This window comes from Nomascus leucogenys, chromosome 2 (assembly GCF_006542625.1).
Source record: "Nomascus leucogenys isolate Asia chromosome 2, Asia_NLE_v1, whole genome shotgun sequence".
Taxonomy (NCBI): domain Eukaryota; kingdom Metazoa; phylum Chordata; class Mammalia; order Primates; family Hylobatidae; genus Nomascus; species Nomascus leucogenys.
In genome coordinates, this window is record NC_044382.1 from 48,013,712 (window position 1) to 48,085,800 (window position 72,089).

At 42.8% G+C, this 72,089-nt stretch overlaps 1 protein-coding gene across 2 annotated transcripts; it reads right to left on the reverse strand.

Moving 5' to 3' along the window:
- Nucleotides 1-1,399: 1,399 nt before the first annotated feature.
- PMFBP1 (polyamine modulated factor 1 binding protein 1) lies at nt 1,400-58,365 on the reverse strand. 2 transcript variants are annotated; one of them, XM_030794527.1, is made up of 21 exons: nt 58,264-58,355; nt 57,407-57,478; nt 50,967-51,116; nt 40,366-40,614; nt 36,786-37,007; nt 26,595-26,765; nt 25,483-25,593; nt 22,871-22,997; nt 22,626-22,783; nt 18,919-19,162; nt 16,701-16,890; nt 16,388-16,532; nt 15,246-15,413; nt 14,855-14,992; nt 10,559-10,723; nt 9,829-9,996; nt 9,362-9,529; nt 8,136-8,239; nt 7,503-7,577; nt 4,449-4,684; nt 1,400-1,632 (listed from the first exon to the last, which is right to left on the reverse strand). In XM_030794527.1, exons 2-21 carry the CDS (start codon nt 57,416-57,418, stop codon nt 1,505-1,507), a joined length of 3,129 nt encoding a protein of 1,042 aa, XP_030650387.1. In that variant the 5' UTR covers nt 57,419-57,478; nt 58,264-58,355; the 3' UTR covers nt 1,400-1,504. The 2 variants fall into 2 exon arrangements, with proteins under 2 accessions (XP_030650387.1, XP_030650393.1); XM_030794533.1 differs by lacking the exon at nt 1,400-1,632 and adding an exon at nt 3,695-3,952 and having other exon boundaries at nt 58,264-58,365.
- Between the last annotated feature and the right edge of the window lie 13,724 nt (nt 58,366-72,089).

Below are 72,089 nucleotides of genomic sequence, written 5' to 3' on the forward strand. Positions count from 1 at the left end.
TTGCTTGATTTGTTTAAGTTCCTTATAGATTCTAGATATTAGGCCTTTGTCAGCTGCGTAGTTTGTGACTATTTTCTCCCACTCTGTAGATTGTTTATTCTGCTGATAGTTTCTTTTGCTGTGTAGAAGCTCTTCAGTTTATTAGGTCCCTCCTACCAATTTTTGTTTTTGTTGCAATTGTTTTTGCTGACTTAGCCAAAAATTCTTGGCCAAAGCTGATGTCGAGAATGATTTCTTTCTTTTTTTTTTTTTTTGAGACGGAGTCTTGCTCTGTTGCCAGGCTGGAGTGCAGTGGTTTGATCTCGGCTCACTGCAACCTCCGCCTCCTGGGTTTAAGCCATTCTCCTGCCTCAGCCTCCCAAGTAGCTGGGACTACAGATGCGTGCCACCACGCCCAGCTAATTTTTGTATTTTTAGTAGAGTTGGGGTTTCACTATGTTGGCCAGGATGGTCTTGATCTGTTGACTTTGTGATCCACTTGCCTTGGCCTCCCAAAGTGCTGGGATTACAGGTGTGAGCCACCACACCTGGCCTGATAACAATTTTTTTTTTTTTTTTTTTTGAGTACTAGTCTCACCCTGTCGCCAGGCTGGAGTGCAGTGGCACGATCTCTGCTCAATGCAAGCTCTGTCTCCCGGGTTCATGCCATTCTCCTGCCTCAGCCTCCCTAGTAGGTGGGACTACAGGCGCCCACCACCATGCCCGGCTAATTTTTTTTTCCTTTTTTTTAGTAGAGATGGGGTTTCACCGTGTTAGCTAGGATGGTCTTGATCTCCTGTCCTCGTGATCTGCCCGCCTCAGCCTCCCAAAGTGCTGGGATTACAGGCGATAACGATTTCTATAGTTTGAGGTCTTGCATTTAAATCTTTAATCCATCTGGAGTTAATTTTTGTATATGGTGAAAGATAGGGGTCCAGTATCATTCTTTGGCATGTGCTCTGCCCATTTTTGAACTGGGTTGTTTGTTTCTTGAGTTTTAGGAGTTCTCTATATATTCTGGATATGTAACATCAGAGATATGATTTGGAAATATTTTCTCCTGTGGGTTGCCTTTTTACTCTGTTGATATTGCTTTTGATGCACAAAATTTTAAAAGTTTCATGATGTCTAATTTGTCTATTATTTCTTCTGGTGCCTGTGCCTTTGGTGAACTAATCACTGCCAAATCCAGTGCCATGAAAGCTTTGTTCTATGTTTTCTTCTATGAGTTTTATAGTTTTAGTGGCTACATTTAGGTCTTTGATCCATTTTGAGTTAATTTTTGTATAAGGTATTAGGTAAGGGCACAGCTTTATTCTTTTGCATGCAAATATTCAGTTTTCCCAGCACCATTTGTTGGAAAACAAAAACAAAAACTATCCTTTTCCCATTTCATAGTCTTGGCATCCTTGTCAAAATTATTTGACCATATATGTGAGAGTTTATTTCTGGGATTCTTTCTAGTCTATTCCATTGGTTTGTATGTCTGTCTTTTGATTTATATGGCAGTACCACACTATTTTGATTACTGTAGGTTTGTAGTAAGTTTTGAAATCAGCAAGTTCTTCAGCTTTGTTCTTCTTTTTTGAGACTGTTTTGGCTGTTGGGATCCCTTAAGATTCCATGTGAGTTTTAGGTTGAGTTTTCCTATTTCTGCAAAAAAAAAAAAAAAAATTGAGATTTTGACAGAGATTACGTTGAATCCATAGATCACTTTGTGTATATTGACATCTTAATATTAAGTCTTTCAATCCATGAACATGGGATGTGTTTCTGTTTATGTCTTCTTTAATTTCTCTCAGTAATGTTTTACAGTTTTCATTGTACAAGTCTTTTACTGCCTTGGTTAATTCCCAGGTATTTGTTTATTTTTGATGCTATTATAAATGAAATTATTTTTATAATTTCCTTTTCAGATTATTAATTGTTGTTATGTAAACATGCAACTCATTTTTGTGTGTTGACTTTGTATCCTGTTACTTTGCTGAATTCATTATTAGTTCTACCAGGCTTTTTTTTTTGGGGGGGTGGTCTGTAGAGTCTTTAGGGTTTTTTACATATAAGATCTGTGAACACAGATAATTTTACTTCTTCCTTTCCAGTTTGAATCCCTTTTATTTCTCTGTCTTGCCTAATTGCTCTGGCTAGAACTGCCAGTACGATGCTGAATAGAAGTGGCAAAGTAGGTGTTCTTGCCTTATTCCTGATCTTAGAGGAAAAGCTTTCAGTCTTTCACCATTGAGTACAATGTTTGTTCTGGGTTTTTCATATGTGGTTTTATTATGCTGAGGTAGTTTCCTTCTAATCCTCATTTTTTGAATGCTTTTTAAAAAAATTCATAAAAGAGTGTTGTTGTAACCATTTCTTTTTAATATCAGCTGTTCGAACTACTTTTTAGGAACTCAATTCCTTGGTTATTTCTTAACAAATTATAGGCAGGCAACACTCAGTTTCCCTGCCCTTCCTCCTGTCTTTAGAGAAACTGCATTTCTCTAAGTCAAGTCCATTCCCTGTACTCAGCCAGGTCTTCTGCCTGGCTGGGCTGTCAAAGTCAGATGGCTGGGTAATATGTCGATGTTTTTCTGGCTCTGCTACCAATTAGCTCTCCATAACTGACTACCTGCTTTGCTCTGGTGTAATCACTCCACAGGAAGTGAAAGATAACTTTGGAAAGATGTACAACATTCAAAGAAACCAGAGATTGTCATTTTGGCCAACATATATGAAATATTTTGGTAAATTATAGAGATAAAATCTCTTTCTAGTAGACTAGGCTGGTTTTAATGGCATTGAACTTTAGTTTGAATAAAGTAAGCCACAGGCTAGATTAGTACTAGACTTTTCAATCTTTGTTTTCTCTAGAAAACAAACCCATATTCTAAACCACATGGGGGAACATAGTTCAAAGAGCTTAAACAGACAACAACTATCATAACAGAAACTACCAGAGATGCCTGTCACTCCTAGCTCACACTGCATTTCTGGAACTGCCCTTCCCAAGTTCTGTCAGGGGCATCCTATGTAACATGTTAGTGTTCCTATTAGCAGTGAATTTGCTTGGCCTTTATTAGACCCAGGAAGAATATTGAAGAATCATTGCTAACCAGTGGGTTTCCTCCTTCACTTTTACTGCCCCCCTCAGAAGTGTAAGATCTTTCATTTCTTTCTCTTATATTAATATTACCCTAGTAGTGAGTTGTCTCCACTTCCTATAGACTAGAAATATAAATTCTAGACATGTACTCAGTTTAACAAAATCCTACCAGAATAAACTATTAGCTGTCCTTGGAGTTTGTCATAATGGAATTTCACTTGTATTAAAGTGGCTGGGGAGGAAAATAAAATTGTTAGGAGGAATGCAATGTGGAGCCCGGTGGTGGGGTGGGGGCAGGTGGTGTGCTCTTGCTTCCCCATTTGGAAAATACAGCCCTTACTGCTCTTCCTTTCTTTGGGGTCTCAGGATTACTTCCTTTTTGGAGTTTTTAGACTTTCTCTTTTTAAGTTTCAGATAGTAACGGAAAGAAAAAAAAAAGGAGCTACTTATCACTTTTGTTGGTTTAAAAACAAATCCAGAAGCTTGCATTGGGGATTATGGCTTCCCCGTACATGGAAGAGAGCAATATCTCTTACAATCCAGAGAAAACAGGATGAGCATGTTGCTGGGGGATTGTGGGGCAGAAATGTCTGCAAGACGCCAAGAGCTCACCACAACTGCTGTGCTCATGCTCATGTCTTTATTTCAGAGTTTGGGCCTGGAGATGGTAGTATGGTTCTAAAGCTCACTCCATGGCAGGAAGTGGACAAAACTCAATAAAAGTTAGTGTCTTGCAAAATAGGCTGGGACGGTGATATATTCCTGTAAGAGCTGATCCAGGTCAAGAGAGAGGGAGGGCTGGGAACTCACTGTCCTCTGAAGAAACACGCGTGGAAATGATGCTCAGGGCTAGATGTGGATTCTAGCAATACGAGGAACCTGAGGGAACAGGGAGGAAATGAGAGTTTTGATTGGAGGAGAAATTAACGAGGTGATTCCTCAAGGGCTGGCTGCATGGCCAGGCAGCTCTGCTGCAGGGTGACTTCTTGCCTCTGGGGTAACATGGAGTTTACAGGTGGCAGGAAAGGTGGCTGTGGACCCAGGCTGGGTAGGTGGCTGGGGTGCTCTTACAGGGTTTCCAGACATAGAAGGAAGATACCACTTCTACCTGTTCCCTAAAAATGGGCCTGGGTCAGGGGAGGGGACAGGTCTGAGATGTGAGGCACTTGGGTATGCTTCAGATGTTCTTAGATCAGAAGGGGTCTTAATTTGCCTCCTCCCTTTACAGATGTGAAAACAATGATCTTTGGCCCAAATTAGCTAAGAAAATGACTTGAGGTCAGAAAAGGCCTATTTTCTTCTTCTTACTTGAATTCTCAATCCAGTGATTTAAAGAAAAAAATCACACTTTTTTTTTGACAAATGGCAGACATACCCGGGCAGTGAGGCATCCCGATGTACTTGGTGAGGTCCATTCTTTGACCCACATCCTGGGGCAACCCCTTCCAGCCCAAGGCGCTGCACACTTTCTCCCTCTGTGTGGACTCCGTTCTGCTCAGGCCTAGGGCTTTGGTGCATAGCCTTGTGTTCTCAGCTTTCGTCTTCTTCTCTTCTATCTCCTTCAGCTTCTTGTTTTCCTGCTGCAGGTGGACGATTACATTGTGGAGGTGGCTGCGGGAAGGAGAGGAAGGACAGGTTGTGTGGGGCTGCTGGCTCTGCTTGGTTCCCTGCTAGAAAGGACAGACAAAGGTGTCACAGGGAAGACAGCACAGATGCTCAGGTCTGTTCAGAGCTGGCCTGTTACACATGCTCTGTAGAAATGGAGGCCTATGTGTGTCCTGTGAAAGAAGCCCAGGCCTGGGGTCCGAGTGGACCAGGAGCTGGTACTCCTGCCCAACTCTGCCAGCTCTGGGCCTGTTTTCTTATCTGTCAGACGGGGACAGTCAGGCCTGGCCTGACTGATGGGATTCATGCGAGGATCTGGTTTGATAAATGGTAGAAATTTGACTTGAAGAGCCAGAAGGCTGGTCGCGACAACTGTGAGCCTGTGTCCTCGGGTTCTCATGGCTGTGCCTTGGAAACACTCTCACCCGGCACCAATGCCAAAGCCCGCGTTCTCTCCGCTTCCCTTCGCTGAAGAGTCGGGAGCACAGGAGATCCCAGCTCTGTCAAGAACTTGGGTAAGTTACTTATCCCATTTTACAGATGAGGAAATGGAGGTTGCCATGTAGAGGAGGGGAAAGATAATTTAGCGCATTCCCTGTGGCTCAATAAATGGCAACTTTTATTATCACTGTTGTGTGTCTCCAAACTAATGTTAAGGGCAGTGGGTGAAAGTGGGCTCTGAAACCAGACTTCCCACGTTGGAAGTGTGACTCTGCCACTTATTATTAGTTTTGAGACCAAGGGCAAGTTACTTAGTTTCCCAGGTCCTCTCTTTCCTCATCCATAAATGGGGATCATAACTATACTGAATGCAGGAGGTCTTATGAAGATGAAATGAGCTCGTATGTGTCAACACTTAGTACCTCACGCACAGCAAATAATATGTATTAGTTGAGCTACTATCATCATTAAAAGATGATTTTCTTTCAAATAAGAATAGGAAAACTCAAGAGTGAGTTCTTTGTGAAAGAGAACTTCCTGGACTTGGCACAATAGAAGACAAAGACTGAAGTTATCTGTTACCTTCAGAATCTGACAACTTTTCTTTTAGTTACACCCTAGTAAAAAGTTTCGTGGTCTTTTCTAGGGGAAATCAAGTAGAGAATTCATCCCCAACCTCTTCTCTGGGCGTATGCTCTACCCTTTTGCTCTCTACAAAGCTGGCCAACCTTAAGGACGCCTCTTCCCCCACCCAGTAGCCCCTCACTCCCAGTGCTGCTGGGTCTGGAGAGGGGGTCTCAGCAGTGCCCTCCTTCCCTGGCTCTCTGGCTCCCTCCTCTCAGCATCCCCAAAGCCTTCAATATCCCATACAGCTCATCCACATCCTGGCTTCTCAATTCATTGGCCTCCTTATTCCAAAGGTCTCATCCTTCTCTTCAACTCAGCCATGTACCTAAGACCAAAGCCTAGAATAGGGCTTTCCACCTGGGGTGCCACGAATGGATTCCAGGTGTTCGGAGATGTCCGCAGCCCTTGGGGGCAGGCTCTGAGGCAGCCACTGCTTGGTCAGCTTTGTCACAAGTATGCCAAACAAATGTGGTTACTTTTATCCTTTTTTAGAGACGGGGTCTCATTCTGTCACCCAGGCCAGAGTACAATGGTGTGAACATAGGTCACCGCAGCCTCAACCTCTTGGGCTCAAGCAATCCTCCCACCCAGCCTCCCAATTAGCTGGGACTGTACGTGTGCACCACCATGCCTAGTTAGGCTAATTTTTAAATTTTTTGTAGAGACAGGGCCCTGCTGTCACCCAGGCTAGTCTTAAACTCCTGGCCTCAAGTGATCCTAAACTGTGGTCATTTTCTTTTTCACTTTTATTTTCACTTTTATTTTAGGTTCGGGGGTACATGTTACACCAGTAAACTCATGTCACAGGAGTTTGTTGTACATATTATTTCATCACCCAGGAATTAAGCCCAGTACGCAATAGTTATCTTTTCTGCTCCTCTCCCTCCTCCCACCCTCCACCCTCAGACAGACCCCAGTGTCTGTTGTTTCCTTCTTTGTGTTCATAAGTTGTCATCATTTAGCTCCCACTTACAAGTGAGAACATGTGGTACTTGGTTTTCTATTCCTGTGTCAGTTTGCTAAGGATAATAGCCTCTAGCTCCATCCATATTCCCACAAAGACATGACCTCATTCTTTTTGATAGCTGCATAATATCTATGGTGTTACGTAAGGCATGGTCGTTTTCTAAGTGTTCCCTGAGAAAAGGTTGGGAAGCGCTTTCCTAAGGCTTGTTGTTACTTGTTACTTTGCCACCTCCAAAATCTCAGTTTTAGACCTTCATACCTTCACCTCCATTCTCAAACTGGTAACAATCCTCACATACCTCCCTCTTAGTGGACCCAGCTTTGACCATGAGGGGAAGCAAGACCACAGGCCCCCAGATGACCAGGTGGAAGAGAAGGGCTTTTCCAACCTGGCCTGCTCACCTGATGATTTCATGAAGAGATGTTCCTTGTTTGTTCCTTCACTTGGGATCTGTTAGAACATGTCAGCCCCTGCCCTAACTAATTCAGTCTGCCTTTCAGTGCCTGTTCCCTGCTTGGCACCCTTGACCTCTGAGAACCATGAGAGCAGGAAGGAGCAAAAAGACTACTAAACTCCCTTTGGATTTTTGGTGAGAGAACTAACGCCCTGAGAGCTCAAGTGATATGCCCAAGGTCACATAGATGCAGATTCAGGACCTGGGGGTCTTTCCAAAGCACCAGGCCTTTCCTGGGCTGATCCCCCTATCAAGGGCTAAAGCCAGCCCTGGCTCCCTGCTGACCCTTCTTTTCAGCTCCCAGGAAGCAGCCAGGGTGGTGTAAGATGACTTACTCCTTTTCACCACTCAGCTTGGCGATGTATTTCACCTGCTCTTGGAGCTTGTTTTCTAGTTTCTCATTGGCGACCCTGTAATAAAATCACAGGAGAAAACAGCAGCCAGTCGCCAGCCTCCCATGAGCAAGGGTGCAGCTGGCTGAATGGGATGCTTGGTTCTCAGCAAGACTGCTGCTGCATCCCAGGTCCCCCACGAATCACCCTGTCCCCAGAGCTAGGGCCTTCCTAGCACCTGAGAATTCAGAGGACTCTCTGAACTCAACTCCTATGCAAAATCCCTGTGAGCCCCAGGAGAGTTCAAGGGAAGGAGTTCAAGTCGGCCAGGCAGTGAAGCTGGATCCTGGGACGGGAGGAGGACATCTGAGCCAATGTCCCCCTTCCTTCTTGCTGCTGAGCAAAGCACCCCTTCCTTCTTGCCGCCGCTGTTTCCAGGTCAGCAGAGGGCTTTCCAGGCCTGCCTGAAGGGTTGAGCCCTCCTCTCCATCTTATTTCCATCCCTTGGGTGTGGGCTGAGACTGGATCTGTTTTCCAGGAGTGCAGGGGTGTGTGTGACTAATCTTTGGCACCCATGTGGCTCCTCGGCTCAGTTCAGGCCTCGGACTCTGCCTTCCTTTTTCCTCCCATACTCACTTCTGCTGTTTTGCCCATTGCTCCAAGTTGGTCATAATCTGATCGTTCTCTCGGTAGAGCCTACAGGTGTCTTTGGGCACAGACCGCTGGGGCAGGCAGCAGGGCTTGGGTACAAGAAGAAAACGAGACAGTCAGAAGTGGGAGCACAGGTCTGTCACCCCTCCTTCCGAGTCAGGCCTCTTCTATCTTCCTGGGAAAAGAAAACTTGACTCTGCTGTCCAACCCGAGGCCAGAGTTGTGGAGTTGCCACTAGGCCTCCCCCTCTGGCTTGTGCTGGTGGCATCTCACACAAAGGTGACATCTCTGAGAAGGCACCATTTATGGCAGAGACACGTAGATTTGTACACTTATAATCACGGTTTTCAGTGTGAAGTCATTAAAGTGACTCCTAAAAAAGAAGTATGCTAAGCCAATTTTCTAACAGATGGAAGAAAAACATCTGGAGGAAGAGGAAGAGATGCCTTCTTTTTCTCTCTCTCTTCTTTTTTTTTTGACAGTCTTGCTCTGTCATTCAGGCTGGAGTACAGTGGTGTGATCACAGCTCACAGCAGCTTAACCTCCCCCCGGCTCAAGCTATCCTCCCACTCAGTCTGCTGAGTAGCTGGGACCACAGGCATAGGCCACCATGCCCAGCTAACATTTAAACTTATTGTAGAGATGAGGTCTTGCTATGTTGTCCAGGCTGGTCTCAAACTCCTGGACTCAAGCGATCCTCCTGTCTTGGCCTCCCAAAGTGTAGGGATTGCAGGCGTGAGCCACTGTGCCCGGCCTAAGATGCCTTCTTTGTAATTTGAGCAAAGGCCCAGTGGCCACCTGAGCTGTCCAGTGGCCTCCTGCCATGAACTTCACTGCTCAGGGAGGTGGGCCTTGGACAAGCCCAGAAGGTCACTTAGCCCATTCTACTGTAGGGTCCAGGGCTGCCAAAAGTGTCAGGATGTACTCTGGAAGGGCACCCAGTGGACTAGGTCAGGGGTAGCTGGTGTACCTGAGAGTCTCTTCTCTAGAATGGGGCCTTCGCTCTGCTCAGTATCTATCAACAAAGCCACAAGAACACAGGTGGGTTGAACCAGCAGCTGTGGCCCTTGCTTTGTGCTAAATGATGGGGGTGAACTTTCCTTTGCTTCCAGGCTCTCTCACCCCCACCAAGGGCTGTCCGGCATTTGGGTGGTCATAGGATGTGCCTGGAGGCACTGAGAGGAGGCACGCAGAAGCTGAGGCATGCCCACCTCCTTATCATCCTCAAGGAGGTTCTCTTTCAGGGCGGCCATCTCCTCCTGGAACTCCCTGAGCTGCTTGTCTTTGGCTGCCAGCATCTTGAGGTCATTCTGGTGTTGCTTCTGCCACTGCAGCACCTGGCAGCTCATCTCCTCTAGCTTCTTGTCGAAGGCGTGCACCTACTCAGGAGAGCAAAGTGAGGAGGGGGACTCCAGCTGGCCTCCCTGACCCCAGGACCCACAAGGCCAGAGGGTGCTTCCTGGGCCTTGGCAGATGTGTTGGGGGTATTTTCTTCCCAGCGGCCAGCAGAGGGCACCCATGCTCCGATCTTTGCTGTCGCTGAAGTTCAGGGAGCCAAGAAAGTGGAGGGAACCTATCACCCCAAGGTAATGGCTTAGTGCTAACTAATTCTGGATGCAAGAGATGACCTTGTGGACCCCTACCAGGAAGGCAGCCCAAGCCCCTGGCAGCTCCTCACCTCCAGCTCACTCTCCTGGTGGAAGCCCCGCAGTTTTCTTAATTCCATATTGAGCTTTTTCATCCTTTCCTCATAAGCAATGATTTCCTTTTCCAGCTGAGCTTTCTTCTCTTGGGTCTGTGTCAAGCTTTGCTGCAGGCTCTTTGTCTCTGAGGTCACATGATTGAGCTTCCGGAAAAGAAAAAGAGGACGAATGGCTGTCAGAGCCTTTGACCCTCTCTACTGAGTCCTGAATGGAGGAGGGTTCCAGTCCCTTCCTGTCCTCTGCCCAGGGTGACACAGACGGTCACCTTGCCTAGTCTCCCAGAGAGGGGTGGGAAATGGCAGTGGTTGGTTTTCTGCACCGTGCTTTCTCCTCCCTACCCACTCCCTCCATTTCTTCTCTTTCCAACCCCATGAATTGATGGGCCAGCCATGATCAGCACAGGATGGGGCATGAATTTCCCTGACAATCCAGACTTTGGGAAAACCTTGCCCCCGAGTCACCCATGGGCAGAAAGGCTTGCTAGATTTGGTTTTGATCTTTGTCCTCTTCCTCTGCCCTCCACCCAACTCCAAGCCTCACAAAGAGGAAGCAGGCCTTCTCTGCACAGACATCCCAGCCCACACAAGGGTTTGAGATGGCCCCATTGACAGTCAATAGGCAGGAAATTGGCTCCTGTGCCTCTCCTGCTACCTTGACATTTCCTTGCCTGAAAACAGCCCTGGAGACTAGAGGGTGTGGCCTCACCTTCTCGAGGGCTGCTGTCAGGTCGTCCTGGCAGGCGGCTGACTTCCGGGATAATGCATCATAGGCTTCTTTGGTGATGGTGGTCTGGAGATAGTGCTTCTCCTTCTGCAGAGCTTTGTCCAGCTGGGCCTGCAGGCTCATTAAGGACTCCTTCTGAAGGGCTATCTTTAAGGAGGGAGAGCAGAACTGTCAGGGTGCCAGCTCAGGGTCATAGAGGCATTCTCTGTGCCTACAGGAAATGAACAAGAGCTAGGCTCTCTCCTGTCTGCAGCAACCTGCAGAGTCCGTGTTAACACTCACATCTTCACTTCACCGCTGTAAAAGGTAGAGCTGTCTTTCCAGGCTCTTTTGCACCCCCAGCCACATTTCCCTTTCTAGTTAGCATTTCCCTCAAACACCAGGAGTACCAGCGGTGCTGGGGCATGATATGCCAAGTACACAAAAGAGTCCCTTTCACATACTCTGCAGCCTTTGATAAAGACCTGGAATCCGATTTGAGGTTAGTGGACATGATAACAACGTTTCCTTTGTGTTTTATGCCTCACTTAGTTTCTGATGTAATTCACTAGACTTGATGTGCCATGAAAGCAGGACTGTTCCTGTGTTTTGTTTCCTGCTGTTTCCCCGTTACTGTAATTCAGGGCATGGCACGTGACAGAGGTTCAGGAAATGCTCAAAAATGGTCTTTGTTCTGTCACGTGACATATTGCATTTTTGGAGTTAGGGATCAATTGATCAACATGTTAGGGAACATGTAGTTCTGGTAGAAGTGTGTTTAAAAACTGAAGTCTGTTTTCAACTTCGTAATGAGTATTCATGGTATAGTTAAAAGGAAGTTGAGATCTGGAGTCAGAAAAATCTGGGTTGAGGTCCAGGTTCTATCATTTACTTATTTCTCCGGCCTCAGTTTCTGCTTCCACAAATTGAAATCATTTTAACTGTTTCACGGAGTTTTTATGATGATCAAATGAAGTGATATGTGTAAAAAGGGCTTTGTTTTACTATACGACTATGAGTTATTGTCATAGACACACAGAGAAACTAGCCTTCTTATATACTTTAAGTACAGGACAGAGATCTGCTTCTGAGTCTGGAAGCCGGAGGCAGACCTCAGAAAATCATATGCCTGACTTGTATTCTTTGGTATGCTAGCACAACTGCATCTGAAAGTGGCCATGAACACAGAAACACATTCTTTTGGGTTTTCTTGTTTTATCTCCAGTAACTGTTCAGTGCTGCAAGTTTACTACTTTCTCAGATAGAATTTTGAGTACCTTTGGCCCTGGGAATTAGCGAGATGAAAAGTGGTAGATTGGACTTCTGACTCTACATTTTACGTGCCCTGGTGGTGAAACTATTCCTAAAGATGAAATAATTTGGTCTTCTGAAAACAGAAGTGCATCTTTTCTGGGGACTTCTGAAAAACATGGAGTCAGCAGGGTCTGCCCAGTAAACCACAGGAATCACTGGAGAAACTATAATTCACTGTCAGTGCTTGGTAAGTGAAGGCTGAACTGAGAAATGCCAGTATAAAGGTAAGACACTAAAACTGACGATGGTGAAAAAAAATTACAGTGAAGCTAGAAGCTAAAATGGAAGCTTTAAAAATTTTTGCTAACATGAGTGGTTTAGCTTGGAGAAAGATTCTAAAAATCTACATATAGACATATGTAAATTATAGAACCAAGAAGTTCTAGTAAAAGTTCTAACAAAAGACCTACTCTCTCTGCTGTCAATGGTATTAGGTCTAGATGGTTTTATAGGTGAATTTCATGAAGTCATCATTGATTCCTCACTTTCTCTCACATTCATTCCATCAGCCAGACTGGTCAATTCTAGCTAGACCTCCAAAACACATCCTGAATTTGCTCCCTTCCTTCTTCACTGATACCACTCTAGCCTGGACAGCAATAGCTTCCTAAATAGTCTCTTCACTTCTATACCTACCACTCCCTCCAATCCATTTCCACACAGTAGTCAAAGTTATATTTTGAAAACTTAGATCAAATCACCTCCCCTGTCCCTTTGAGGAAATCCATCAATGGCTTTCTGTTGCTTTTAGAATAAAACCCCAGATTTCTTAACAGAGGCCGTAACGTCTGTCTCTGCTTCCTTTCTAATCTCATTCTATACCAATATCTCCCTTGATCAATGCATTCCTATCATACTGACCTTATTTCACTTCTTAGAATGTGCCAAATGTTATATTAAAAGAATGAGACATGATGCACAATCAGGACTCATACTAGGAATGCAAGGCTAGGCCAAAATCAGGATCAATTACTTAATTTTATTCACCACATTATTTATTTAACTTATTTCCCATTTTCCCCAAGAATACTGCACTAGCAGGAGCTGCACTTTTTTTTCGCTCTAAATGGGAAGTGGGTTAAGAAGGATGATATAATCATCTAATAATTTTTTTTAAAAAGCATTTGATAAAATTCAACATCCATATTAATAAAACTCTTAGTAATGTGGAACTGAAAAAAACCTGCTAAAGGCAGCAACAAGAAGACTACAGGGAACATCATACTAAAAAGGAGGCATTCCTTTAAGTTAAGATCCAGAAAAAAATGCCTGCTAACACTGCTGCTGTTGAACATCAAACTGTAGGTACTGTCCAATGCAATAAGGCAAGAAAAATTAAGTAAATATAAATATTGCAAGGAATACTTGCAATATTTATTGCAGTATTCCTTGTTGTTGTTGTTGCTTGCAAATAATATAATCATCTACTTAAAAAAATCCATGAGAAGTAACTAAAAAACAATTACAACTTATAAGTAAGTTCAATAAAATGTCCAAATACAGACTGAATATGTAAAAAATAAATGAGCTTTCCTATTATTGAAAGTAATTAATTTATAAAATACTGTGGAAATATTCTAGAATCAAAGAGATGAAAAAGATATCAAGGTATATTGCCTTGGCTTCAGATGGAAAGTTTTAAAATTAAAATATGGAATATTAATGAATGGAAGTGCATTCTATAAAAAAAAATAGAAGCTTCTTTCTAATGGCTGTTTCAATTAATTAAGTTTTCCATATGTGAGGTATGCTTTTTAAAAGTTGAAGATGCTTATACACACACACACACAAATCCCTTAGCTTTGGCAAATATGACAACAGGTCCATACTAAACACATAGGAATCTGAGTATCCCATATATTCATGGAGGTTCCTTAGGGATCTCAGTGACTCAGACTTCAACTCTGGATCACACTCAAGGAGAGATTATTATCTCTGGAGGACAACGCTGAGAACATCAGTGGCTTAGGCCTATGCTGTGTAATATAGTAGCCACTAGCCACATGAGGCTATTTACATTTAAACAAGCTTAACATTAATTACAATTACAAATTCAGTTCCTCAGTTATACTAGGCCATATTCTAATCACTCAATGGCCACATGTAGTACTGGCAGCTCAGACATACAACTTTTCCATCATCACAGAAAGGCAGCAAGTTCTACTGGCCAGTGCTATTTTTACACTTAGAAAAGTCATACTACTTTAAGATTTATTTTTTTATTATGAGGGAATAAGGGCTGCTTGGCCTTTCATTTGTAGCCCAAGAGACCATCTACCAAGGTGTTATATTTTTCTCTTACCCAGAAAGATGGAATGGATTTAGCTGGAGAAAGTATGGCTGCTTATGATGAGGGAGAAAGGGAACAGGTGTTAGAGCTGGATAATTCAGGTTCAAATAGTGGTTCATCCCATCACTTGCTGGTCAGTGACTTTGGCCCACCATCTTTCTTTCCTCTATCATGTCTCTCTTTTTGGCAGTAAAGCAGATGGAAGCCATGTAAAGAGCTTAAGTGGATGATAAATAAATGATGACTGAATTCAAGCACAGTGCTTAGCATACGTCAGATGCTATTTACTCCTTTCTGTCATTTTTACTTGTGTAATGAAAAATAACTGTCCACCCTTTCGTCTCCTTTTTGGGCTTTGTGATAAGTTTTGGAAGTGTTCCCTAGCAAATTGCCCCCCAAAATGGATTCACTCAACTCTGGTCTAAAATGTAACATTGGAAGACTTGATGCCAAAGCCCAAATAGCTTGGGGCTCCACCAGATATGAGATGAGACCTTCCAAATATGGAAGAAACATTTCTCTGGCTCAGCAACCAGGTGCCAATGGGGAGGGAAGTAGAGTTGCAGGTGGCCTGGGATCCGCAGTTGGCTGAGCAGTTAGCTGCATTTCTGTGTGGAGGAGAGGTGGGTACAGATTTCAGGTCAAGGGTCACAGGGCTCAAATTCCTCACTCCCTTGGGGTTCCTATCTACTCACCTCTTTATTAAAGCCTTGGATGACTTGCTGGCTGGTGTTGTATTTGTTGAGAAAGGATTCCAGTTGTGTAGAACAACACTGTAGCTCTGCTCGGAGATTCTCATTTTCTTCCTCCAACTTTCTGGAATTCTCTTTCAACTGTTCCCTCATTAAAGAACAAAGCACAGCAAAGAGGTGTTAATCTCAGGTAACTATAAAAGCCCCACTTCACCCTCTCTCTCCCCCAGCTCTATCTCCACCCTGCGGGAGCTCAGGCCTCCTCGCTGGCCTTTCCCACAGTCCCCTTTCCTAAGCTCTTAGCATCCAGGGCCTCTGCATCCCCCCAGGCCCAGGTGGAGTCATGTCCCGCTCTGGATTCCTGACCCAGCTCTCCTGGGATTCTCCCACTCACCGTCTTGTCTTTCTTTTTAAATTCCTGCCGCAAAGCTTCAAGTTCTTCCTGCATCAGCTTCTCATGGTCTTTGCTCTTCTTCAACTGCTCCCGTTTGTCCTCCAGAAGCTTTGTGGCCTTCTGAAGATCTTCTTCTAACTTGCATTTGATAGAGCTTTGCTCCCTGTGCTGAAAAAATAAAGACTGAGCTGAAAGACTGTCTTAGACTATATTATATTTGGGGGAAAAATACAGACAATTGCACACAGGGCATGGCTGAGATGAAGAAGAAGACAATTCCTTAGTTATATAGCATATGTAAAATAAAAGGTTTCCTCCAACACCTGTAACATTTTTTCTTTGTTCAGTCAGGTATACCAATTTATTTTATTTATTGATCCAATTCCTAAGCACCAGCTTTCTCTCCCACTTTCTCACCAATTCTTCCCAAAGATTAGGAAGATTCCAAATCTTTATCAAAAACCTTTTTGAATGAAGTTTAAAAAATCTTAGAAGAGCACAAAAAGAGTAACTCAGAGATCAAAGACTTTAAATTGACTGACAATTATCTCCTGCTGCTGGGCACTACTTAAAAAAAAAATAAATTGATAAGAATAGCTTTTGAATCCTAGAAAGAACAACATTGTCTTTTGATTAATTTTAAGGTTAACCACTGAAAATGCTTCTTACTGGTAATGGGAGCTGGTGCTGAGTGGCTGGCTTAGCATACTAACACAATTCTGGTCAGTTAATTTGCATGGATTGGTGGTGACATCTTCCCAAATAATGACGGATATATTTAATCTTCTTTTTTTTGAGACAGGGTCTCACTCTGTTACCTAGGCTGTAGTGCAGTGGTGCGATCACAGCTCACTGAAGCCTCAATCTCCCAGCCTTAAGGGATCCTCCCACCTCATCCTCCCAAGTAGCTGGGGCTACAGGCATGTGCCATTATGCCCTGATCGTGTTTGTATTTTTTTTTTTTTTGTAATGCAGGGTCTTGCTATGTTGCCCAGGCTGGTCTGGAACCCCTGGGCTCAAGTGATTTGCCTGCCTTGGCCTCACAAAGAGCTGGGATTACAGGTGTGAGCCACTGCTCCTGGCATGTGTTTTATCTTAAGCAGAGCAAGCGCTTGAATGGGCCATCTGCCTGCCCGTCATACCTGGTGCTGGATACGATCAAGCATGTCATTCATTTTCATATCCTGCTCAGCCACTGTCTTCTGAAGCTGCCTCTTTTCCTTGTCTGAATTTTCAAGCTTCCTCAGGGCTTCAGAGAGTTCTGATGACAGCTCCTCCACCCGTTTTCTAAAGCAAAATAACAGCCACAGGAGGACAGACTTCAGTGCCCATGTGGGCAGATTGTGGAGCTGACCCAATGGGAAGTCCTTGCTCTCCCACGCCTGGGCACTGCCCAGAGAGGGCCCGGCTGGCTCAAGAGGGACAGAACCTCTCTCTGGAGGTGAGCCTGGGCACCTGTTGGAGGTTTGTTCCTTCTCAGCCATCGAGGACTCCTTCTGTAGCATCTGAAGTTCTCTCTGTAGTTCCTGGATGGTGTCTGCCTTCTGCTTGTCCAGGAGGAGGCCATTCTGCAGTTTCCTCTGGATGTCCTCCAGGTGACAGCCTGCCAGCGCAGCCTCTTCTTTGCACTGGGCTGCTTGCTGAGCTGCAGAAGCAGGGAGATGGCCATGTGAGAAGGGAGGGTGTATGAAGATCACACTCTTATCAGCCTGGCTGAAGAGTTTTTCCTTTCATTTTGTGCCCTACTTCAATTCCCAGTCTGTCCTCATTTCTCTCCATTTCACGATCAGTCCTAAAGAGCTCTATTAAATTATCTGTCTTTGTCTCAGATGTGGACACCTTCTGGACTAAAATTAAACAAATTGGTAGAAATTTATCAGTAACTCCTGTGCGACTCATTCTGTCACTGGGGACAAATCCTGACCCTCCTGGAGTTTAGAGGCTCCTGAGGGAGGCTTACCAGCCCACCGTCCTAGAGAACACTGTCAGGTTAAACTCACACCAACTAGGCTCAGGAAGAGAGATCCACATGGGTTAGAACGCTTGGAGATGGATGAGTGGAGGAACAGAAGCTGAGATGTAGAAAAAGAAGTGGGAGGAAGGGAATTCCAGGGGCGGGGATTGTTAGAGCAGATGCCTGTTGAGGAGAATGGGGAAGGTGTGTGGGAGGAGGGTAGAAGACATCAGTTTGACTGGAAAGGGAAGTGAGGAGGAATGGTGGGCGATAGAGTTGAGTAAGTGCATGGATGAGGGGGGCTTTGGAGGACTTTGGAAGCCTAAGAGAAATGCTTAGATGTGGTTTAGTGGGTTCTTGAGCAGGAATCTGACATAAAAGAAAAACTGCTTCAGGAAAATTGGAATACATTAGAATAGAGAAAAACTTCCAGCAATATCCTTCTAGCCCACGCCTTTGCCTCTACTGGGTATGAGGGGAAGGCAGCTACAAAGTTAGAGCTGGGGCTTGAACTTTTGGAGTTACCTGTAGAGAAAGGGAGCTACACAGAGGAGGGAGCTCACTGAGGAACGAGTAAGAAGGGGAAGAGAGTCTCTAGATGACTACAGTCAGAGCAGGAGAGAAAAGAGAACAACGGGGAGGTTTGTGGGAGAAAGACGGACCCGTGATGTCTCCAAAGCTGAGAAACAAACTTTGAGGCATAAGTAGCCAACAGCATCAAGGAACACAGCATTAAAGGAGGGTGAGGAAGGAAGCCAAGCTTGGATCTTATCTTATAAATTGATAAGTAATTCATATAACATAAATTTAGCCCCTCCCCCCCCACTTTTTATGAGACAGAGTCTCACTCTATTGCCCAGTCTGGGATGCACTGGTGTAATCTCAGCTCACTGCAACCTTGACCTCTCAGGCTCAAGTGATCCTCCCACCTCAGCCTCCCAAGTAGCTGGGACTACAGGTGCCCATCACCATGCCTGGCTAATTTGTGTATGTTTTGTAGAGACAAAGTTTTGCCATGTTGCCCGGGCTGGTCTTGAACTCCTGGGCTCAAGTGATCTGCCCACCTTGGCCTCCAAAAGTGCTGGGTTATAGGCGTGAGCCACCGTGCCTGGCAAATTCACCCTTTAAAAGTATACAATTCAGTGTTTTTTTTGGATAATCACAAAGTCATGCAACCATCACCAATATCTAATTCCAGAGCATTTTCATCACCCCCAGAGAAACCCTGTACCCAAGGCAAGAAGTTATTGGTGACCTCTGAGAAAGCAGGCTCTGTGGAGGGACAAGGACATCATCCACAGTGCAAGCTGCACAGAAAAGAATGTATTTGGGGGCAAAAAGGAGAAAGGGAATAAAAAGCCAGGGAAAGGTGAAGCGAATTGTGTGATGAGGGCCTGGAGAAGATGGAGAGGAATGTGGTGCAAAGGACAGAGCCCTGCCTCCCTGCGGCCAGGAAGGGCCAGGGTCTTCAGGCAAGACTGCTGGGAGAATGGTGGGTGGGTGACTACAGAGGGCAGGTGAGCTCGGGAGTGGGTGAAGGAATTCAAGAGGGCAGTGGCCACTGCTGTGAGGTATAGGATGAGGCCCTGAGAAGGTCTGCAGTGAGACACTGGAGGAGGGCGAGGGGAAGTGGCCACTGGGAGAGAGAAGGTGGCTGCTCTAGGGCTGCTCTAGCCCCACAGAAAAGTGTGGTGGGGACAGCACCTGCAGGGGCCTCACCAGCCAGCCTCTGCTGCTGCTTGGCCTCTTCGAGACTGTTCTTCAGCTTCTGGACCTCAGCCTGCAGGGCCTTGCACTCCACCTCCTTGGACTTGTCCTGCTTAGCCTCCTTGACTGTCATTTTGAGTTCTGTGGCCATGCACTGCTGCTTCTCCAGCTCCTTCTCCTTTTTCAGGAGGCTGTTCTGAACCTGTGTCAGTTTCTTCTCCAGCTCGTGCAGCATCTCATCTTTCTCTTGGAGGAACTGAAGACAGCAAAATGCAAATGCTGGGAAAGGTCTGAGCAGCGGTGGGTGAAAGCAATGAAAGGTTGTCTCAAGCCCTCATCCAAGCCACTGGCATCCCCTGCCTGGACATTGCACGAACCTCCCTGCCTCCACTCCTGTTTCCCTCAGGCTATTCTCCAGGCAGTCGAGAGAGAGAGTCTTTATTATTATTATTGTTATTGTTTTTGAGACAGAGTCTCTCTCTGTTGCCCAGGCTGGAGTGCAATGGCATGATCTTGGCTCACTGCAACCTCCTGTGTTCAAGCCATTTTCCTGCCTCAGCCTCCCAAGTAGTTGGGATTACAGGTGTCCCCCACCGCGCCTGGCGAATATTTGTATTTTTAGTAGAGACAGGGTTTCACCATGTTGGCCAGGCTGGTCTCAAACTCCTGACTTTAAGTGATCCACCTGCCTTGGCCTCCCAAAGTGTTGGGATTACAGGTCTGAGCCACCGTGCCCGGCCTTTTATTATCTTAGTTTAGTTTTAGTTTTTGAGGTAGTCTCACTCTGTTGCCCAGGCTGGAGTGCAGTGGCATGATCGTAGCTCAATGCAGCTATAACCTCCTAGGCTCAAGTGATCCTCCCACCTCAGCCTCCCTGTTACAGCAGGTAGATAGTCAGGTGTGAGCAGGACAGGAGAGGGCTCCCCTGCCACATACACCAGGGTTGTCGGGCGACCATCAGGTGATGGTCAGGAGGTTGTTAATTGTCACTCTAAAGTAATAATTGGTCACGGCCGGTGCCAGGGAAAGGCAGGGTCCTAATAGAAAACACCTGAAATGGTGATCAGCCAATTCCTGGGTAAGGTCTCAGGAATTGGGAGAGTGGTGAGAAGTAATGCAGGACCCCAGAAGTATGCAGGCCGAGGCAGGTGGATCACTTGAAGTCGGGAGTTAGAGACCAGCCTGGCCAACATGGTGAAACGCTGTCTCTACTAAAATACAAATATTAGCCGGGCATGGTGGCAGGCCCCTGTAATCCCAACTACTTGGGAGGCTGAGGCAGGAGAATTGATTGAACCTGGGAGGTTGCAGTAAGAAAACCCCAAGTCAAGAGGTCAAACGGCACATTTGGTCTCTCAAGTCGCCTGCTTGGCCCTCTTCCAAGTGTATCCTTTCATTACTGCTGTAAGGCTTTTAAAAAACGTTCACTCCTGCCTGCTGTAAAACTTGCCTCAGTCTCTCCTTCTGTCTTCTGCCCCTCGGTCAAATTCTTTCTTCTGAGGAGGCAAGATCTGAGGTTGCTACAGACCCATATGGATAACTACCACTGCTAACATCCTGAGTAGCTGGGACTACAGGGGTGTGCCACCACACTCAGCTAGTTTAAACATTTTTTTTTTGCAGAGATGGGGTCTCGCCATGTTGCCCAGGCTGGTCTCAGATCCTGGGCTCAAGTGATCCTCCTACCTTGGCCTCCCAAAGTTCTGAGATCACAGGCATGGAGCCACTGCACCCAGCTAGAGAGGGGGATCTTAAAAGTGCAAGTCAGATCTTTCGCCTCAGCTCAAAACCCTCCACTGGCTTCCATCTCTTAGAAAAAGGAGGGAGCCCTTACAATCACCCCATGGTCTGGTCCTAGGCTACCTGTCTGACCTCACCCCTTGCCACCCCCACCACTCTCTGCCTTCGCTGAGCTCCTGGAACACTCCAAGCAGACCCCACCTCAGGGCCTTTGCATTTGCTATTCCCTCTGCCTGGAAAATTCTCCCTCCAGACCTCTACCTGGGTGGCTCCCTCACTTCATTCAGATCTCTGCCTGAATGTCACCTTATCAGAAAGGACTTCTCTGATCACCCTGTGTAAAACTGCCACCAAGCTGTTGGAGGGATTTATCAGTGTCTGACTTGGGTATATCAGTATTATATATTAATTTTGTTTACCGGCTGTCTCCGCACACAGGAGTGCAAGCTCCATGAGAAGAGGCATGTTGCAGGTTTTGTGATATTCTTAGTGACTAGGATGGTGCTTGGCATATCTTAGGGCTCAAAAATATTTGTGGAGTGAATATACGAATGACTCAAAGCTGTTTACCCAGACTCCGTGCCTTGTCATCATCTCTCCAAATGCCTGTGTTTTGACGGGCATATCTCCTCTGTGCCTTGAAACAGGAGGTTTTCATGACTAGCCAGTCTATCAACTGGATGATGATGATTATTATTATTATTATTTGAGACAGAGTTTTGCTCTTGTTGCCCAGGCTGGAGTGCAGTGGTGCAATCTTGGCTCACTGCAACCTCCCCTCCTGGCTTCAAGCCATTCTCCTGCCTCAGCCTCCCAAGTAGCTGGGATTACAGCTGTGCACCACCATGCCCGGCTAATTTTGTGTTTATTTTATTTATTTATTTATTTATTTATTTATTTATTTTAGTAGAGACGGGGTTTCACCCCGTTGGTCAGGCTGGTCTTGAACTCCTGACCTCAAGTGATCCACCCACCTCGGCCTCCCAAAGTGCTGGGATTGCAAGCGTGGGCCACCGCACCCGGCCCTCAGCTGGATTATTTTTAATAGCTCTGACGGAAGTTCAGAGTCGGAATAGTACTGATTACAAAAGCTTGCATTGGTTTCACAACCTTTCTGTTCTTGGTTCCATTTCTAGGCTTTTCCAAGAACTTGATTTATGTTGGCAGTAACAGTTCTTTTACGGCACAGCTCCATTAATATTTTCAAACTGCCTATATACATATTCATAAGACATTTGTAATTTTTCTGTTTTTTTTTTTTTTTGGTTTTTTTTTTTTTTTTTTTTTTTTTTTTTTGACACAGGGTCTCATTCTAGTGTCCAGGCTGGAGTGCATGGCATGATCATGACTCACTACAACCTCCACCTCCTGGGCTCAAGGGGCTCATGTGATCCTGTGACTTGAGCCTCCCAAGTAGCTGGGACTACAAGCGCACACCACCATGCCCCGATAACCTTTGTATTTTTTGTAGTGACAGGGTCTCATCATGTTACCCAGGCTGGTCTCAAACTCCTGGGCTCAAGAGATCTCCCCACCTCGGCCTCTTAAAGTGCTGGGATTACAGGCGTGAGCCACCATGCCCAGGCCGATATTTGTAATTTTAAAAGTGAAATCCACTTGAAATTCTTAGTAAGGCTATCTATTATTTTATATCATTTCCTTCCACTATCAAGCATAAAAAGAGTATAAGGGAACAATGCAAGTAAGCGTGTCCCAAATGCTCTTGCTACCTTGCGGGGCTTGGGAAGAGTCAGTGCCTCTGTTTTGGTCCCTGCATAATCAGATTCATTTATTATGTATGATGAGAAATACCAAAGAAGTGCTTAGAGTTGCGCCTGGGCCTGAAGAGCCACTGTCTCACTGTGCTTGTGTTGAGGCTCCCAAAGCAATCATGGTGGGTGAAGGCAGAACCGGTTCATGCCAGGGCATGGCCTCACACCTGCCCCACTGGGAACCCCAACCAGAATTCCTCACTTTACCTTGTCTTTCTTTAAAGCGAGCTTTTGGGTCTCAGTGAACTCCAGCTGCAGCTCCTGCAGCCGGCACTGCAGGATGGCGATGTCCTTATCCTTCCTCTCAATGTGGGCAGATGTCTCCTCCTGCAGTCCGTGCAGGTCCAGCTCCAGCTTCATCATGTCTACCATGGGGCGGGACAGAGTCTATACTCACGGGAGAGTTAGGCTTCCTTCTGGCTCCCCTGCCACAGCCTGCAGCCCCGGTTTACCCTTCATGATGTTTTTCTTCTGTTCTGACACGGCCTCTAGTTCCATGTGCAGATCCTTCACCAGGTTCTGGGACTCCTCCACATGAAGGCACTGGCTGTCTTTCTGCTCCTGCAAGTGCTTCAGTATCTGGCAGATGGAAGAACAGGGCAGGATGAGGAGATGAGAGAGAATGGAGAGTGCTTTCTAAAATGCCCAGCGTCCACGCTCAACAGTAAGTAGGGACAGAGTAGTAGAGCAATGGTTGCTGGGGGCCAGGGGATGGGTGTGCAGAGTGACTGCTAATGGGTACAGGGTTTCTTCTGGGGTGACACAAATGCTCTGGAATTAGGTAGTGGTGATGATTGCCCAACCTTGTGAATATACTAAAAACCAATGGTGAATTTTATAATTTGTCCATTGTATCCCAATTAATTTTTTTTTAAAAAGAGAATAAAACAAAAGGATATTGCAGACTTCTCAGGCTCACACGGAATACACATAAAAGCAGCCATCCCTGTATCCCTTCCTCCCTGAGACAGACAGTTGTTTATGGAGAATCTACTGTGTGCCCGGCACTGTCCTGGGTGCTGGGCATGGCTCCATTAATATTTTCAAAGCAAATAATGTGGAGCAAAAGACACAGACAAATCCTTGTCCCCACAGAGCTGACCTAGTGGGGTGAGATGAAGAGCATAATAAGTAGTGACTTATCGAAAATGTTAACAGTGGATAAGTGCTATGGGGGAAACAGAAAAGCGAAGGGGAATGGAGGGGCATGGGCGGGGGAGGCACATGTTGCAATTTTAAGTAGGAGGATGGGCTGGCCTCCCTGCGAAGGTGGCCTCTCAGCTGAGACTTGCTGGAGGTGAGCTTTCAGGCAGGGAGACTAGCCAGAGACAAGGCCTGTGGAGGGAACATGGAGGAGGCAAGTGTGGCTGGCACGGAGCAGGCAATGGGGAGAGCTGGAGGAGATGAGGTGAGGAGATGGGTGGTCACATCACCTGGGGCTTGGGTTACTTCTCCAAGACTTTTGGCTTCTACCCTGAAGGAGAGGGGATGCCTTCCTCACCAAGAGAAGGCAGGAGCATGTGGCTGGGAAGGAGCAATTTGTTGCCTGGGCATCAGGGATGTTGGGGAGAGTTATCTGTGTGATTTCAGAGCTGCTAGGAGGGAGGGCAGCAGCAGGAAGCCAGGAGGTGACAGCTGGAGAGATTCAGGGCAGCCACTGCAGGACCCAGGAGTGGGCACTGCAGGGACTCAAAGCCCCACACTGTGCCACACTGGCCGAGGGGAGGAGAGGCCTGCTGGAAAAAGCTGGCGTGGGTCTCTCGTTCCTAATGGAGCCCCAGGGAGCATAAGGGCTTTGGAAAGGAAACATAATGCAGTGGGGGAAGGTGTATTCTGCTTCTTGGGGAAGTTTGTATCACTAAAAAAATGGAGTCTTATGAGATTTTTGCTCTAGGTCAGGATGTGAATAACATGGAACTGATCTTTAAAATAAATATTGACAGATGTCCAAGGAAGAACTACAAAGTTCAATATTGATCCCTTGTTCAACCAACTTTCTGGGATTGGAAAGTCCTGGAAAGAGGAGTGTCTCCTCCTCCCCCACTAGAGAACCCCTTGGGGAGCTGACATGTGTTGTTTACTCCCTCTGCCACACCACTTTGCCTCCATTTCGGCATCAGTCTTGGGGCATGCAGGCATGCCAGCACCTGCCCAGCGTGGCCTCCTGTGGCTGGCTTTGTCAGGTACCAAATTCAGTCATGGCTGACTTAACAGGACCTCACCTAAGAGGACACCTGGCCATGTTTTAACTTTTGGTTCACCAACTTTTATTTATTTATTTATTTATTTATTTATTTATTTATTTATTTAGAGATGGAGTCTCATTCTGTGGCCCAAGCTGGAGTGCAGTGGCGCGATCTCAGATCACTACAACCTCGACCTCCTGGGTTCAAGTGATTCTCCTGCCTCAGCCTCCCTAGTAGCTGGGACTACAGGCACCCGCCACCACACCTGGCTAATTTTCATATTTTTAGTAGAGATGGGGTTTCACCAAGTTGGCCAGGTGGGTCTTTAACTCCTGACTTCAAGTGATCTGCTCGCCTTGGCCTCCCAAAATTCTGGGGTTACTGGCATGAGCCACCACACCTCGCCACTGAATTCTTGCTATTTGTTTACATGGTTTAACTGCGTATTTATTATTAGAATCAACTTTTGATACTGCTTTGAATTTTGCAAACACAGAGTTCTCAAAAAAAAAAAAAAGCAGGGGGAATAAATTTGGATTAATAATCTTTCCTAAATTAGCTACTTTTCAACTCCAGCCAGACATTAGCAGGCTAGATGGTCCTTTTGAATCTGGCAAGGCAACAGAAATATTGTCTTGTTTAGGTGTACTGTTAGAAGTGGGTTAAGAGACAGGTGCAATTCCAAAATTGAATGTTGCCTGTCTTTTGGGTTTGGCATACATTATACACAGTATCCTTGTGGCAGGGCCAACCAAGCTCGCACAGATATAAAATAAAATATAAACTATCATATGAAAATAAAAAATAAGTAGGAAAGCCCAGAATCAAACCCAGCTCAGCCCGATCCCAGTAGGCACAGATCAGCAAATTTCTCCTACCTTTTTGATGTCTTCACACTCTTCTGAGGAGCTAGGAGGGTATCTGTGGGTGGCTGTATAGGAAGCAAAATCGGCTTGTAGTTTTATCAAAGTCTCTTCACGCTCCAGAACCTGCAAATAAGCTTAGATCAGTTATGCTGGATGATCAATGGAATGTGCTTGTTACCATGACTATTATTTCAGAGTGTTCCTTTCTGCAGCATAAGTTTGTTGCAGAATTATACAATTCATCAGGCATTCCCTGTGGGGTAGGTAGGGAGAAGGAATTAAGCTCCCCATCTTACATCAAGGTTCTCTAAGGCATATGTGATCTGTCTCAAGTTCATCAATGCCCACCCTTGGACTCTCTCCTAAACCTCTGTTTGGTCCATTTGATGAGGCAGAAGAAGGTTCTTCAGGGGCTGTGATGGAGACATATACCTACTCTATCAGAGGACAGGATACAAAGTTTGAGAATTAAAGAAGGAAGTTCCTTATGGAGTGTGTGATTGTGTGTGTAATTTTTTTTCAAAAAATAAAAAACATGAAATTTTGGTTTTAATTTTATGCTTTGGAAAATAATTCAAATAAGACCAAAACATGGAAAAGTGAAACCCCCTCTTCACTTATTCTCCCCTCTCTCACTTCCACTGAGGGAGAGGATGGTATTGAAAATTCAGTTTGTACTTATATATTGGTATTATCATTAGAGATAAAACAAAAGTCGCACTGAACTATACATGGAATTCTGCAACTTATTCTTGACACTAAGTCACAAAGCGCCTTCCATGCAGCTCTTACAGATGTGCTTAGTCCTTTTTACTGGCTGCATATTATTCCACAATAGGGATATCTCTTTAATTCTTTCTCTTAATCTCTTTAACCATTTCCCCACTGTTAGGCATTTAGGTTGCTGTGTGAGAGATTTTAAGATTCTTTAGAATCTCAAACTATGTGGGTGGGGAGAAGCATTACCATGGAGAATATGAACAAAGTAGGGGGGCAAGTACATATCAGACATTTGAGGATTCTTGGTGAAAAAGATTAATTTAGGTGACTCTTTTTCCCTCCTTTCTCTCCCCATGTCTTGATTGAGGGTCTCCCAGAGACATGTTCTAGAAGAAGGCACTTACCAAAGCATTACTGCAGGCCAGCTTATTTCGAAGTTCTTGAATGAGATCATCCTGTTGAGAGACCTTTTGCCAGAATTCAGACAGTCGTTTCAGGGTCTCCTGATGCTCTTGAATCATGCAAGGAGAAGTGTATATCCGTACTGTTGAATGATCACCATTGTTCTCAGGCTCCTGAGAGATTTAAAAATAATGGGTTGGTTTTGCTTACAGTTTGTGAGTTACTTCAGAATTCCATGAGCAAGGAAAATCTCTAGACCTATATTCTAAAGGTATATGTTCATATATGGAAATCATGGTTTCCTTAACAAAAGAAAAAATATTAACTAGTGCATATACATGGTAAAAAGTCCAAATGGTTCACAAGAGAAGACACTGAAAGATGAGTCTTCCTCCATCCTAACTATGACTCAGGTGTCCTTTTTGATGACAATCCATGTTACCAGCTTTTTGCATATCATTCAGGAATATTTTATGCATATTTGCATAAAAATAACTTTTTTTCTTACACAAATGAGTCTTTTTGTTTTTTTTTTTTTTTGAGATGGAGTCTCACTCTGTCGCCCAGGCTGGAGTGCAGTGGCACTATCCTGGCTCACTGCAACCTCCGCCATCCAGGTTCAAGCGATTCTCCTGCCTCAGCCTCCCAAATAGCTAGAATTACAGGCATGCGCCACCATGCCGGGCTAATTTTTTTGTATTTTTAGTAGAGACAAGGTTTCACCATGTTGGCCAGGCAGGTCTCAAACTGCTAACCTCAGGTGATTCACTCGCCTCAGTCTCCCAAAGTGCTGGGATTACAGGCATGAGCTACCACACCCGGCGGACAAATGAGTGTTTTATACAGTATTTAAACATTGTGTTTTCACTTGACAATTTATTTAAGATAGTTTTCATATTGTTACTTGTTGATCTATCTTACTTCTCTTTTAAAATTAATTTCAAATTACACAAGTAATTATATTCATATTGTCTCTCTAAAACATTGTAACACTACAGGCAGATCTGAATTTTTCTTCAACCATCACTTCTAATTTCATTATCTCTCTACTTTCCAGAGATGACAGTCTGTGCATATTCTAGAACTTTATACTATATTTACATAGTATAAATGAATCTGTACAATATAAATTATGTTGGCTTTTTAAAACATAAAAAATGTTTTTTTACTCAGCAAGATGTGTTAGAGATTTATCAATGCTAGTACATGTGCTTCTATCTTGTTCTTTTAAATTGCTTTTAAATGTATTGATCTGGTCTGGTTTCCTACTGATGAGAACATAGATTGTTTCCATATTTTTTTTTCTGAAACAAAGCTGAAATAAATACTTTTGTACATAAATCTTTGAGTATTTATTCTGGTAATTGTGTAAATTAAATTCATAGAAGTAGGACTCCCAGACCATATTTAAAATTGGATATTGTACTATTGTCCTTCAAAGAAATTAACACCTAACACTGTCATCAACATGAGTATGGCTATTTTCCTTGAACCATGTTTGTTTTAAATGTCTTTCCCTAGATCGTTTGAAATCATACATGAAGGTTACTGCCCTCTTACTGGTTCACAATCATAAGGGGGTAAACTGATATACATGGTGAAAAAAAAAAAAAGCAAAGCATTCTAGTTTAGATGGTAGATCCTTTTCCCATTAAACTTGTCTCCCTAACTGGGCTTTTTCAGGCAAAGTTGGAATACTTCATGTTCAGTGAGCATGAAAGCCTTCTGCAAGCAAGCTGCAGGAAGGCCAGGCAGAAATCTAAAATTGAGTGTAAATAGTGTTCATGTAGATAATGCAGAGTCTATAGGGGCAAATGACTGGAAAACATAACAGAAAAGCTAACAAGGAAGAAGATATCTACATATCTTCTTAATACTATGGGATGAAAAATGGAAATTAATTTAGAAGGAATAGGAGAAATATTCTCTGAAGTGAAGAAAAATGTAGATCTTCAGACTAAAAGGGTTAGTGAAATGTTGAATGGCTTAACACCCCGAGCCTAAAAACCTCCAGTGTTCAAAGAGATAAAATAGGTAGTCTATGAAAAATGAGAAACACATTGACATCTAACAATGCATCTCTAATACTGGGTGGTACAAGGAAATGCAGCAGTATCTTTGAAGACTTAAGGGAAGATGCTTTTGAAAGTTTGTATATCCAGCCAAACTAGCATTGAAGGATGATGACAAAATAAACCTTGCTCAGACATGGAAATATTGAGAGATTGTGCCACCCGCAATTGTTTCTGAAAGAATTAAGAAGGAATTATTTACAGCAAAAGGAAAACTCCAAGAATGCAGAAGAGGTGAAGGGACTGCCGAGCACAGTAATGAGAAACAGTTGGGTTTATTTGTAATATTAAAGAAATAGATATTTCCTATGTTATATAAACAGTTCCAGAGATTTAAAAGAAGGTAAAAAGCTTTCCAGCTCATTATATTAGGATGGCATAATCCAGACACCAATATGCGAGGAAAGCACAAAAATTTAGGCCATCAAATTAATCTCATTTCTGAAAATAGATGAAAAAAATTAACTTTTAACAAATTTAGTAAAGTTCATTAAAATTATTAATAATATATTACGATCAGGTAGGGTTTATTCTGGGAACATAAAGATTGTTCTATATATGAAAATCTATTCGTGTAATGTGCTTCATTGATGGATAGATGCTAATAAAAACATCTGATAAAATTTAACATTCATTCCTAGTAACAATTCTTGATAAACTAAATATAGACAGTCATACTTACATTTTGAGAAAGGATATTGAAAAGAAGCCAAGAACAAGCATTATACTTAATAGTGAAATACTAGAATTACTTCCTTTACAGTGCGGAGCAAGGCAAAGAGGCTACAATTCCACTTTGCTCTAGAGATGTTGGTCAATATGATAAGGTGGAAAATAAGTTGTGTAAATTTTGAAAGGGAAAGCAATTTAGGAAAATCCAAGACAGCCAAGTGAAAATCTGGTAAGAGAGCTCAGTAAGGTGGCAGGATAAGAGAGAAGTTTTCCTATACATCAGTAACAATACAATTAGGCCGGGTGTAGTGGCTCACACCTGTAATCCCAGCACTTTGGGAGGCTGAGGTGGGCAGATCACTTGAGGTCAGGAGTTCAAGACCAGCCTGGCCAACATGGTGAAACCCTGTCTCTGCAAAAATAACAAAAATTAGCTGTCTGTGGTGGCACATGCCTGTAGTCCCAGCTACTTGGAAGGCTGAGGCAGAAGAATTGCTTGAACCCAGGATGTGGAGGTTGCAGTGAGCAGAGATTGCCTCATTGCTCTCTAGACTGGGTGACAGAGTGAAACTCCAACTCAGAAACAAAAAAAATTGGCTGGGCGTGGTGGCTCATGCCTGTAATCCCAGCACTTTGGGAGGCCAAGGTAGGCAGATCACCTGAGGTCAGGAGTTCGAGGCCAGCCTGACCAACATGGAGAAACACCCGTCTCTACTAAAAATACAAAATTAGCCAGGCCTGGTAGTGCATGCCTGAAATCCCAGCTACTCGGGAGGCTGAGGCAGGAGAATCGCTTGAACCTGGGAGGCGGAGGTTGCAGTGAGCCGAGATTGCACCATTGCACTCCAGCCTGGGCAACAAGAGCGAAACCCCATCTCAAAAAAAAAAAAAATTGATAAAATTAAATGTATAAAAGATCCCATTTATAAAACCAATAACAAATGAAATATGTCTAGGAATAAACATAGCAAGAAATATGTGAGATCTACAGAGAAAAGTACAAAATCTTACTGAAGGACACACGAGAAAACTTGCATAAAAGTAAAAATATGTCATATTCCATAGGGCATGCTAATTTCCCCCAAATTAGTACATAATTTGAAAGTCAGTCAACATAAATCTAAATTTCATTAAGAGAAGAAATTAAAAAATGGCCAAGAAAAAATAGAAAGTGTAGAAGAGTGAAGGAGGACCTGTCCTAACAGGATCTATTAAAACAAGCTACCAGTTAAAGTCACTAAAAAACTCTTGACATTGGCACAGGAACTGGCAGAAAGATAAAAAGAATACAGAGTCCACAGAAGGTCTCCTGTACAGAAGCATTGGTCTGTGAGCTAGTACCTGAACCAGTGTGGAAGGCTTAGGATGTTCAATAAATGGTTTTGAGGCCACTGGATATCCATTTAAATAATAAAATTAGAGTCTTATGTCATTATACATATAAAGTATATATTCCAGATGGACTAAAGATAAAAACATAAAAATGCAAAATTATAAAAGTGCTAAAGAAAATATACAATAAACTTTTATAATCCTGAAGGTAGTGAAGGCCTTTCTAAGCAATACATAAAACCTAGAATTTATAAAGGACTGACAGATTCAACTCCATAAAAATTAAAATCTTCTGGCATTACATAATGGTAAAGTGATCAATGCAACAAGAAGAGCTAACTATCCTAAATATATATGCACCCAATAGAGGAGCACCCAGATTCATAAAGCAAGTTCTTAGAGACCTACAAGGAGACTTAGACTCCCACACAATAATAGTGGGAGACTTTAACACTCCACTGTCAATATTAGACAGATCAACGAGACAGAAAATTAACAAGGATATCCAGGACTTGAGCTCAGCTCTGCACCAAGCGGACCTAATAGACATCTACAGAACTCTCCAACCCAAATCAACAGAATATACATTCTTCTCAGCACCACATCGCACTTATTCTAAAATTGATCACATAATTGGAAGTAAAACACTCCTCAGCAAATGTAGAAGAACAGAAATCACAACAAACTGTCTCTCAGAACATAGTGAAATCAAATTAGAACTCAGGATTAAGAAACTCACTCAAAACCGCACAACTGCATGGAAACTGAACAACCTGCTCCTGAATGACTACTGGGTAAGTAATGAAATGAAGGCAGAAATAAAGATGTTCTTTGAAACCAATGAGAACAAAGACACAGCATACCGGAATCTCTGGGACACATTTAAAGCAGTGTGTAGAGGGAAATTTATAGCACTAAATCCCACAAGAGAAAGCAAGAAAGATCTAAAATCGGCACCCTAACATCACAATTAAAAGAACTAGAGAAGTAAGAGCAAACAAATTCAAAAGCTAGCAGAAGACAAGAAATAACTAAGATCAGAGCAGAACTGAAAGAGATAGAGACAGAAAAACCCTTCAAAAAATCAATGAATCCAGGAGCTGGATTTTTGAAAAGATCAACAAAATAGATAGACTGCTAGCCAGACTAATAAAGAAGAAAAGAGAGAAGAATCAAATAGATACAATAAAAAATAATAAAGGGGACATCACCACCGATCCCACAGAAATACAAACTACCATCAGAGAATACTATAAACACCTCTATGCAAATAAACTAGAAAATCTAGAAGAAATGGATAAATTCCTGGACACATACACCCTCCCAAGACTAAACCAGGAAGAAGTTGAATCTCTGAATAGACCAATAACAGGTTCTGAAGTTGAGGCAATAATTAATAGCCTGTCAACCAAAAAAGTTCAGGACCAGACAGATTCACAACTGAATTCTACAAGAGGTACAAAGAGGAGCTGGTACCATTCCTTCTGAAACTATTCCAATCAATAGAAAAAGAGGGAATCCTCCCTAACTCATTTTAAGAGGCCAGCATCATCCTGATACCAAAACCTGGCAGAGACACAACAAAAAAAGAGAATTTTAGACCAATATCCCTGATGAACATTGATGTGAAAATCCTCAATAAAATACTGGCAAACTGAATCCAGCAGCACATCAAAAAGCTTATCTACCATGATCAAGTCGGCTTCATCTTCGGGATGCAAGGGTGGTTCAACACACACAAATCAATAAACGTAACCCATCACATAAACAGAACCAATGACAAAAACCACATGATTACCTCAATAGATGCAGAAAAGGCCTTCGACAAAATTCAACAGCGCTTCATGCTAAAATCTCTCAATAAAATAGGTATTGATGGAACGTATCTCAAAATAATAAGAGCTATTTATGACAAACCCACAGCCAATATCATACTGAACGGGCAAAAACTGGAAGCATTCCCTTTGAAACCCAGCAGAAGACAAGGATGCCCTCTCACCACTCCTATTCAGTATAGTATTGGAAGTTCTGGCCAGGGCAATCAGGCAAGAGAAAGAAATAAAGGGTATACAATTAGGAAAAGAGGAAGTCAAATTACCTCTGTTTGCAGATGACATGATGGTATATTTAGAAAACCCCATCATCTCAACCCCAAATCTCCTTAAGCTGATAAACAACTTCAGCAAAGTCTCAGGATACAAAATCAATGTGCAAAAATCACAAGCATTCCTACACATCATTAACAGACAAACAGAGAGCCAAATCATGAGTGAACTCCCATTCACAATTGCTACAAAGAGAATAAAATACCTAGGAATCCAACTTACAAGGGATGTGAAGGACCTCTTCAAGGAGAAGTACAAACTACTGTTAAGGAAATTAAAGAGGACACAAACAAATGGAAGAACATTCCATGCTCATGGATAGGAAGAATCAATATCATGAAAATGGCCATACTGCCCAAAGTAATTTATAGATTCAATGCTATCCCCGTAAAGCTACCACTGAGTTTCTTCACAGAATTGGAAAAAACTACTTTAAATTTTATATGGAACCAAAAAAGAGCCCGCATAGTCAAGACAATCCTAAGCCAAAAGAACAAAGCTGGAGGCATCATGCTACCTGACTTCAAATTATATTACAAGGCTACAGTAACCAAAACAGCATGGTACTGGTACCAAAACAGATATATAGACCAATGGAACAGAACAGAAGCCTCAGAAATAACACCAGACATCTACAACCCTCTGATCTTTGACAAACCTGACAAAAACAACCAATGGGGAAAGGATTCCCTATTTAATAAATGGTGCTGGGAAAACTGGCTAGCCACATGCAGAAAGCTGAAACTGGATCCCTTCCTTACATCTTATACAAAAATTAACTCAAGATGGATTAAAGACTTAAATGTAAGACCTAAAACCATATAAACCCTAGAAGAAAACCCAGGCAATACCATTCGGGACATAGGCACGGGCAAAGACTTCATGACTAAAACACCAAAAGCAATGGCAACTAAAGCCAAAATTGACAAATGGGATCTCATTAAACTAAAGAGCTTCTGCACAGCAAAAGAAACTATCAGCGGAGTGGACAGGCAACCTACAGATTGGGAGAAAATGTTTGCAATCTATCCATCTGACAAAGGGCTAATATCCAGAATCTACAAAGAACTTAAACAAATTTACAAGAAAAAAACAACCCCATCAAAAAATGGGCAAAGGATATGAACAGACACTTCTCAAAAGAAGACATTTATGCAGCCAAGAAAGATATGAAAAAAAGTTCATCATCACTGGTCATTAGAGAAGTGCAAATCAAAACCACAATGAGATACCATCTCATGCCAGTTAGAATGGTGATCATTAAAAAGTCAGGAAACAACAGATGCTGGAGAGGATGTAGAGAAATAGGAACACTTTTACATTGCTGGTGGGAGTGTAAATTAGTTCAACCATTGTGGAAGACAGTGTGGTGATTCCTCAAGGATCTAGAACTAGAAATGCCATTTGACCCAGCAATTCCATTACTGGGTATATACCCAAAGGATTATAAATCATTCTACGATAAAGACACAGGCACACGTATGTTTACTGCCACGCTGTTCACAATAGCAAAGTCTTGGAACCAACCCAAATGCCCATCAGTGTAGACCAGATAAAGAAAATGTGGCACATATACACCACGGAACACTATGCAGCCATAAGAGTTCATGTCCTTTGCAGGGACATGGATGAAACTGGAAACCATCATTCTTGGCAAAGTAACACAAGAAGAGAAAACCAAACACCGCATGTTCTCACTCATAAGTGGGAGTTGAACAATGAAAACACATGGATGCAGGGCAGGGAACATCACACACGGGGGCCTGTCGGGTGGTGGGAGGCTGGAGGAGGGATAGCATTAGGAGAAATACCTAATGTGAATGACAAGTTGATGGGTGCAGCAAACCAACATGGCACATGTTTACCTATGTAACAAACCTGCACGTTGTGCACATGTGCCCCAGAACTTAAAGTATAATAATAAAAAATAAAAAAAGTTAAAATCTTTTGTATGGTGAAAAATACCATTAATAAAGTAAAATGAAAAGTTACAGACTGGGAGAAAATATTTGCCACATATGTAATGAAGCATTATTGCCTGTAATATATTAAGAAGCTCCTATATACCAATACAAAAAAAGACTAAAAACCCAGTAAAAAAATGAGTTAATAAGTAATGCATAAAACAGAAATCCATATGACCAATATGCTTATGAATAGTGCTCAATCCTTCATAAGCATGGTGGAGACTGTGCTGGGCCTTCCAGATCCCCTTTGGCAATGAAGGACTTAATTGCCCTTTTGAGGGATTGTGTTGGCTGAAGAAAACTGCTTTGCCCAAGGCCAAGCACCTCTCCCTATGGGGCCCACATCTCATAACTGATGATGACATGGAGGCTTAAAGGCCAGCTCCCTTCCCTTCAATTTAGCAAGGCTCTGAAGGTTCATCCAGCTCTGTGGGGTTGGCTGAGGCCTTTGTTGAGACTACCTCGCAGCTCGACTTCTTCCTTCGCCCAACCTTGCTTTCCTCTCCTTCCTTTCACTGGTGTTAATACCAAGAGCTCTCCCTAAAAACATCCTGCACGCTACTCTGTCTTAGAGTTGGCTTCCTGGGGAACCCAACCTGCAACTATTAGAACTAAGGAAATGAAAATTGTAACCAGTAAACGTTATCTCCCTACCCATCAGCATTTAGCACAGCTTTAAAAGAATGAAAATGTGCAGTGTGGATGGGTGTGGGGAAATGCACTCTCTTAATCATTGCTGGTAAAAGTGTAAACTGGTAGAACCTTTTTGGTATATAATTTAGAAGTATCTTTAAACAATAAAAATAAGCGTATCCTTTGACCCAGCAATCACACTTCAAGAATTATCCAAAAGAAATAAGGAAGTTACAGCTCGTTTGTAAAAAAGAGGAAAAAACAGGTCAATAGGTAGTACATCCCTACTACAGAATACAAGGTAGTAAGTAAAATAAATTGTTAAGATGTGCATTTTAGGCTAGGCACGGTGGCTCACGCCTGTAATCCTAGCACTTTGGGAGGCTGAGGTGGGTGGATCACATGAGGTCAGGAGTTCGAGACCAGCCTGACTAACATGGCGAAACCATGTCTCTACTACAAATACAAAAACTGACTGGGCATGGCGGCACGTGACTGTAGTCCCAGATACTCTGGAGGCTGAGTCAGGAGAATCACTTGAACCTGGGAGATGGAGGCCTCAGTGAGCCGAGATTGCACCACTGTCTCAAAAAAAAAAAAAAAAATGTGCATTTTGAAAGTAAGTTTTAAAACCACATTGATAACCACTTAGGTAAAAATAACCACCTGCCCATTTATGTATGTAACTGTATATAGCACAAGCCCCGAGAGGATTCTCAACACATGATTCAAGTAATTACCTAAGAAGAGGAGGAGAATGATGGGGAAGAGGTTGAAGGCAGACTTTCATATTTAATCTCCGTACTTCTGTCTAGAGAGCCTATAATAATTGTATTACTTGTGTAATTAAAAGCAGCAGTTAAAAGAAAAAAGAAACAAATCAGGTGTTTTGACTTTTCTTTCCCATGTTTCATAGCTTTTTCCTCCTATTTGATCCTGAAGTTGTGGTTTGCATGAGTCCTGTGGCCTAGCAGAGCCCCCTGCCGGACCCCCATGAGAACTAACAAAAGATTGGACATTGTTAGGGAGAGCAGTTGGTATTAACACCTGTGAAAGGGAGAGGAAGGAAGCAGGGTTGGGCAGAGGGAGATGAGCTGTGATGCAATCTCAACAAAGGCTCAGCCAACCCCACAGGGAACTGCGGGGCTGGAGCTTATTTGGTAATTCTCTTTTGGCCTTATTTGAAGTGGTGGCTCTTTATGTTAATTAAAGAGCCTCAAAATTGTGAAGAAGTGATCTTATAGGATATGTGAAAGCTGGAGGTTCAAGAGCTGAGGGCTACAAAATCAAGGGCAGGAAGTGACATCTGGGTAAAGGTTTCGGTTTCCAGTGGAGTAGGCTGGGACTGTCTGAGGGGACCACCTGGGAGCACGTCCACTTGCCTGGATTGAATGGCGTGGCTTAAGTCCTACCTGACCCATGATCCTGCCGAGCTCCCCCTGCAACATCTTCACTTGGCATTCTAGTAACTCGATGTTGCTCAGGGAAGACTGGTATTTATCCCTGTAGAGGTTTAAGCTCCTCTCTAGGAAGGCGATCTTGTCCCAGGCCAAGGCGAGTTGCTCCTGTGCCAAATGGAGCTTCTCCCCTGTGTTCTCGTTGTGATTTCCCATTTCCTCCTCATAGAGAATCACCTGTAGGTGTAGGAATAAATCCACATTGAGCCCATGGAAGCACGTAATGAGGAAAGGATGCGGTTGTAAGATTCCCTGCAGAGAAGTCTTGTATCTAAATCAGAAGACCAGATGAACAGAAGAGAGGCTGCACAGATCTAAAAGCTACAGTATGTAATATCAAGATGTTAATGATTGGAAATAAAAAAAGGTGGCCCTAGTTAAGCTCCTTCAAGGCAGGACCATATTCATTTCCCATTCTGCCCGGCATGTGGCAGGAACTCAATAAATACTTGCTAGTTGATTAATAGGAATGAATTTGTATAGCTCTGTTTTTTAAGGGCTTGAAATGCTGGTATTTTTTCCTTCCCAGGCATTCTCTAGAGGTTGAACTTAGAAAATGTAGGCTTCCTCCTGCACACAGGACTATGTCAGGAAAGTTCCCAAGAGATAGGTGGGGAACATGACCCAAAGTTCCTCTGGGATTTGCACAATCCTTGTTTAGATTTATTTTCTTCCTCATCAAGTAATTAGTCAACCAACTGACAGATATTTATTGAAAGCTCATGAGCATTGTGTTAAGTGCAGAGGGGATATATACATATTAGACATATGCTCACCCCTCAAAGAGTTTAAAACTTTCACAATCTTGGGGACGTAAGATTTAAAATGAATAAACAGCTGTAGGTAGTTGAGTGTGCTAAATTGTATGGCTCGAATTTGATGTGTTGAAGGAGTTAACAGCAGAAGAGTCATCAAGGATGGCTTTATATTAGTTTAAATAATCTAATGTAGAATGCTGATAGAACATGTTCCATTAGTTTAAGCTCATTATACTTGCTGCCTGTCATTTGAGATTCTTCTTAGGAAAGGATAACTTTGTGTAAGGTGTCTACTATGTAAGGAGAAGAGGATAGGAATATTTTATATCCAAATATTTGTAACCGAAGCTGTCAGTGGCCAGCCCATATCCCCTGGGCACTTGCTATTTCTTTGCAAGTTAACCCCATTCCCACTGCAAGCATATTCAACTTTGCCTGAGGGCTTCTCTGATACCAGGAGCCCATTCAACCAGAGAGGCAAGACAGGGTAGGTTAGAAGTGCTGGGGAGTTAACGCCCTCAGGGGCAGCCCTCCACCAATGACTGGGGGTATGTTGGTGGGTTCACTCTGAGGCGTGTTCTACACTATCTCCCAGAGTTCCCCAGAGGGACCAAGCAAGCAGTCTACTCAATACCAATGTCCTTTATGGGCTTCCGGTCCTTCTTTGACTCACTTGCTCATGTGCATGCAGGAATCACTTCCAGAATTAGTTACTTGACTTCATATCCTTGTTCTAGGGTCTGCTGTTGAGTGAACCCAACCTTAGACAGAAGTTTGATGAGGCTGTGCAACAAGACATTGGGGGAACTTGGCAGAATGTCTAAAATAATTTTCTCAATGCTTTCTCGGTTTGGGATCTTTGACAGTGACTGTTATTTGCCGAGTCCTGTATGTATTCTCCCGCTCTTCCTTAATAATAGAACCTTGACTCTACTGGGGGCAGCAATGCACCTCCTAAAACACCACATTTCCTAGGCTTCCTAGAAACTAGCTGTTGCCACGTGACTAATTCTGGCCAGGGATATTTAAGTGAAGCTGTTGTAGCTTCCGGAAAGTGTCCTTAAAAGGAGGGGAGTGTGCCTTTCCCTTCCACCCTTGTCACCTGGTCCTCTGCCCATTTATCTGGATTATTTGGAACAAGGATGTGGCCAGGTATGGTGACTCAAGCCTGTAATCCCAGCACTTCGGGAGGCCAAGATGGGCGGATCACCTGAGGTCAGGAGTTTAAGACCAGCCTGGCCAACATGGTGAAACCCCATCTCTACTAAAAATACAAAAATTAGCCGGGTGTGGTGGTGCGTGCCTGTAATCCCAGCTACTCAGGAGGCTGTGGCAGGAGAGTCACTTGAACTTGGGAGGCGGAGGTTGCAGTGAGCCGAGATCGGGCCAAAGCACCCCAGCCTGGGCGACAGAGTGAGACTTCGTCTCAACAAAAACAACGACAACAACAACAACAACAAAAAAGGATGTGATGGTTGAAGCTCCAGCAGGCACCTCAGGTGACTTAGAGAATGGAAGCCCTGAGCTGATGCTGGTGGAACCCAAGGATAGACCCTTAGATCTGATGACACACGCAGTTGCCATAACAGCAACAGACCACCTGTCTCTGACCTTTTTAAATATGACACAGACATCAACTAGCTTATTTATTTTCTGTTATATGCTGCTAAATAGAATCCCAACTCATTCAGGGTCGCTTTATCCAGGCTGGACCCTTTTGTTTAAGTTGTAGTGAACCAGTAAGTTTTAACACAGCCCTGTGCTATCTTTTTAAAACTATGTGTTTGTGCACAGGCTTAGTCACAGATTATATTTGTAGGATTAGAATAACCTTTCTCTGTTCCTCTCACTCTCAATTCTTTTCAGCAGATTTTCACTAGGTGACAATATTCCCTTTTTAAAAAGTCTATGGTCTTTAAGGTCCTTCCTAAAGTCCTTGAAGTTAGTCCTTAAGCAACAGCAGCATCCAAAACGCTCTTTGAAATTTTTTTTTCTTCTCCGTCCTTCCAATAGAACCTAACTCCTTGAAATTTTATCTTTAAATCTAAAGAAAGAAAATGCCAGGGGAAACCCCAGGATGGAAGAGTGTGTCTGTCCCATCACTTACAACCCACAGTTTACTGCAGCTAGTGCTATCACTGCTCAAGTGGTTTTAGTGCTGCAGCTTTGGATCCTTGGAATTTACTTGGGACTCTACAGGGGTGCTACTCTTTGGCTTAGAAAATACCACCCTGGAACATGAATGGGAATTAATGTCCTGAATATACTTAAGTGAAGTCTATATGATCTAAAACTCCAGTCTGAAAAAATTACCTGGTACTCTCAATGATTGACTCCCACTCAATGTCTGGTTATCTTATCTAGTGTACAGGTGCCAGGAATTTATATATTATCAAGACTTTATTTTTCTAAAAATGGTGGATTTAATGGACCTTATACCTCTTTTATAACCCTCAGAGACCTACAGTCTTTTGCATTTAAATTGCAATGCTAATAGAATGGAGAAGATGGACTTATACACACACACACACACACCTGCACACACACTCCACATATTCCACATGCATGAATACTGACGCTCTCACCGAGTTATGCCATTCAGTTTAGTTTCCTTCTGCTCAGCTTCAAAAAGATCAAGAATTAAAGTGGGAAGGTTTATAAAACCTGCTCGGGATGTTGCAAAGCTCTCCTAAGTCCGTCTGCTTTCTAGTGGGCTTGGTCTGATTTCTGCAGGTACCTAAGAATGTGGGTTATTTCCATGGTTAATCTGTCTATACCTCATCTTCTTTCAGTTTGCAGTGATGGTGCAGAAGAACCAGGTCGGAAGTCTGCTTCTCTAGGATGGACTGATACTGGCAGAGACAACAGTAAGAAGTCTGCAACTCCTCTGTGCGAAACTCCAGTTCTTGTTGAAGGGTCAGCAATTTTTTCTTCAGTTGCTGGAGTTGTCTCAGATGACACTGTTTACTGGACCCAAATTCCACCTCTGACTCCTCGAATGCTAATGCCTGTGCTTGCTTCTTGTTCTACCACAGAGACAGGATATACAGAAAAGGCTTTAGATCATCACTAACGATGTATTCATTCCAGGATTTTTTTTCATTTGTTCAATCATTCACATACATCTATCCATCTTTTTATCTTTTCATCTACAGAGATCTTATTAAACATTTCACTCTATTCACAAAGAAATGTATCACTTAGTATTCCCACTCAGTAAGAAGAATCCAATAGAAGAAAAAAAATGGTTCTTATCCACAAAAATCTTATTATTTAGGTCAGAAGAAAAAATATACACATAAAGGACCTAGGGAGATACGTGTAATAATATGCTGAGGTGTTGCCTTCCCATATAAAGATAACACTAGTGACTTGGAAGGAAATGGATTTCTGGCCATTTGGTATTAATTTGGTATTAAAAATACCTGGGTAAAGGAGCATTGCAATGAGTCAAGGGTGAATTCTTGGGGATTTTGAAATGCTGAAAAATGAGAGCCAGAGATATTGTTCAGGTACATCTGGGCACTGACTCTGTCTCCTTCTCCTGAAGGAAGATGTGACCTTGCGGATGCTGACTCTGTGTGCGTGTGTGTGTGTGTGTATGTGTGTGTGGGTGTATGTATGTGTGTGTGTGTGTATGTGTGTATATGTGTGTGTGTGGTGGGATCTCTTCTTGCTAATCCACAATCTACCTGAAATGCTGCTAGTCTCATCCTACATTTTCATTCATTCATTCATTCATTCAACAGACACAGGCTAAGCACCTATGTTTTACCAGGTATTCTGCTGGTAGGACACATCCCTGAGTTGCTGATGCTTCTCTATTTCCTATATTTTCCAGCATCCCTTATGACAATGACATGTGAGGGAAAGGTGGATAAAGAGGGTAGCCTGTGGGCAGTCCTTAGCATCCAACCCTGCTTATTTTCCTCCTACTCATTCTTTAAGATCCTGTTTAAATCCTGCTCTCCTTCTTGTTTTTTCCCTGCAAAGCTGTCTTTGCACCAGTACCACAGACTTTGCTAGCATGTCCTTAATGCGCTATTCTGTATTCTGTCTGTAATTATTTCTGTGCATTTTAACTTCTAATTAGATTATAAACTCCTGGAGGGCAGGGCCATGTTCGCTATTATGGGGCCTAGATTAGAGATTCATACGTATCTATGTATTGAATGAAAGAAATGAAAATAGAGTCCAAGCAATCTCATTGGCTCCTGAGGGGTTGAGCTTGTGGCCTTGGCCTCATTAACAGAGTACTTCTAATACAGTGGCTTTCAAATTTTTAAATTAACTTTTTGAAAACAGATTTATTGAGGTATACTTTGCATATCATGAAATGCAACCATTGTTAAGTGTGCAACTCAATGACTTGTAATAAACTTACAGAATTGTGTGACCATCATTACAATCCAGTTTTAGAACATTTCTCTCAACCCCCCACGTTTCCTCATGCCCATTTTCAGTCACTCCTGCTCCTTCCTCCAGCTCCAGGCAACCACAAATCTGCTTTCTGCCTCTACGGATTTTCTGCCTTTTCTAGACGTTTCACATATGGAATTGTATAATATGTCATTTTCTGGCTTCTTTAATTTAGCATATGTATATTTTGAGACAGAGTCTCACTCTGTCATCCAGGCTGGAGTGTAGTGGTGTGATCTTGGCTCGCTGCAACCTCCACCTCCCCAGTTCAAGTGATTCTCATGCCTCAACCTCCCGAGCAGCTGGGATTACAGGTGTGTGCCACCACACCCAGCTAATTTTTGTATTTTTAGTAGAGATGGGGTTTTGCCATGCTGGCCAAGTTGGTCTCGAACTCCTAAGCTCATGTGATCTGCCCGCCTTGACCTCCCAAAGTGCTGAGATTACAGGTGTGAGCCACTGTGCCTGGCTGCATAATGTTTTTGAGGTTCATCTAGGTTGCAGCAAGAATCAGTATTGGAGGCCAGCCGCAGTGGCTCACGCCTGTAATCCCAGCACTTTGGGAGGCCGAGGTGGGTGAATCATGAGGTCAGGAGATTGAGACCATCCTGGCTAACACAGTGAAACCCTGTCTCTACTAAAAATACAAAAAATTAACCAGGCGTGGTGGCAGGCACCTGTAGTCCCAGCTACTCAGGAGGCTGAGGCAGGAGAATGGCACGAACCCGGGAGGTAGAGCTTGCATTGAGCTGAGATCGCGCCACTGCACTCCAGCCTGGGTGACAGAGTGAGACTCTGTCTCAGAAAAAAAAAAAAAAAAAAAAAAAAGAATCAGTATTTAATTCCTTTTTATTGCTAGATAGTATTCCATTGTATAAATATACCGTATTTGGTTTACCTGTTCACCAGTTGACGGATATTTGGGTCGTTTCAGTTTTTGGCAATTACGAATACTGCTGCTATGAACATTAACCATATTAGCCTTTGTGTGGATATATTTTCATTTAATTAATGTGCTCAGCAAATGATGTGGTACACCTACTATATCAAGCATTACACTAGGTAATGGGGATATAGCAGTACATAAAACAGACAAAATTGGCTGGGGGCGGTGGCTCACGCCTGTAATACCAGCACTTTGGGAGGCCAAGGGGGGCACATCACAAGGTCAGGAGATCGAGACTATCTTGGCTAACACGGTGAAACACCGTCTCTACTAAAAATACAAAAAAAATTAGCCAGGCATGGTGGCGGGCGCCTGTAGTCCCAGTTACTTGGGAGGTTGAGGCAGGAGAATGGCGTGAACCTGGGAGGCAGAGCTTGCAGTGAGCGGAGATCGCACCACTGCACTCCAGCCTGGGTGACACAGCGAGACTCCGTCTCAAAAAAAACAGAAAAAATCCCGACTTTGTGGAGTTTGCATCTAATATGGGGAGAGAGAAAACTAAGCAAGTATATATGTAGTGTATTAGAAGGACAAAATGCAATAGGGCAGAGTAAAACGGGAGGAAGATGAGGAATGCCAGGATGGAAGAGGTTACATTTTTGAATTAAATGTTTGCATGGAGGACCAAATTGAGAAGCTGACATTTGAACCAAAACTTGAAGGAGGCAAAAGAAGGCATCTGGAATGCTCCAAGGAGAGATGGCCTTGGAGGTGGAAGCATGCCTGGTGGTATTTGAGGAGCCCCAGGGGTTGCAGCCACTTTTTTTTTCTGGCTGGAGCAGAGACAGTAAGGGGGAAAGTTGTGCCTGATGGAGTGAGATAGGAAAAGGAGGTGAGGTCTTTAGGATCGTATAGCCATTCTCGAGACTTTAACTTCTTTTGGGGAGATGAAAGGCCTTTGGAGGGTACTGAGCAGAGGAGCAACATGATCTCCCTGAGCTTTTATGAAGAACACACTGGCTGTTTATTGGAAATCAACTCTAGGCAGGCAAAGACAGAAAGACCAGATAGGAGGCTACTGCAATAATCCAGACAAAGGATGATGGTGTGGACCAAGATGGTAGCAATGGAGGGTGGGAGAAGTGGTTGGGTTCTAGATGTATCTTGAAATGACAGGACATAGGATTTGCTGCTGGGTTACAGGTTAGATGGTGGGACATGATGGTCATCCATAACAGATGATGCCAGGGTTTTGGTCTGAGCAACTGGGGGGATGGAATTTTAATGAGATTAATTCAGTAAGAGCTGGGACCTGAAAGACAAAAAAACTCTACTGAGAGTGGTGGTGGCAGCACAGAGAAGGTAAAGGAGGCTCAACCCAGTCCAGAACCAGAAAGATGATAGCTGATTGTGTCAGTGCAATCCAAATGACCCTTTCCAGGCTCTCTTGGAAGTGTCTCATCCTAAGTGCCTCAGAACTGAGAAGACAGACAGAGAAAATGGACCCACTATGGTCACCAGGCAAAAGAAATCCCAGACAAAGACACGCCAGTATATGTGGCTGGAGGAAAGTTGATGAGACCTCTTTTCTAAGTTGTTCTAAGTTGAACAAAGCTAAATTTTGTATTTACTCTGTGTAGCTATAATTGCCAGTAATTATATTAAATATTGTTATTAAGGGCTTTCATTCTTTTCAAGATAAAAACACTGCTATTCTCACAACTCATCTGTGAATGAGGTTTGGAGAGAAGAGAGTTGGGAGTAGCGTGTGTGGTGTGCTCATGTATGTGTGTGTACATGCACATACATGGATAGAGGGGCTTCTGAAGAACCTGAGTCCTCCTGCTTACACAGTAAGTTAGGAGGGTGGGGAGCTACCTGGAAAAAAACATGATCACAAATAAGTACTTAAGGTGGACAGAATTAATGCAAAGGAGTGAACATCCTGTGGTAGAGTTAATTCAGAAGGGCTTATTTTAGTATAAATCAATAAAATTCTTATCAGGCCAGGCATGGTGGCTCATCCCTATAATCCCAGCACTTTGGGAGGCCAAAGTGGGTGAATGGCTTGAGACGAGGAGTTCAAGACCAGCCTGGGCAACATAGCGAGACCACCATCTCTATAAAAAATAAAAAAATTAGCCATGCATGTTGGCATGTGCCTGTAGTCCCAGCTACTTGGGAGGCTGAGGCGAGAGAATCACTTGAGCCCTGGAGTTTCAGGCTTCAGTGAGCTATGATCACACCACTGCACCTCAGCCTGGGCAACAGAGCAAGACACTGTCTCAAAAAATATCCTTATCAGATTTTGCCAAAATCCTTTTTCTTTTGGCTTCGTAAGCATCTGTCCACTGCTGAGTGTGTATGACCCTGCTGAAAACTAACCGTGGTCTCCTTCATTCTTTGCTTCTCTTTCCTTCCACGTCCCTATTTTTTCTTCACTGCCCAGAAGAATGAGAGAAATGCTCTTCTTTTAAAAGAAGTCAAACTCTCTCTCTCTTTAGGGCTTCCCCTCTAGTACCCGGTACCCCCATCTATACTTAGGTGTGCTCAGAATTGCTCTTTGGCCTTAAATCTTCCAATGGGAAATAAATGCCTTTTTCTAAATGATGTGTATAAAGCTTAGCAGCCTGGCAGGGATACTGGTGAAATGTCAATGCTTTATCTTCCCCAGAGGTCATCTTGGATCTTCTGGGTTTAATTTTGGTCTGAGGCAACATGATGGGCTAGCCAGATGATGAGATTTTATGCAACTCTTCCAGTACAGGACAAATATAGGACCCAACCTAATTTGCCTGGTTATAAAGATCCAAGGACTGCTTCTATCTGCAGAGAAACTAGAGTTCTTTGGATAGGAATTTTAAACATTTGCACACTATAGACATCAATGGGTTTAGAGGAATCAAATTTCAAAGACTTGGAGAAATGCCTAGACTTATTTGAGACCTATTAAATTTCTACTTATTTATCCTTATGCATTCAAAAGTTTATTCTTCTAAATTCTAAAGGAATAGAAAAAGACACACTATGGATGAAGCCTACATTTCACTTACAAATGTGCTGAAGAGCAGTATCACAAAGGCACCAACTTATTTCCTATTACTTCTTTGTCTTTTTTTTTAAAAAAAACATTCTTCCTAATGAAGACACAGATATTTTATTAGAGTCTTCTATGACTTTTAAACTGAGATCTGACGAAAATAAGCACGTTGGAAATGATTTTACAGAGGGAAGACTAGTTCTTAAAATGACCATCTGGAGTGACATGTGATTCTGGAGGCCATCTGGTCTACCAGGTTTCTCAGCTGGATTTCTATCCAGGTCTCAGCTGCTTGAAAAGATGGGGACTGCTGGCTGTCCATAGGAACCTGTTCCCGTATTTAGTCAACCTTTCAGCCCTACTTGTGGTCAAAGAGATTATAGCTATTGCTCCTTCCTTGCCTATGTGGCCACTTGATCACAGAAGGAAATTAATTGGCCTGGCACGATTTGCCTTTTGAAAAGTCACGTTGGTTTCCACCCAATACTTTATGCTTTTCAAGTTGATGCTAATTGATTGATGTTAAGTTCTGTATTTTCCTTGTATTGAAGTTAAGCTGACAGGTCTATAATTACTGGGATTGTCCTTTTTCCCTTTTTAAAAAGATGAGCACTTCATTTACCCTTTTTCAGTCTACAGGGACTTTCTTTATCCTTTTGAGTTCTCAAAAATAATCACTAGCAGCTATGTAATAACACCTGCCAATTCCTTAAGTACTCTTCGAAGTATGTCATCAAGCCCTGCTGATTTGCCTAAAGCTGGCTTTTCAAAATAGTTTTTAACCATTTTATTCCCTGTTCTAGTTTGCGCTGACTAGGTTGGCATTGTTCTGATAACTGAATCCCTAATGATTTTTTTTTTCATTTAAGAACAAAAAGTCTCACTATCTTTTTTTATTGGAGTTTTTTTTCTTTATTGAGAAACTTAAGACTTGGATACATCAAACTGAATTAATTTCCTGGGGAGAGGACCAAAACCCACAATAGAAAAAGGAAGTTAACACTGTCCAGGCCATAGCAGAACCCAGAGAATACATTTGTATAGTTGAAAAATTCTAAGTGCTTCATATTTGACCTTTTGATACAGCATGATCTATTAAATTTGTGATATGTGTTCTTGGTGTTGAGGTCCATAGAACAATCTAGGAAGTTTTCAAACTTTGAGCTGAATTGCATGAGGGGTTATTTGGCTTTTGAATCAGTTTCTCCTTGTTCACAAGGTAGCAGCAGCAACCATTAGCACAGATGAGGACTAACTCACTTTTTCAGTCATTGTCATGAACTTCTTTTCCTATCTTTGAGGTAAGTGAGATATTTCCTTTGAACTCTAGTTTAGCCTTATATCACTGGATGGGTTTATCTGTTACTTTTTTTTTTTTTATTATTTGAGATGGAGTCTCACTCTGTTGCCGAGGCTGGAGTGAAGTGGCATGATCTCAGCTCACTGCAACCTCTGTCCCCTGGATTCAAGCAATTCTCTTGCCTCAGCCTCCCAAGTAGCTGGGATTATAGGCGCCTGCTACCATGCCTGGCTAATTTTTGTATTTTTAGTAGAGATGGGGTTCATTATGTTGTCCAGGCTGGTGTCAAACTCCTGACCTCAGGTGATCCACCCACCTCAGCCTCCCAAAGTGCTGGGATTACAGGCATGAGCCACCGCGCCCAGACTTATCTGTTATTTTTTATGTCTTCTACAAATTGCATTTCTTGTACTTCATTGTACTAGTAGAGCATAGAACTGTATGTTTAAGTGACATGAATTAATTTTAGATGCATCTTTCTGATGCAGACATTCTTCTCACTGGTGACTTCTGCTTGCCTGAGATTCACTTTAAAAAAAGTATTTTAGAATAATTTTTGATTTACAGAAAAATTGCAAAAGTAGCCCAGAGAGTTCCCATATGTTCTTCATACAGCTTTCCCTAAGGTTAACTTCTTAAATAACTGGGTACATCTGTCTAAACTAAGAAATTAATGTTGGAAGATTACTATGAACTATACTTTATTGGATTTCACCAGTTTTTCCACTAATGTGGTTTTTTCTGTTCCAATATCCAATCCAGGATTTCACATTGCATTTAGAAGATTCAGTGAAATATTTTTTTCATTCCCAATGATTCAAAACGATACTGTGTAATAATGCCCATCAAGATTCTACTAATCTTTACATCTTCAACAAATTACTTTTATCCACAGGAATCAAACTTGCCTTATATAGTTTTATGCTAAAAATAGTGTCCTCTGTACACTTCAAAGACGAGTTTGGCACTCTGAGCTCTACTGAATCTCAGGGCATGCACCCTATGCCACCATCAGGGAATGGAGCCTGGGAAAATTGCTCAAAAGGCCCTTTCTTTTCTGGTTTGATCATTTTATTATGATATCTCTGTTGTTCTTTTCTCCTTTCACTTTGAGATGCTCTTTTGATTCCTGGGCAGGGCCAGGACTACAGTGAGGCAAGTGAGGTGCAAATTTAAGGAGGCACTCAGTCTCAGGGTGGAGCACATGCAGGTTGGCACCTGAAGAGCTTGTGCCCATGAATTTTGCACCTTAGCCCCCTCATTTGCTTCACCCTATTTCCTGCTCTGTTCCTGGGATTGGGAGCATAACGTAGTTTTGATTTGCAAGGTCATGCCATTTTCTTTTCTATCACTTGCCCCTTCCCTGCCGCTCCTTTTGTTATACATAACATCTAATGTAACATTTTAATCTTCTTGCATAATTGTGGTTGTAAACTATGACCTCCTGCTTGTTTCCCCAGCTCCTTGTTAGAGTAGTCAGAATTTCAGAAAGTCTTGGTTTCCCTTTTGTTCCCATATTACATTTCCATGTGGAAGGCAGATCTTAAAGGGATTTTCCGAGCGGATGAGTGTAAGTCTACATCTAATTGTGTATTTGTATGCGTAGTCTGCTATTTAAATTCTGCACTAAGTGCTAGGGGAAAAAAGAGCCCGCTTTAAAGCTTGTTTCAAGCTGTTAGGCCTTCTTCTGGGCAATTAGAATAATAAAATGCAATTTAATGCCTTTCTCCTTCCAAGTTGCCAGGTACCTTTATAAGCCACATGGCTTTTCCTGACTGGGGGAATAAGTAAACTCATGACAGCAATGGTGAAAATATCCTAAAATGTTAATATTTAGAAAGAAGTAAATTATGATAATCTTCTTCCTGAGATCCATTTAGGAAACCAGTGGATTTTTCTCTATTTGTGACTTCCTGAGGAAAGCAATGCTTACAAGATGAAGTAGAAATGCTTTGTTGGTAGTATTTTTAGGGCAGTGCAGAGGAACAATTTGTGGTTTCAATAGTGAGGCGGTAAGTCCTGGGAGAACTCTAATAGATGCAATGAAAAGAGGCCAGATCCTTGACCACAAACAGTGAAGAACACAGTGGCGGCTTCACAGCCTCCCAGAGGCTAAATTTGGGTGTCCAGCAACAGGTCTGTGCAGCTAGGACCTTCTTTATGTTTACCGAGAACTCAAGTCACTAAATGGAAACGAAGACTGCAAGTAAAGAATTCTTGGAAACCCAAAGTGTTAGGGAGCTGTGGGAAAATATCTCCCAGCTGGCTCCCCAGCTAATGTGGATAAATTTAGAGACTGACTTAAAGACCTTAGATTTAGAGCTTCCAAAGAAAGCAAACCTCAGGCTAAAATGAAATTACCTCAGCTGATGAACAGCCTAGACTCTAGATAAGTATTAGTTGAAAATCACAGTCTCCAGAAAGATGCTCATGCCAGGAGGTCTGCATGTTCACACATGTGTAGGATCAGTGCTACTGAGTGTCTTGACTTGGGCACCCCTGAAAGCAGGCTCTGTGACAAGGAACTGAGGGTCAAGTAGTAGTTGATGTGGGAGGTGGTCTTAGGAAACTCTGGTTGGGGAGTGGGAGACTGAAACAAGGAAGGGAAGGAAGCAGATAAAAGGTGTGTCCACTCATTGGTTGACAGGCATTTGACTGGTTCCATATTTTCGCATGTGGTATATATATACAACGGAATACTACTCAGCCATAAAAAGGAATGAATTAATGGCATTCACAGCAACCTGGATGGAATTGGAGACTATTATTCTAAGTGAAGTAACTCAGGAATGGGAAACCAAACATCATATGTTCTTACTTATAAGTGAGAGCTAAGCTATGAGGATGCAAAGGCATAAGAGTGAAACAATGAACTTTGTGGACTCTGGGGAAAGGGTGGGGGGGTGAGGGATAAAAGACTACAAACTGGGTTCAGTGTATACTGCTTGGGTGATGGGTGCACCAAAATCTCACAAATCACCACTAAAGAACTTACTCATGTAACAACAACAACAACAACAAAAACAACATTGGGTTAAAAAAAAAAAAAGGTGTGTCATCAAGTCAGGTACCACTGTGAGCAACTGGGCTCAGGTCCATTGAGGAAGTCTGTGAGACAGCATGCCTCGGGTTACCTCTGATTAGGGAGAAAGGAAGGTGGGAGATGTAATCTACCATCTCCCCATCTGACACTGCTTGAGGGTTGCTTCTAGGGGCATTAACTCTTGAGAACCTGAGCTTGTCCTATGATCAGCTTCCTGCATCCAGAAGAAAAGCTTGCAGGCAGTGAGACACAAGTGCAGCAATAAAGATCCCTTGCTACCCCGATGGACACTGATACCTTAGAGCAGGTGTGATGGTTTTTATTTTCATGGTTGACTTAGAAGTTTGTCTGAGATCCACAGCAGATGCTGCTCCCCTTGTATCACTATGATCTGATATTTTCAGGGCAATGAGCTGTAAATACAGGTGTGAAAGGCCAGATAAGGAAAACATTGTGCCTAGGATGTACATGACCTTGGAGATAAATGGAAAAGTCCTGAAGGCAGGACTGGCATTTTCCATGTGTATGCGTGTTGCGGTGTGCGTGTTTAATTCTCTTAACTCTCTCTCATTGCTTGCTTAATAAGTACTCTTGAATGAACAGTGGAAGAACTTTCTATTATTCCTGCCCAAGGGAGCAGAGGCAGAAGTCAAGGGAGCAGGGGTGAGCGGCTGCTGCCAAGTCCCTTACGTGGCTGCTGTTCATTGCCTCCTCCACGCAGAGCTGATTGTCCTGCAAGGTCTTCCTCTGTCTCTTGCAGACATCGTGCAGATTCTTGATGTCAAGCAGGCTTAACAGCTTGCTGTTCAGGCTGCTCACTTCTCTGTCTCTCTCCCCCACCTAGGCAGCCAGAAAAACAAAAGCATCAATTATAAGCTATCAAGAAAGTGCTGCTTTCGTTCACTTAACAGGTTGACAGAGACTTGAAATTTGCTGGAAATTTGTCCATCAGCTGTTAGCTGTTATTACTCATCCTGTGTAACATTTACACAGTTTCCAGTTGCCAGGTGTCTGAGCGCTCTGCATTATTCAGACAATTACTGATTTATATTAATTAATCTTCACCACACTGTTGGGGGTGCACAACAGACAATTCCCCTGTTTTTCAAGAGGAAGCCAGTGCCTAGAATAATTCTAGGCACCTAGTGGACTGTCTATAAATATTAATGGCTCTGCCACTGATGAACATATTGAGATGTCAAATGAACTTGTCAAGACAAGTATAGTGAATCCATGATGGGCTTGATATGGGATTCTGAAGTCTCTCACCTTTCTCTTCTACCCACTAGACCAAAAGATCTCCCTCACCTATAAACCCAGTGCTTTTCTTTTCTTTTCTTTTCTTTTGAGATGGAGTCTTGCTCTATCGCCCAGGCTGGAGTGCAGTGGTGCAATCTAGGCTCACTGCAAGCTCCGCTTCCTGGGTTTACTTAAACCATTCTCCTGTCTCAGCCTCCCGAGTAGTTGGGACTACAGGCACCTGCCACTACGCCTGGCTAAATTTTGTATTTTTAGTAGAGACAGGGTTTCACCGTGTTAGCCAGGATGGTCTCGATCTCCTGACCTCGTGATCTGCCCACCTTGGCCTCCCAAAGTGCTGGGATTACAGGCATGAGCCACCGTGCCTGGCCAACCCAGTGCTTTTCTTTAGAGGCATTCACAATGGGAACAAAAGTGAAATCCCTGGGCTGGTGGTGTAAGATTTCTGTCTTTGATTATGAGTGAAAAGAATTAGCTAATTGTTGCTAGATGGGGGTGGAAAGTAGTGATTGAGATATAAATAGAATGTGTGGGGCATAGTAACATGGGTGGGGGTGCAGGTGCAGAGCTGTTGTAGGAGGGTGGGGCTTTATCACACCAGGATGCCACCTCCACTCCCAGAGTTGTGGGTGGCAATGGTGTGAAAAGGAAGATGGAAGAAGTCCTGTGTGAACCTGTGTAGTGCTTCAGTTCTGTCACTGTGCTGGCTTTCTACAACAGTTGTGAGCACAGATGTTACCATTGCTGAGTTTTAAATCTAGGAACTGAGGCTGGCTCCTTCATGGTAAATACATAGTTTGGCTCTGTGTCCCCAACTAAACCTCATCTCAAACTGTAATCTCCACGTGTTGAGGGAGGGACCTGGTGGGAGGTGATTGGGTCATGGGGGTGGTTTCTCCCATGCTGTTCTTGTAATAGTGAGTGAGTTCTTACGAGATCTGATAGTTTAAAAGTGTGGCACTTCCCCTCTCTCTCTCCCTCCTGCTGCCATGTAAGATGTGCCTTGCTTCCCCTTTGCCTTCCGCTATGATTGTAAGTTTCCTGAGGCCTCCCCAGCTATGTGGAACTGTGAGTCAGTTAAACCGCTTTTCCTGATAAATTACTCAGTCTCCAGTAGCTCTTTATAGCAGTGTGAAAATGGGCTAATACAGTACCTATCTCTTAGGTTAGATTACTGAGAGGGTTCTTAAGTGAAGATTCATGGCATCTATTAAAGAAACACTCCCAAGAAAAACCAGCATGGAAGAGGGGGAAGCAGGACAGGGAAGGGGTAAAAACCAAGTATAGGTACATTTTCAGAGAGTCCTGTGGTCAGTAATTTTAGCCTGCTCATACAGGAAACTCTGAAATATGAGCTACATCTTAGATTCTGTCTTGATTGGTGTCAATGAAAGCTGGGCTGTCAAACTCAGCATCAGTCAGTCAATGGCCAATGGCCACCCCATGGGTTATAAGCTCCTAAGAACTTCCAGCTCTCTGCCCCTGTAGGCAAAGTGACTTCAATAGTCTAAAGGCAATTCTTCTAAGAGAGTTACAGCTGCAAAAGTGCATAGTAGGCAGGGGATAGGTGCATGGAAATAGTGAAGGGATCTAAGCCACAGTGTCCAAGGTCTCACATCTGGTTAGCAGTAGGGCCAGGAGAGCACATTCTTCCTGACCCTGTAGCCAGTGCTCTGCCATCATATCCGACTGACTGGCCTGTCTTTTGAAATATATGAGCTGCATAACACACATTCCCAGAGGAACTGGAGACCTGATATGGACATCGTAAATCAAATCTTACTGGACAGGTCAGTTTAAAGGACCCCTGCACAAGGCCGAGGGGGGCCAGAGGACAACGGCAAGAATTGGACATTGCAATGTCAGAGTATTCGGAATTCAGAAGGTTTCCCAGAACTGCTGCTGTCTCCGCTGATTTATTTCTTCATTTCCATTTAGTACCTGGACTTTTTTTTTTTTAACCACTTTACAGTTTAATTAGGTTAATGGCATGGCTCTGTCATTAAAAGGATTTCATTATCTCAAAACTCTCCCTCCTCCTCTCTTGCTCCTATCCTTCGTTCCTCACTTCCAGAAAAATAACAGTGGATGTCAACTGCCCCAAGCATGTAATTACCATTAAGACAATTACCGGGGACTCTCTTAAGAGAATATGTGTAGAGTGGCCTTAAAAAATGGTGTGCAGACACTGTTTTCTAACTTGGAAACAAAATCCATAACTCGATAAAGAGTGGTAGTTTGATTCTGGTGCTTTGGATCCCTTTCCTGTGGTTACCACACTGGGAATAGGGTATGGAGCCTCTCCAGGAAGTGGGACCCTAAGGAGCCTCTCCACTCTGACCACAGGACTGTCTTTCTTTGGCATCTATGAGCAGGTTAGGTGGCAACAAGATGCCTCCTCCACAGGAGAGCCAAATACCCTATACTCTTGCCTTGCTGCTGAATATATGCATCTTAAGGCAGGGACCCTGACACCAGATTGTTCCCCGTGGAGACTAGCACACTGAAGGCTCACTAACAAAATACCAATGATACACACTTGAGTCTCTCTAAATTAAAAGTTAAGTGCTGTCTCTCAGGCCAATAAAAATATCCTTTCTCCCTCCAGTTTTGGATGTCCTCTGAGTAGAAGACCTGACAGCCCAGTTCTTTTGCACCACCAGAAGTTCAGAATTGTATCTTCAATATAGATGATCTCATCTAATTTGTACATTTAGCATTGGCTCAGAGTCTCTGAGAAAATGTCTTCATTCATGAAACAAGGTTTGGAATAAATCATCTTTCTTTGAATATCCTTAAACCAGTTGAATAACAAATATGTTTTGATGGATGTCAAGTGAAATTTACTTTTGAAACAAAACTTAACCATTCACTCCTGAAGACCAAATTATAAAGAGGTTTTGATGCATCAGAAAAGGAGTAAAAATGCTGGGAGAGTGATCAGGTGATTTCCAGAATGATGTTCGATTTTTAATTATAGGAAGTTATTAGAAAAGGCTGTGCTCACCTCAGAACCCCAGAAAAGCCAATGTTTCTGGGGTCTCAGTGAGCCTAATTTCTTGCTAGTATCTCTCACAGATATTAGCTGTAAACTATAATCCTATCTACTTCATGAAGGCTAAATTCCAGGCAGATGCCTTTTGAGTATCAACATGCAATAGGGATAGATTTAATCTGACATTTCATCAATCATAGCTCTGTAACCATTACTGGGGCATGAGATGAACTGAGAGTCATAATGCTGACCCTCAGGCACCATCTGATCTTGTCCTGGATCTGAAGTCATTAACAGTGGCTGAAATCATAAGTCTCCACTGCTAGGTGAGTTTTCATTTACCTAAGTCATGTACTTAGATACCCGGTTTCTCTTATATAGGGTTGGAACATGGTCACTCTGCTTTGAAACATATGACAGCAGCAGCAGCTATCAACCCACAGGCAAAATGATGAGTGCTGATACTGCAGTTGCTACCATATTCATGATAACTATCGGAAAATAGGTTATTTACTGAAGCAAATTTTCTATATTGATTAAATGTGTCTTTTGTCAAAAAGCATGGTATCTCAAACATGTATTTCAAAATAGGAGAAGACATTTTGTTCTAGGTTTCCAAGTATTAACAGTCTCAAGCTTCTTCTTGGGGGAAGCTAATGTTAAATTGAAGCTCGTGATTCAGTAGCATTTTCAGAGCCCAAGAGCATTGCAAAGATTCAAAATGGCAGCATTCCCAGGGATTTGGCATTCCAACATGGAAATCCGAGTAATTTTGGATTCAACCAATAACACCATAAAGGTCATCATCTTTGGGATATTATCTTATTTGTCTGAGGATGAGGACAAATCTTCAATAATCAATGGGAAACCACTTTTAACCACCACTAATATCACAACCATTCAATTTATGGTGAGAGTTATGCCTTAAGAATCATGAAACCTTAAAAACTAACATTGATTCAGGAATTTTTACATTTCACTTGTGTAATAGTAGAGTTTACAGTTGTCTACAGTAATTTTAAACACTATTATTGATATTACTGACTTGATTCCCAAGTTGACTTTCCCATTTATAGAAATATTACAGTTTTTGCATTACTTATGAATGAAATTAATGGGTACTTATACAAGGTTTTGCCTGTGAACAAAAATTTAGAACCAATTATGTGCATATACTGAAGAGTGACTATATTTTATGGTGTTCTAAATTCTTTAAAAATTGGTGTATACTTATGTAACAAACCTGCACATTCTGCACATGTATCCCAGAACTTCAAGTATAATACAAAAGATTTAAAACATAAAGAAAACATTATGAAATATAAGAAGGCTAAACACACACACACACACACACACACACACACTCACACTTAGATTAACAAATTTAAAAAGATAGCTGAGAGATCCCCTTATCAGCTGTGTATTCAAGCACAAGTTATTTAACTTCTGTGCCTACATTTCCCCATGTATAATATAGAGATAATTATGTTTTTCTTAAGGTTGTTGCGAGGATTAAATGCATTGGTAAATACAGTGTACTTAGAACACTGTCTGACACATATCGTGGAAGGCTAGATTAGTGTTTGCCATAAAAACAAAATTGGCACACCCTGTAAGTATACAGTCTAGGATACATACATATGACATATGGTAGAGATCAGCCACCTATGGAATGTGGGCTGATTTTTATTGGCACCTGGGCAATTTTCACAGACTTTTCACTATCATATCATTTGAGAAATTATTCTACTAAGAAGGTAAGCTCCATGAGAGTAGAGATCTTTGTCTATTTTGTTCACTGCTTTATTCCCAGCTCCTAGAACAATGAATGCCTGGCACATTGAAGGTGCTCCAAAGATATAAATTAAATGAAGGAAGAGCCTTCTAGAAAATCCATACCAGATCCTTGTTCACCACAGAACTGGTATCAAGTTCTGTATGGCTCCAGTAATGCAGCAGGAAAGGAGTGGACTGCCTGTTTCAGAATATGCTCACCTCTTGGTAGGAGGTCTGTTAAAAAGCATATGGTACGTGGGACAATCCTTTACTCATCAAAACAGTCCCCTTAAATCCTTTCTGGAACAAGGTAGGGCATACATAAACATAGTTTGCTGCTGTTGTTGTTGTTTTTGAAACAGGGTCTTTGTCGCCCTGGCTGGAATGCACTGGTGTGATCATGGTTCACTGAAGCTTCAACCTGCCAGGCTCAGGTGATCCACTTGCCTCAGCCTCCTGAGTGGCTGGGACCAAAAGAGCATGCCACCACACCTGGCTAATTTTTTAAAATTTTTGTAGAGACAGGGGTCTTACCATGTTGCCCAGGCTGGTCTTAAACTCTTGGGCTCAAGCGATCCTCCTGCCTTGGCCTCCCAAAGTGCTGGGATTACAGGTTTGAGTCACTGCGCCTGGCCCCATAAACACAGTTTGACCAAAATATTAAACTAATCAGACACTCCATTTTCATATCATTCCAGATAAAGAGAGAATGTTAGCAACAATAGTTAATATCGATTAAGTGCTTTCTACATGCACTACCTTTGCTAATCCTCATACCAAGTCTTTGGAATCAGTGATCATCATTCATATTTTCTAGATACGGCAAAGGAAACTTGGAATAGGTGATCATAATTCATATTTTCTAGATAAGGCAAAGGAAACTTAGAGTAGGCAACAAACTCAGTATCATACTGCTGGTAGAGATGGACCCAGACCCACCCAGCTCGAGTCTGGGTTCTTAAACACGATGCTCTGCTGCCCACCTCTGTCCATGATATTTTGTGATGCTTATTACTGGAATTTTGAATCATAAAACATGAAAAAAGTCCCTTGTAATGAATATTCAACTCCACGCATGTAGAGGAGTTAGGAGCCTTACCTCATCTTTCATTTCCTTGGCAGCTCTCAATTCTCCTTTAACCTTTAGTATTTTCTGAGCCTTGTTATAAACCTGAAAAAGTCCAAGTATTTAAGATGGAAAAAGTATAAATGAGCCTCTGCCCTTTAAAGATTTTCCCAGCTGGATCTATGCCCTCGGCAAGAGGTTTGGAAAAGTTTCCTGAACTGTTAGCAATACCTACTTGCTTACCCATCTGTTTGTGTTTTCAAAAGGGTGTTAAAACCTCCAGATGGCAGGACCATGATTTTACATCTTTTCCAGAAAACCACTACTTGGTGAACCAAACAGTTTCTGAATTTACCCTTCTTGGAAAGCAAAAAGTCTGAATCGAGTTTACTTTTTAGATTTCTATGTACTCTATGGCTCAGATATAGCTAATATTATGTACTTATTATGAACCAGACATGATGTGCATGACCTAATTTCATTCTCACATGAACCCTGGGAGGGAGGGACTACGACTATCCTCATTTAAAGGTAAGGAAACTGAGGCCCAGAGAGGCTAAGTGACTTACCCAGGGTCACAGAGGCTGTCTTACTACTCTATGAGGAGCTTCCATTAATTTTGTAACTATTCATATGAAATATCTGATGATGTGATGTTTTTGAAGCATCAGCTTGCCATAATGTTGATGCTCATAAAGTTAGGAAACATGTGAAGTGCTGAGACTTATCTAGCTAGAAAGCCTCCCAGGAAACCAAAGATCTTTGCATGTGTATGTGCCTGTAAGTACAGGATGATGCATTTGAGGTCATAATGCACTGAGCTTATTAAAATCATCTCATTCATTCTGTTTTTAACCCTAAGAATAGAGGTATTTCCACCAGGAACTTACCTGAGGAATAGTTCAAGGAATGAGAAGCTATCAAAATACTCATCCTTTGTAATAAACCACATCCTCTGTCCCTAATATAAGCCAAGAGGAAGAAAGAATGTTGGTGATATGTGGAATCTGGAACGTTTTATGGAGCTGAATTCTGATTTCCTGCACTGGGTACCCTCTGAAGTCTTCATGCACAGAGGTGCATCATGGGAATGGAGGTGTGGCTCAGGCTCACCTGGTGGGGACAGGCTAGGTGATGGTGTAGTAACAAACAACCCCCAAGTCTCAGTGGCTTACAACCGTGAAGGTTTATTTTTTACTCATCTACATGTCCTTTATGAGTCAGCTGGGGCTCTGCTCCACATTGTCCTCAATATCCTCGTAGTCCTCAGCTAGTGAACTTCTATTATCTAGTATGTTGCCTGTTGCCATGGTAGCAGAAAGGGAACTTGGTGAATCACCTACTGGTTCTTAAAGTGGAAGTGAAACACTTTGCTTCTGCTCACATTTCACTAGCCAAAACAAGTCACATGGCCATGCCTAACTTCTTCATTACCTCCTCAAAGAAATATAGGCATATGTCAGAGAGATTGCGGGTTTGGTTTCTGACCACCAAAATAAAGCGAATATTACAATGAGGCAAGTCACACAAATTTCTTGGTTTCTCAGTGCATAGAAAACTTATGATTACACTATACTGTGGTCTGCTAAGTGTGCAATAGTATTATGTCTAAGAAAATAAGGTGCATAACTTAATTAAAAATATTTTGTTGCTAAAAAAATGCTGATGTGGACACAAGGGAGCACATGCTGTTGGAAAAATGGCGCCAATAGACTTGCTTGATGCAGGATTGCTACAAACCTTCAATTTGTTAAAAATGCAGTATCTGTGAAGCACAGTAAAGTGAAGAGCAGTAACACGAGGTATGCCTGTACTGGCGAACATCACAAATGATTTCCACACTAGTCAAGCAAGAAGATTAAAAATAGCGTGGCATAAAAGAACACTCAACAGGGTTCTAGGCCACCAAGCTTCTAAACCTGGTTCAGCACCTCACTGGAGGAGTGGTCTTTGGAAAGGCCTTCATATCTCTGAGCCTTCATTTCTGCTGCTGTAAACTAGGAAGCTATAATAAATGGCCTTTAGAAGTCTTTCCTAGCTTTAAAGTTCACTGATTCAGTGCTCTACCACGATGGACACCTTTCTTTAGGAGGAACTATGAACTCAACCAAGTATCATACAAAAAGTTGTAATGGAACAAATGTACCCTTGAGAATCATACTTCTTTGCAGGCAAGCCCACTGGATTGTCAGGAGATGATTCTGAAATCAAATGAAATCTTGTCCAAAAGACAGAAAAATGATTTTCTAGATTATGATGGTTTCATCCACTATGGAGTTACACAGCTGTAGTTGCAACAGCCAAGAGTGTTTCGAAGGAAAAGTAGAAGGCATAGGTTCTAACGTTTGCATGAAAATATACTGAAATTTACTAAGCAAGGTAAGTAGGAAGAAAAAAAGAGAGCTGGAGTTTGTTCCATGAAGGAGACGTCAGAATCTAGAGTCATTAACAATAGCAGCAGGCAGTTTGGAAGGGCTTATGATGAAAAAACTGGAAGTGTTATATGGTAAGTTTTTGATACATTTGACAGCAATGTTTGCCAGATGGATAGGGAAGAGTGCTTTGGGGGAGCCCCACAGGCTTTATGAAATGCCATGTGAACCTTCACAGTGCTGTCTGACTGAGGAGTATGGCTGGACAGATATTTTGTGGAGGAAGGGCTCATCCCAGAGGGAGGGACTCTCTTCCAGATCCCCGGCTACTGACTCTCTGAAGCCAGGACTTTGCTCATGTCTCTCTCTTCTCGAACCCTTGTTCTTACATATTCCGTTCTGCCTCCTGCATCTCTGTTGAGATCTTCATTTCTTCATGCCTTATCTGCTGCCATCTTCCCAGGCAACTCCTTTCTTGTATTCAAAACTCCTGCCATCTGCTTTTCAAAGTAGGCCTTCTCTTGGTGACAGCTGTGCCTAAAAAAATGATTGTAGTGAAAACAAAAACTTGGTCAGAGCTTCTAGTGATGTTTTGTGCCTTCCCTCAGTCCACTCTCAGAGTACCTTGCAGATTCCCAAGAAACACCTAACACCACACCTCAGATGGGTGACTAAGGTAGCAAGTATCAAGTTAGGTGTGCAAAAAGAGAAAGTAACTCTTTCTATTACTCAGTGTTTTTGTTTAGCCCCATTTTCACCAAATGGCAGAAAACATAATCTTAGTTATTTCTGAGAAAGCACCATGACTTTCAGGTTAAAAATGAATCCGTTCATGATTCCCTCACAGTTCATGATTCTCTCAACCTCTTTAAGGCCTCTCCAGAGTCTGCCTAAGATTTTGAGGTCCCAGTTTGGATCCTGGCACCAGGGGAAGCTTGTGGTCCATAGTCATGGGCATCTCTCCCAGGTAGAGTATGCCAAGGTGTCATTGTCCTGGTCAGTAGGCCACATGTACTAATATTAGTCTGTTCTCACATTGCTATATGGAAATACCCGAAACTGGGTAATTTATAAAGAAAAGAGGTTCAATTGACTCACAGTTCTGCATGGCTGGGGAGGCCTCAGGAAACTTAAAATCATGGCAGACAGCACCTCTTCACAAGGCGGCAGGAGAGAGAATGAGTGCCAGCATGGGAAATGCCAGATGCTTATAAAACCATCAGATCTCGTGAGAACTCATTCACTATCACGAGAACAGCATGGGGGAAAACATCCCATGATTCAATTACCTCCCACCAGCTCCCTATCACAACACATGGGGATTGTGGGATTACAATTCAAGATGACACAGCCAAACCATATCACCTTATATCCTGTGTCTTCCTCATCCTAAGGGTTTTGGGTCGCCTGGCCCTTCCTCATCCTTTGAAGATGTTCCTCCCGTTTCCCATGAAGACACAAACACATGCATACACACACCACACATACATACACACAGACCACATAAGAATAGTTTCAGACTGTCTCTTAGACCTGTCCTATCAGCATTCTATCTTTTAACTTGAAAGGTATTGAGAGAAAGAGGACAGGATGCTCACTTTCCTGGTTTTGATCAAAAGTCCCTCTGCCCTTGGATCGCTAAACCTATGTGGGAATCTATTGTTTTCCCTCCCTTCTGCCCCATCTCATAGATCTCACCAGGGTCTAATTCTCCTGCTTATGTTCCAGTTACCCTATTCCTCCTCTTTCCTAACTCAAAGGGTCTTTGTGTGGTTTTGGAGAGAGGAAGGAAAAGGGGCATAAGTGAACAAGTTCTCTGAAATGCAGTTTTAGCAGGCCAGGATGTGAAACACATCAGTTAGTACTTCACATACCACCTGCCCACATTAGGTTACACAAATACCATAATCACAGATTGCTAATTTTGACTCCCTCCCCAAGGAACCGGTAACTGCCTGGGTATATGGTTGACTCCTGGCCTTGCAGCAACCTTGTTGCTCTAAGGAACACTGACTATTCCTTTTCCTTCATGGCCTGGATGGAAGAAAATCAAGGGTCTGTTTTTCCTAATCTAAAACATGTTTCTGGGTTTTCAAGGAAAGAGATGCTTTTTTGGTTTAAAATTAAAGCTATCTTTGTGGGATAATACAAACTAACTTAGGCTTAGCTATACTAAGCCATAAGTCTTTCCTTTACTTATGCTGGGCTTTAGATTTTTCTCCAATGTTCTACCTCCTACCAATGAAAAAAAGTGTGATGAATCTTAGAGCTCTTAATTATTGAAACAATGAGAGGGAGCTAAACATTTTCTCTATTTTTAAAAATAAGTGAGCCCCATGAACAGACAGGGATACTTATTGTATACTAAATTATTTCTACCCAGAATGTATGATTGGAGCCAGTGTGCAGAGGCTTGGCGTGCAGAGGCTTGGCGTGCAGAGTCTTGGCATGCAGAGAGTTCACCTTTTTGAATCCAAACCCAGTTCTAAAGGAGAAAATCCCTGGTAGTGCAGGGCATAACTGGTAGGGGGAGATGGTATGAGGAGATGATGTTGGAGAATGGTTTTGCCAGGGTTTGGGGTTCTGCAGAGTAACAGTGAATAGGAACCTGACACCAATGTCACTGACTGAGCCATAGTCCAATTCCAGGACTGGAGTTCTTCTGGAGAGAAAGTAGGGCTAGTTGGATCTCCCCAGAAAGAGGCTTTTGAATGACAGAAGAAATCAGGGGCCAGGAGGAGCAGAAGAAGGAATCCAGGATTTATGAGACTCACTGTCCTAGGTGAAAATGTCTCCCCCTGGCTCTCTTCTTTGCTACCTTTCACAGAGGCTGTTTGTTGTTTGTTCCAACATCCATACTCTTTATTTTCCTTAGTAACAGATGCTCATTTTATTGGGATGTGCATGCACTCATCTAAAGGACTCTATCTCCTAGCCTCTCTTGAGCTAGGTATGATTATGTGTCTAAGTTTTGGTCAATGAGACATAAAAGGAAGTATTGTGGGGACTTCCATGAAATCTTCTGAAAGAGAAGTAGTGCACAGCTCTTTGTTCTTCCCACCTTTCTAATGGCTTGCAATGCTGATTTAATGCCTGATGTTCCACCAGCCATCTGGAACATGAGGCCTTAATGCTATGGAACTACCATTGCCAGCCCTGGATAAAAAGAGCAATTTCCATCTTGCTTAAGTAATGATTTTGTTTTTAATTTTTCTGTTTCACACACCTGAATCTAATGCAAGCTGACACTGACAAAACACCCTTATTTAAGTTACTCTCAGAGATCTCTCTTTACAATTCACTCACCATTTCTAGCACCTCCACTAGTTGCTTATACTCTACATTTTGGAACCCCTGTTTCATTGTGGACCAGCTCTTCAGTGATTCCACAGATATGTTTCTCAAATGCCCCTTCCCTTTCTCGATTTGCCTTGGTTTTCTCTTGAGATATCAGTTCTTTGTGTTCACTTTCTCCTTCTCCACTTGCTGTATGGAGTAGAAAGAGCCAGGGTCAGGGAGAGAAGAACATCTCAGCCTTCCTACTGCCACCACCATTACTCCCATGCCATTTTGGAAAATTTCCCATTTTGAAGTACACAGTCCACCTAGTCTTTGTTGCCATTATCACTGACTGACATGGAGAAAATTCTCCCACTTGGTTGCTCTTTCTTTCTTTGTGAGATATATTCTTTCTGCCTGTCAAAAGTCACACATCTTCAAGACCCAACCCAATTGCCATTTCTTTCAACTTCCCTAAACTACATGTCATATTAACTCTTGTATGGCAGCTACTATGTGCCATAGTATACATAAAATAGTGAACATAAAATAATAGAGCTAATCCTCACAGCAGCCTTCCCAGGTGTGTACCCTTCCCCCCTTACAGCCCTTTTCCTATACCTCTTTTAACACAATGATCTGCCTTTATTATGGTTGTTTGTGATTTGCTTTGTCTCTCCCCAAAGGTAGAAGTGATCTATTCTGGTGAAAGAACAGGAACACACAGACCTTTTGGAAATAATTTTAGATTTCCAGAAAAGTTGCAAAAATAGTACAGAGAGTTCCTGTATACCCTTTCCCCAGTTTCCCCGATATTAACATCTTACACGATGATACGATGATCAAAACTAAGAAATTAACATGGGTCCAAAACTATGAACAAAACTACATACTTTGTTAGGATGTCACCAGTTTTTTCACTAATGTCCTTTTTCTGTTCTAGGATCTGACTCAGTATTCCACATTGTATTTAGTTGTTTTATATCTTTAGACTCCACTAATCTGTGATAGTTCCTCAGTCTTTCCTTGTCTTCCATGACTTGGACACTTTTAAACAGTACTGGAAAGTTATTTCATAGAATGCCCCTCGATTTGAATTTGCCTGATTTTTTTTTTCTTTTTGAGAAAGAGTCTTACTTTGTTGCCCAGGCTGGAGTGCAGTGGTGTGAACACAGCTCACTGCAGCCTCGACTTCCCAGGCTCAAGCAATCCTCCCACCTCAGCCTCCCAAGTAGCTGGGACTACAGGCACTCACCACCACGCCTGGCTAATTTTTGTACTTTTTTGTAGAGACAGGGTTTCGCCATGTTGCCAAGGCTAGTCTCAAACTCCTGAGCTCGAGCAATCTGGCTGCTTTGGCCTCCCAAAGTGCCTGATGTTTCTCTGTGCTGAGATTGAGGCTATGCATTTTGGGCAAGTGTGTCATACACCTTCTTAGTGTATCATGTTAGGGGATACATGATATCAACGCATCTTATCCCTGATGATGTTGACCTTGGTCACTTGGTTATGCTGGTGTCTACTGGGTTTATCTACTATAAAGTTATTATTTTTCCCCATTATAATTAATAAATATATTAAGGGAGATACTTTAAGAGTATACAAATATCCTGTTTTTCTTCAAACTGTCACCTGCTATCTTTAGCAAGGTGGATCTCATTTGCAATAATTATTACAGTAGTATTCTAATGAGGGTCTTCTTTTTTCTTTATTTCTTCTACATTTATTCACTGGAACTCTTCTGTAAGAAAGAGCTGCTCTTTCTCACCCATTTAATTAATGTATCGTTTACATCACTATGAACTCATGGATATCTATTATATGAGCTATAATCTAATACTGTTACTTATTTTGTTGCTCAAATTTTCCAGCTTTGGCCAATGGGAGCTCTTTCAGTTTGGTTCCTGAGCCCTTTCAACAATACCCATTCTTAAGCACATCCTTGCTTTCGGGTACAAGATGCTCCAGGTTCATCTTATCCTTTTAGCTGCCTCAGCCACTTCTTCATGGAGTCAGGGCTCACATTTTGACTCAGGTTAACTTCTCTGAGTCTCAATTTCCCCATTTGGAAGCAACTGGAACAATAATACCTACCTTACAGGATCGTTATGGGGATTAAATAAATAATGTAATGGGGCAATATTCAGACATTTTTAATGGGCATTTTTTCTTTGCCCTCTCCAACATAAACTCTCCAACACAGACTCTGCTTCTTGAGTTGCCCTGGGCTGGTACTATGCAACAAGACTCTTGTCTTAAGAAAAGATTTTCCAAATTCCTTTATCTTCTCTCCCCAACCCAGCCCTCCTCTACCTTCTCCCAGGTTTCAAAGGACTCAACAAAATAGTCAAGGCCTTTTGAGGGCGATACTATCAATTGGCATTCTCAGAGGTGCCTGCTTTCCAGCAGGAGAAGGGTTAAATGCTTTGTGATAACTTCAGCTCTGAACTGCCAAGTCTCTTAGGTTCAGCTCAGCAATCAAACTGCATAACCTAATAGAGCCCCTGGTGCTATGGGAAACACAAGACACTGATTTATATTTTAATATCAGTAATTTCCACAAGAGCAACATTTCTGAGTGTCATTTTACAATTTCTGTCAAACACCAGCTCAGTTTTTCTTAATTCTGTTTATTGTGTCTGAATTTGCAACCTCATCCGCAATGCAGATTCTTGACTCCCAAGAGAGAAGAACATTTCCATCTTTCTCTAGAGTGGGAGGGATGAGGATGAGGGGCAGAAATGGGCTTATAAGATAATTGAAAATGTAAATTAAGTACTGTTTATTAAGAAATGATTGTGAAGTATTTTTGTTAAAAAAAAAAAAAAAAGGCAGTCCTGAACAAACTTAGCAAAAAATGACAAACAAAAGAGACATTTCAGATCCAAACTGGAATCTTTCCTTCCAGAAGGAAAAACTGTGTGTATACTGCAGAATCGAGAGGAGAGAACCAGTACGGGGAATATTTGGCCATGTTTACTGTACGATCGTTGCTATGGCCATTAGCACTACAGCAGGTTGTAAAGTGCTTTGGGATCCTTAAGGATCAAAGGTGCCTAGCTACATAAATGCCAGATGTTGCCATTAGGAAGAAGGAGCCTGGTTCTCTCCTGTATTCTTTGAACATCTAATAAAAGAACAAAGCTGGTGCTGCTGGCACCAAACCACATCTCCTACTTGGTGTGTTCAAGGGGTGGGGGAGCTTCCCAAAACCACTGGCTGCAGATACCTATCCTTGCATGCCCAGTCTGTCCACTAGTTCCCTGAAGGCCTGCAGCTCCAGTTTCTACATGGGTCCTTTCCCGCACAGTACATAAGCAACCTCCTGTAAGGGCTCAACATCATGTCTTCTTTCAGGGCTGAAATGTAGCTTTGCTAGAGGGTACGTTTCCCATGGTTGCTGCAGAAAGCCAGCTAAGAGTAGGAAGCAAGGCACTTAGAGGCCAGGGAAGCTTCTGGTGCATACTCTGGGCCCTTCCTACATGGGACTGTTGTTAGTCTCCACAATCCTGATTTTCTGCAAAGCCACAGCTCTTGTAGATTGTAGTGAGCCCAGAGCCACTTGTTCTGCCTCCACTGGTGTTAAGACCTCATACTTTTCACAAGCATCCTTCAGTTTCATACACTCTAAATCCAACATCATGTCTCATTGCCAAACCTCTGGCAGAAGCCGTGTTGAGTTTCTCAGTGGAGCTATCGACCACATTGACTGAAGCCGCAGCAACGTGTTTCTCCCCATCCAAAAGGGTAAAAATAACAGGAACAAGTTGTCGGAAATGAAATTTCAATTCATCCACGCCCTTTCTACACTTCTACTGCGACTCCCAAGCAGGGATCGATAGTGTTTAGACAGCCAAGGAGATTTTTTCCCCTCTTAAAGCACCAGATCAATAGTAAAAAAAAAAAAAAAAAAAAAAAAAAAAAAATTCTCCAGCCCTCTGTATGTGTTGTAGTAAATGTGAACAAATCAGAGGCCTTTGGCTAAACAGATTGACTGAAGGCAGCAGCAGTCTGGTGCTTTGTAACTAAGAGCACATCAACTGCACAAGTGGCAATGAGGGAGGAAACCCCAGCGCTCCCATGGTCCCGGTAACCAGGAGCCTTCAAAAGGAATGTCTCTCCCCAAAAATAGTGGAAGAAATGAAAAGATTCCTGTGCACTGCAGCATTTGGGTGTGACTTTTTTAAAAAAATTAAATACTCGCCGGGTGCGGTGGCTCACGCCTATAATCCCAGCACTTTGGGAGGCCAAGGCGGGCGGATCACGAGGTCAAGAGATTGAGACCATTCTGGCCAACATGGTGAAACCCCATCTCTACTAAAAATACAAAAATTAGCTGGACGTGGTGGCATGTGCCTGTAATCCCAGCTACTCAGGAGGCTGAGGCAGGAGAATCGCTTGAACTCAGGAGGCAGAGGTTGCCGTGAGCCCAGATCGAGCCACTGCCCTCAAGCCTGGCGACAGAGCAAGACTTCATCTCAAAAAAAAAATTTTTTTTAATTAAATTAAATTCTCGAGGATTATGGGCCATCACAGAAGAGTATTTTATTGGAAGACATTTTGGACCTTGGGATACTGCACACTTCGTTTCCATTTTGTCTTTTGCCTCTTTTATTTTTACTTTTTAAAAAGTTCTTAGCTATCTATGGCTTTTTCTCATTGCTTCACAAGTTTTCTCCCTATACTACTGACCACTTTTCAAACATCTGAGAGTCAACTCAAACATTGAGTCCCAATCCAGGGACTCAAAAGACTATCATGAAGCTAGCCCTTCCTTGTGGGATTAAAAAATTATTCAGGTTACAAAACCCAAAGGTGAACTGCGATGAATATGTGAACATCGTCCTTCATTATAAAAGACTTGTTATTCTTATCAATGAGTATGGTGCTGACTTCCTTAATGAATTGATTATATTCGTTATAAAATAAAGCATTGGCTGAATCTAGCATAGAAGCATATAAGAAGATATCATGCCAACATGTATTAGTTTAGATAATATAGTCTTTGTAGTAGGTTTAGTTAAATAAGTGTTTATAATCACAGATAAAAGAAATGATTCTTACCGATTGTGCTGTGTTTACATTTCTGTTTACAGGGGTGTCCAGTCTTTTGGCTTCCCTGGGCCACACTGGAAGAAGAAGAATTGTCTTGGGCCACATGTAAAATACACTAATGATAGCTGATGAGCTAAAAAAAAAAAAAATCACAAAAAAATCACCTAATGTTTTAAGAAAATTTATGAATTTCTGTTGGGCCACATTCGAAGCTGTCTTGGGCTGCATGTAGCCCATGGGCCGCGGATTAGACAAGCTTGGTTTAGAAGCTTCTCATGGAGTCACTTTGCTTCGTATGAGCCCAGAGTTTAGACCAGACCTATTCTCCTGGTCACTGGCATATCTCACAGGTATTCTAGAAGAGAGGTGCACCTCAGTCACTTCAAAAGTCAAGAGGTGGCTTACACCTGTAATCCCAGCACTTTGGGAGGCCAATGTGGGCAAATGGCTTTGAACTCACAAGTTCAAGACCAGCCTGGACAACATGGCAAAACGCTATCTCTACTAAAAATACAAAAGTGAGCCAGGCGTGGTAGTGCACACCTGTAATCCTAGCTACTTGAGAGGCTGAGGCACGAGAATCACTTGAGCCTGGGAGGCAGAGGTTGCAGTGAGCCGAGATCATGGCACTGCACTCCAGCCTGAGCAACAGAGTGAAACTCCTTCTCAAAAAAAAAAAAAAAAAAAAAAGGCCAAGAGGTTAGGGGATAGCAGGAAATGCCTCTCTCAATGATTATTTCCAAAGATGAAAGGAGAAACAGAGACTATAAATATGAACTTACTTATTAATTCAAAAGTGCTGAGAACCCAGTATGCATCGGGTGAAGCAGAAATGTACCATGAGAAGTGTAACTCCAAAAATACCGGTGCCCTATAATGAGCTATCTTGTGCTGTAGCCTCTCCCTCTCCAGTGGTTCTTCTTATTACCATGTTAACGTTTCAACATTTGAATATGTAACAGTCCTGTTGGTTTCAAAATGTGATAAGGAGTTGGGCTGGGTTTTCCTTTGCCCCTCACATACTCTCTGCCTCTCTCCCCTCCGCTCTGTGCCCCATGAGCTGCATCAACCAGCTCTCTTGCCCTCTGCTCTCTGGCCCCTGCTTGGTTGACCAGTGTGGAACATCAGCAGGAAGGTCAGTGGGGGAGGGGACTGGGTCCTCAGATTCTTCCTGCCAGGTCCCCAGAGGGTCTTGGGGCCTTCTCCACTCTCCATTTCAGGCCTGCTCCCTCCCCTGGCCCCTGAGACTTGGAGGTGGTCAAGGCCTACCCTTACTACACCTGGGCACTGCATGCCACCTTGTAGCTTCCTTATACCATGGCCACACCTTTATGCCTAGTCCCTTAGAAATAGTCCACAAATTACTCAGCTCGAGCATGCCATCTGCTTCCTGATGGGATCTTAGTTTATAAGGTAAATAACAGGAAGTCTCATTTGTAGGCGTATTAGTTGCCTAGGGCTACTGTAACAAAATACCACACTCTAGGTGGCTCCAGAGGCTGGGAGTCCAAGATCAAGGTGTTGGTGGGGTTGGTTCCCTCTAAGGGCTGTGATGGAGAATTGGTTCCATGTCTCTCTGCTAGCTTCTGACAGTTTGCTGGCCATCTTTGGTGCTCCCTGGCTTCTACACTCATCATCCCAGTCTCTGCCTTCATCTTTACACGGTGTTCTCCCTATGTGCATCTCTGTCTCCAAATTTCCCTTTTATAAGGACACCAGTCATATTGGATTAGGGGGCCACCCTATTCCAGGTTGACTTCATCTTAACTAATTACATCTGCAATGATGCTATTTCCAAATAAGCTCACATTCTCAGGTTCTGGGGGTCAGGATTTTAACATATGAATTGGGGTGGGGGCAACCCAACTAAACCCGTAAGAGTAGTTACCTATGAGCAAGTATCTTCTATTATACTGGGGAAAAAATCCTCTCCTGCCCTCCTCCAGCTACCGTCTTCTCTCTCCTCTCTGCCCCTCACTTCTCATCTTCATGGATGAATTGTTCGCATTTGCTGCCTCTTGATATTTCCTCTATCCCCCTTTCCCCATATTCACCTTGTCACCCCTATCCTGGTGGCAGCAACTCTGAATGGCCAAAGTCAAAGTTTTGGTTGTCAACTCCAGGGGGCCCTTTTTGGTCCTTATTGTATCTCACAAACTTGACATCAGGGGCTACCTCTAGAAATATTTTCTAGAAGCACCTTCTCCTTCTAGAAATGCTTTCTGTCCTTGGTTTCTGAGACTCTCTCCCAGATTTCCTCCTGCTCTTCTGATGGCTCCTTTGCTTCCTTGGCAAGTCCTCTCCTTCTGGCCATTCCTGAAATGGTCCCAGGTTCTTCCTGGTCTTCCTGGTCTTGTCCTCCCCATTCTCACTCTACATCCTCCCTGGTCTTGTTCTCTCTTGTCAGATTTCAGTTATCATCCATATCAGTTTGTTCCTACAATAACATCTCCAGCACAGCTCTCCATCTGGAGCTCCAGATCTGGATAACAACTGCCTTCTACACAGGTGTGCTCCACTGATCCACAGGCTTACGCAATTCAGTCTCTCCAACACTAAATCCGTAAGCCTCTACTCCAAATCTGCTTCTCCTCTGATATCATCTTTTTAAGGTATGTAACAAACTTACATAACATTTATTGTGTGAGAAGGAGAGGCACAATTCCGAGCACTTCACTATTAACTTATGTAATCTGCATAACAGCCCTATGGGTTCTGTGGTTATTTTTATTGTAAATGAGAAACCAAGGCACGGAGATGTGAATAAACTTGCCCAAGATCACAGAGGAACATGTGGTAAAGGTGGAATTCAAACCCAAGTAGCCCAACTCTGGAATTTGTTCTTAACCACTACTATATACTGCATCAGTGAAAGGCACTGCCATCTACTTCATTTGTTCCAGCCCAGAAATCTAAGCACCATCTTGATTCTTCTTTGTCTTTCTCTCTCACTCACTTCAACTCCCAGACCCTTCATCCCATCACTTACCATGTCCTGCCTATTGGATCTTCCCAATTAATCTTCTATATTGGTCCTCTTCTCCTCAACCCCAATACTACTGCCCACTCCTCCAACAACTAGATATATGATCATGTCATTTGCTTGCCTAAAGCCTTTTAATAATTATCCATTGCTCTCAAGGTAAAGTACAGACTCTTAAATGGTTTAGGAGGCCTTTCTTGATCTGTGTCCTATTTTCTTTTCTTTTTTTTTTTTTTTTTTTTTGAGACGGAGTCTCGCTGTGTCACCTAGGCTGGAGTGCAGTGGTGCAATCTCAGCTCACTGCAACCTCTGCCTCCCAGGTTCAAGTGATTCTCCTGCCTCAGCCTCCTGAGTAGCTGGGATTATGGCTGTGCACCATCACACTTGGCTAATTTTTGTATTTTTAGTAGATACAGGGCTTCACCATGTTGCCTAGGCTGGTTTTGAACTCCTGACCTCAAGTGATCCACCCAGCTTGGCCTCCCAAAGTGCTGGGATTACAGGCATGAGCCACCGCGCACAGCCTTGTGTCCTGTTTTCTGACCCTCCTCCCTGCCCTTCTTTATGTTTCCCGCCAGAGCTCTACTGAACTATGTTCAGTTTCTTGGACACACACCCAGTCCTTGGACCATTCTGCTTGTGCTACGGCTATGTGCATCATTCCATTTCTCTCCTCCCATCATCTTTGGGTTAACTCAGAACTCAGGGTAAATATCATTTCCTCTACAAATCCTTCTCTGAATCCCCAAGCTTGGGTTCTTCCTCTAAGCACGTGCTCCCTTCCTGATCTGAATGTCCCCACCAGGGAAGTCCTCACACTATATTAGAATTGTGGGCATACTTGTGTGTATCTCCCTCTAGACTGCAAACTCCATAGATCAAGGGATTGTAAATTTTTGTTCACCATCTTATCTGAAGTGAGTAGAGAAATAACTGGCACATAGTAGATGATCAGTAATATTTATTGAAAGAATGAAGAGCCAAATTAACTAATTTACAGTAAGAGATCACTGGCATGAGAATTGGA

Bases quoted from the DNA above. Each gene is read 5' to 3' on its own strand.
- PMFBP1 (XM_030794527.1), bottom strand. The intron at 16,891-18,918 runs GTGAGGCCCCTG...CTGCTTCTGCAG, and splicing joins GCAGCAGCAGAGGCTGGCTG to CTCAGCAAGCAGCCCAGTGC. The intron at 14,993-15,245 runs GTGAGTGGGAGA...ATGAGGGAACAG, and splicing joins TTAAAAAGAAAGACAAGACG to TTGAAAGAGAATTCCAGAAA.